The 68,868-nt window shown below is 53.1% G+C and overlaps 3 protein-coding genes across 4 annotated transcripts in view; 2 read left to right on the forward strand and 1 right to left on the reverse strand.

Annotated features, from left to right (window-relative positions):
- The first annotated feature begins 19,726 nt into the window (after positions 1–19,726).
- Positions 19,727–20,541, forward strand: LOC117052105 (vasodilator-stimulated phosphoprotein-like). The gene is made up of 2 exons (XM_033158828.1): positions 19,727–20,020; positions 20,315–20,541. Exons 1-2 carry the CDS (start codon positions 19,727–19,729, stop codon positions 20,432–20,434), a joined length of 414 nt encoding a protein of 137 aa, XP_033014719.1. The 3' UTR covers positions 20,435–20,541.
- A 1,172-nt stretch (positions 20,542–21,713) lies between these two features.
- SAE1 (SUMO1 activating enzyme subunit 1) lies at positions 21,714–44,817 on the reverse strand. 2 transcript variants are annotated; one of them, XM_033158638.1, is made up of 9 exons: positions 44,684–44,817; positions 39,551–39,662; positions 30,011–30,184; positions 29,299–29,441; positions 28,935–29,034; positions 26,720–26,825; positions 23,076–23,220; positions 22,172–22,241; positions 21,714–21,950 (listed from the first exon to the last, which is right to left on the reverse strand). In XM_033158638.1, the coding sequence occupies exons 1-9, from the start codon at positions 44,815–44,817 to the stop codon at positions 21,858–21,860; spliced, it is 1,077 nt and encodes a 358-aa protein (XP_033014529.1). In that variant the 3' UTR covers positions 21,714–21,857. The 2 variants fall into 2 exon arrangements, with proteins under 2 accessions (XP_033014529.1, XP_033014528.1); XM_033158637.1 differs by lacking the exon at positions 23,076–23,220.
- A 12,726-nt stretch (positions 44,818–57,543) lies between these two features.
- Positions 57,544–68,868, forward strand: part of ZC3H4 (zinc finger CCCH-type containing 4) — a 12,761-nt gene continuing 1,436 nt past the window's right edge. The window contains exons 1-12 of the mRNA XM_033158639.1: positions 57,544–57,622; positions 58,354–58,568; positions 59,148–59,290; positions 60,524–60,620; positions 60,827–60,966; positions 62,047–62,160; positions 64,544–64,655; positions 65,208–65,317; positions 65,485–65,852; positions 65,993–66,267; positions 67,119–67,370; positions 68,387–68,868. The exon at positions 68,387–68,868 is cut by the window's right edge and continues 1,436 nt beyond it. Coding sequence (XP_033014530.1) covers positions 58,406–58,568; positions 59,148–59,290; positions 60,524–60,620; positions 60,827–60,966; positions 62,047–62,160; positions 64,544–64,655; positions 65,208–65,317; positions 65,485–65,852; positions 65,993–66,267; positions 67,119–67,370; positions 68,387–68,868 — 2,256 coding nt within the window. The 5' untranslated portion in view covers positions 57,544–57,622; positions 58,354–58,405. The remainder of the gene's footprint in view (positions 57,623–58,353; positions 58,569–59,147; positions 59,291–60,523; positions 60,621–60,826; positions 60,967–62,046; positions 62,161–64,543; positions 64,656–65,207; positions 65,318–65,484; positions 65,853–65,992; positions 66,268–67,118; positions 67,371–68,386) is intronic.

Genomic DNA, 68,868 nt, shown 5'->3' on the forward strand with positions numbered 1-68,868 from the left:
CCCACGGGCGGGGGGAGGGGCTCGTCACCTGATTCCTCCCCATTCCCGGGGCCGGCGGCTGCGCAGAAGGGCGCGGAGGCTCAGCTGCGCACCTTCCCGCGCGCGATCCTCCGCGTCCCTTGCGCCCAGGCTCGGAGCTGCTGGTGTGGGGTGCAGAGCGGGGAGCCCCGCAGCGAGGTTGGGGGGCAGGCGTTGGGTCCCGGCGAGGAGCTTCTCCCTCGGCTTGGGAGCGCTCGCTGCTGCAAAGGAGCCGCGATCCTGGGATCGGCGCCCGTCCATCGTGGGCGGATCGGGCGCAGAACAATGGCCCGTGGCAGCCTCAGTGGCCCCGCCTCGGCCGCAGAGGGCCGAAGTGTCGACCGGCCTCTCAGGAGTGTTGTTGGGAGCAACCTTAGATTTGGGGAGTTGGATTGGGACCCCCAGGGTCATCCAGTCCAACCCCCTGCAAGGGAGGAATCTGGTGCGCATCCGAAACCTCCGCGGAAGGAGAGTTCCCGCCCCGCCTTCCGAGGGAGTCAGCGGTGGGGAGCAGCAGGGCTCCTCCATTGCACCACTTTCACACCAGAACTGGGCAAACTGGTCATGGTGGGGACAGCCCTTTCGAAATTTCTGCCAGAGTTTTTTGATTCATTGTAACTGTTCATGTATTTATTAAATTTAACTGCCGCCCGTCATCCGAAGGTCACAGGGTGGTTGGCAACATAAAAGCACAGCATGTATAGTAACAAAAAACAATGAACTGCCCCCTCCCCGGTCACATTTAAGAGGCCATAGATTGTTTAATCCAGTGATGCCCAAAATCGGCCCTCCAGCAGTTTTTGGATTACAACTCCCATCATCCCTAGCTAACAGGACCAGTAGTCGGGGATGATGGGAATTGTAGTCCCCAAACAGCTGGAGGGCCAAGTTTGGCCACCTCTGGTTAATCAGATTTTCCTCTTCCCTCCCAGTCCCTTTTTCCTTGTATGCCGTTGCTTCTTTGTGTGGTTGCGTTTTAGATTGTAAGCCCGCAGTGCAGGGACCATCTTGTTTTGACTGCATTGTTAACTCTTCTGGAAGCCTTTTTGGCTGAAAAAGAGCAGGGGGCAAATTCTCTGTAACAATACTGTAACTTAATTCATCCCAAGTGTGGGGAGGGAGCATGGCTCTCAAAGGGGGTGACTCTGCCACACTGTTGCGGCAGGGAGGGTGGCAAGTGTGGCGGGAGAATCCCAGGACAAAGAAACATTTAAAGATTTCAGTGCTGTACAGTGTAGCATCAAAATATTTTTCTTTATTTGCAAAATATGGCCAGGTGTCTTTTCAAAAGGGGGGCAAAAGAAGTGAGACCGAGGACAACCCTAGTTGTTATCCAGAACCTCCCTTTATCCTTAATATTTGGGGAATGAATCACATTCTTAGGTAGCTGCATTGTTCCATAATTTCCAGGTGTCCCAGGGATAGTATCATAAAACAGTTGTTCCTTTTCGTTTTCTTACCAATAAAAAAAGTTGGTGTGGCACGAGCAATTTTTTATTCCGAAAGGATGGCCCAGAAAAGAACCACAATGTCCTAAACCCCAAATTATATATATTTTAGAACCACAATGTCCTAACCCCCCAAAAATACATTTTTAGGCGACAGGTGAAAATGTTCTTTTAATATTCTGTTGGGAGCCGCCCAGAGTGGCTGGGGAAAATATATTAATATTATTATTAATATTATTATTAAAATCAAATAACATTGACATTGAGTCTTGCCTGGTGCTGCCTTCTCAGACCACAAGATGGCAGCATCTGCCAGCAAGGATTCCCTCTGGGCCAGGGCAAGGCGGCTGGCAGAGAGACTGGCGCAGGCCACCTTCCTGGGTTGCCACCTGATCTGCTCCCCCACCCCCCACCAAGAAAGTGCACCTGCGATTTGGGGGGGGGCATATTCCATGGAGTTCTGGGAAGCGGAAGGGGGGACCTATGGTTCTAAAAATATATAATTTGGGGTAAGCAACATCATTATTTGGGGTAAGCAACATCATTGTTATTGTTGTTCAGTCGTGTCCGACTCTTCGTGACCCCATGGACCAGAGCATGCCAGGCACCCCTATCCTCCACTGCCTCCCACAGTTTGGCCCGTGGTTAGAGCAGTGGTGGCCAAACTCGGCCCTCCAGCTGTTTTGGGACCACAGTTCCCACCATCCCTGACCATTGGTCCTGTTAGCTAGGGATGATGGGAGTTGTAGTCCCAAAACAACTGGAGGGCAAAGTTTAGCCATCACTGGGTTAGAGTGTTGGATGAGGACCTGGGAGACCAGGGTTCGAATCCCCGCTTGGAGATCACTGGCTCCAATAATTTGTGCCTCTCAGCCTCACCTATCTCACAGGGATCTGTTGTAAACCAAATCTGCCCTTATTCCCTTATGGGGCAGAGAAGAGCCCTTGTAGAGTCCTCCATCGGTAGGAGAATATAACAGAGGCCAACCAGAGAAGATGGAGAAGCAAAGTCTTTATTGAACTGTTGCAACAGGGCCCTTCCTCTCACGCAGGAGAACAAAGAAGGAACCCAGAACAGAGGCGTGTCCGCTCTTATATAGACATTTGAAATTGCCCACCCTGGAGTTCAAGACCACCCCCAGAAGTATCATGCATAAGTCACAGAAAAGGGTGGTCTGCAACAGAAATCTGAGAACTTTGTTTATCCCCTACCTGCCAGGCTACCTGATAATGCCTTCTCTGGTTGCCTTTCCTGGTATGTCTGGCCATTCCTTTGAGATGGTAAAAACAAAATCGAAAATTCTTTCTAGTAGCACCTTAGAGACCAACTGAGTTTGTTCCTGGTATGAGCTTTCGTGTGCATGCACACTTCTTCAGATACACTGAAACAGAAGTCACCAGATCCTTAAATATAGTTTAAGGATCTCTAAGGTGCTACTAGAAAGAATTTTCAATTTTGTTTTGACTATGGCAGACCAACGCGGCTACCCACCTGTAACTTTGAGATGGTAATCATTTTAATTCCTGAGACAATGGGAAGGTCTTCTCACCCCCTGCTTCCTTGCAGAGAAACATTTTGTCAGTTTGGGAGTCAGAAATGGTTTGCTTGGCACACTTATGAACAATATACATATACATATACATACATACATATACATATACATATATATATATATATATATATATATATATATATATATATATATATATATATGTTGTTGTTCAGTCGTTCAGTCGTGTCCGACTCTTCGTGACCCCATGGACCAGAGCACGCCAGGCACGCCTATCCTTCACTGCCTCTCGCAGTTTGGCCAAACTCATGTTAGTAGCTTCGAGAACACTGTCCAACCATCTCATCCTCTGTCGTTCCCTTCTCCTTGTGCCCTCCATCTTTCCCAACATCAGGGTCTTTTCCAGGGAGTCTTCTCTTCTCATGAGGTGGCCAAAGTCTTGGAGCCTCAACTTCAGGATCTGTCCTTCCAGTGAGCACTCAGGGCTGATTTCTTTGAGAATGGAGAGGTTTGATCTTCTTGCAGTCCATGGGACTCTCAAGAGTCTCCTCCAGCACCAGAATTCAAAAGCATCAATTCTTTGGCGATCAGCCTTCTTGATGGTCCAGCTCTCACTTCCGTATATTACTACTGGGAAAACCATAGCTTTAACTATACGGACCTTTGTCGGCAAGGTGATGTCTCTGCTTTTTAAGATGCTGTCTAGGTTTGTCATTGCTTTTCTCCCAAGAAGCAGGCGTCTTCTAATTTCGTGATTGCTGTCACCATCTGCAGTGATCATGGAACCCAAGAAAGTGAAATCTCTCACTGCCTCCATTTCTTCCCCTTCTATTTGCCAGGAGGTGATGGGACCAGTGGCCATGATCTTAGGTTTTTTGATGTTGAGCTTCAGACCATATTTTGCGCTCTCCTCTTTCACCCTCATTAAAAGGTTCTTCAATTCCTCCTCGCTTTCTGCCATCAAGGTTGTATCATCAGCATATCTGAGGTTGTTGATATTTTTTCCGGCAATCTTAATTCCGGTTGGGGATTCATCCAGCCCTGCCTTTCACATGATGAATTCTGCATATAAGTTAAATAGGCAGGGAGACAATATACAGCCTTGTCGTACTCCTTTCCCAATTTTGAACCAATCAGTTGTTCCATATCCAGTTCTAACTGTAGCTTCTTGTCCCACATAGAGATTTCTCAGGAGACGGATGAGGTGATCCGGCACTCCCATTTCTTTAAGAACTTGCCATAGTTTGTTGTGGTCGACACAGTCAAATGCTTTTGCGTAGTCAATGAAGCAGAAGTAGATGTTTTTCTGGAACTCTCTAGCTGTGATGGCCTTGGAGTCTGATGCTGAACCTGAGGGATCCCAGCCTGCACAGGATTCCTCGCTTCCAGAACCAGCTGAGCCAGGGCCAGGGCTTGAGCCTGAAGGATCCCCACCTGTGCTGGATCCCCAGGTGCAGGCATCAGCAGAGTCTGCTCTGGCTCCTGATGGGAGGGAGGACCCCTTGCCTGCAGGTGCTCCATTCCCAGCCTTTTCAGAGGAAGCTGAGGCAACCCCTGGGTCCAGTAACCCACCAGCCTCTCCTGAGCTGCAGAGGCTCAGGATAGAGAGGCGAAGAGAACTAAGTGCCTACAGGAGGAGTGCTCGCCTCCAGGCCCGGAGGAGAGGCGAGTCTCCGGAGCATCGGGGCCGCCCTAAGCATAGGGCCAGATAAAAGCCAGCCAGACTCAGCCCAAGTTGCGTGAGCAACTTAGTTGCAAGCGTATGCTCAACCTGCAACCTTGTGCCTGAACCTGCCTTGGACTTTGACCTGCTCCCTGCCTCGCTCCCCGTCGGACTGACCTCCTTTGGACCCCTAGACCCAGGACTGGACTTGGACCTCACTTCACGGACAAACCCTTGGGGCCAGCACACTAGCTTTCTCCATAATCCAGCGCATGTTTGCAATTTGGTCTCTGGTTCCTCTGCCCCTTCGAAATCCAGCTTGCACTTCTGGGAGTTCTCGGTCCACATACTGCTTAAGCCTGCCTTGTAGAATTTTAAGCATAACCTTGCTAGCGTGTGAAATGAGTGCAATTGTGCGGTAGTTGGAGCATTCTTTGGCACTGCCCTTCTTTGGGATTGGGATGTAGACTGATCTTCTCCAATCCTCTGGCCACTGCTGAGTTTTCCAAACTTGTTGGCATATTGAGTGTAGCACCTTAACAGCATCATCTTGTAGGATTTTAAATAGTTCAGCTGGAATATCATCACTTCCACTGGCCTTGTTGTTAGCGAGGCTTTCTAAGGCTCATTTGACTTCACTCTCCAGGATGTCTGGCTCAAGGTCAGCAACCACACTACCTGGGGTGTATGAGACCTCCATATCTTTCTGATATAGTTCCTCTGTGTATTCTTGCCACCTCTTCTTGATGTCTTCTGCTTCTGTTAGGTCCTTTCCACTTTTGTCCTTAATTGTGGTAATCTTTGTACGAAATGTTCCTTTCATATCTCCAATTTTCTTGAACAGATCTCTGGTTTTTCCCATTCTGTTATTTTCCTCTATTTCTTTGCATTGCTCGTTTAGAAAGGCCCTCTTGTCTCTCCTTGCTATTCTTTGGAAATCTGCATTCAATTTCCTGTATCTTTCACGATCTCCCTCGCATTTTGCTTGCCTTCTCTCCCCCGCTATTTGTAAGGCCTCATTGGACAGCCACTTTGCTTTCTTGCATTTCTTTTTCTTTGGGATGGTTTTCGTTGCTGCCTCCTGTATGATGTTACGAGCCTCCATCCACAGTTCTTCAGGCACTCTATCCACCAAATCTAGGTCCTTAAACGTGTTCTTCACTTCAACTGTGTATTCATAAGGAATTTGATTTAGATTGTATCTTACTGGCCCAGTGGTTTTTCCTACTTTCTTCAGTTTAAGCTGGAATTTTGCTATAAGAAGCTGATGATCAGAGCCACAGTCAGCTCCAGGTCTTGTTTTTGCTGAGTGTATAGAGCTTCTCCATCTTTGGCTGCAGAGAATATAATCAATCTGATTCTGATGTTGCCCATCTGGTGATGTCCATGTGTAGAGTCGTCTCTTGTGTTGTTGGAAAAGAGTGTTTGTGATGACCAGCTTGTTCTCCTGACAGAACTCTATTAGTCTTTGCCCTGCTTCATTTTGAACTCCAAGGCCAAACTTGCCTGTTGTTCCTTTTATCTCTTGACTCCCTACTTTAGCATTCCAATCCCCTATAATGAGAAGAACATCCTTCTTTGGTGTCATTTCTATAAGGTGTTGTAAGTCTTCATAGAATTGGTCAATTTCAGTTTCTTCAGCACTGGTAGTTGGTGCATAAACTTGGATTACTGTGATGTTAAAAGGACTGCCTATATAATATTATATATATATATATATATATATATATATATATATATATATATATATATAACCTTAATATTCTTAAATAGCTTGCTTTTTCCTTGGAGGAAAAAAGGGGGTATGGATTGAGTAGATAAACATACAGGCAGGATTTGATTTTCAGTGGACTATTTTTCCAATTACAGGTAGGTAGCTGTGTTGGTCTGCCATAGTCAAAACCAAAGAAAAAATAAAAAAAAATCCTTCCAGTAGCACCTTAGAGACCAACTAAGTTTGTTCTTGGTCAAAACAAAATCAAAAATTCTTTCCAGTAGCACCTTAGAGACCAACTAAGCTTGTTCTTGGTATGAGCTTTCGTGTGCATGCACACTTCTTCAGACCTGAAGAAGTGTGCATGCACATGAAAGCTCATACCAATAATAAACTTAGTTGGTCTCTAAGGTGCTACTGGAAGGATTTTTTTTATTTTGTTTTGACTATTTTTCCAAGCTGGGTCTTGGCAAGTCCCCCCCCCCGTTACTTTAAGGCAGCAATGGGGGGAGGGGTGGGCCCCCCTCCCAGACTTGCTAGCTCTGATGCTCCCCAGTCCTCCATATAACAAGTCCCCCACCCCCTGCAACTGGCGTGGGTCTCTCTCCCCCCAGGGGCTGGGGCTTGGTTTCAGATTCCTCCCCACGGTCTCCCCACAGTGGTCTTTGCAGCAGGCCAGTCGCTGCCTCAGTTTCCCATGTGAGGAAACGCAGGGAAGGAATTGCAGCGTTGTGGGCACACGAAACGGGAGAGGCCAGGCAGCGGGGTTTGATGCCCAAGGCTGTGAATGGGCACCCCCATGCCAAGGGCACCCAGAGAGACTCGCAGCAGCCAGAGGGGCCACAGGGACCCCTCTGACCTGGCCTCCTGTCTCTGAGCCTCCCCCCAAGAAGCCCCACGCAGGGCTGGATGCCAGCCTCCCCTCTCCTCTGAACTGGATCAGGCCAGGCTCCTCGGAGGGGAAGAAGGAAGGCCTCTGCCAGAAACATGGTTGTTGTATAGCTCTTTATTTTGCTTCATATTTATGTACTTGTGCCTAAGATTGGTGTTTTGTTTTGTTTTGTTTTGTTTTGTCATATAGAATTCATTCTGTGTTTGCCAAATTGCTGGTTTTTGACATTTTTGAATTTATTGACGTGTCCTGTGACTTATATGTTTGTATTTCCAAATCCTCTGTATTTGGTTGTGTTCAGTGTTTGCTGTAAGCGGTTTTGTGTGCAGCTTGGTGTGGGAAAGTGGCATCTAAACAACAACAACAACAACCATTTATTATGTATACCCTGCCCATTTGGATGGGTTTCCCCAGCCACTCTGGGCAGCTTCCAACAAAAAGATTTAAAATACATCAAAACACCAGTCATTAAAAACTTCCCTAAACAGGGCTGCCTTCAGATGTCGTCATCATCATCATCAGTTGAAGGATCTGGGTATGTTTATCCTGGAAAAGAGAAGACCGAGAGGAAATATGATATCTATCTTCAAAGGATTACCAAATGAAAGGGGGAGCAAGCTTGTTTTCTCCTGCTGTGGAGAGTAGGACTCAAACCCATGGCTTCAAGTTAATAATAATAATAATAATAATAATAATAATAATAATAATAATAATAATATTTACTTATACCCCGCCCATCTGACCAAGTTTCCCCAGCCACTCTGGGTGGCTCCCAACAGAATTAAAAGCACAATAAAAACATCAAACCTTAAAAACTCCCCTAAACAGGGCTGCCTTCAGATGTCTTCTAAAAGTCAGATTTATTTCCTTGACATCTGATGGGAGGGCGTTCCACTGCCTGGTCACAAAGAAGGAAATTCCAACTCAACCCCAGGAAGTACGTGCATATGTATGTGGAAACTTTTGGATATTAAGAGCTGTTCAACAGTGGATCGGGAGGTGGCGCCCTCCCCTTCCTCGGAGGGTTTTCAGGAGAGGTTGGATGGTCACCTGCCTCGGATGCTTGAGCTGAGATTCCTGCATTGCAGGGGGGGGGGCTGGACAGGGAGACCTTCACTCAGCATCCTGGCCAGGTCTACGATTCTATTATTCTTGTTGTTGTTCATATGCCGCCCATCTGACTGGCTTGCAGCAAAATATAAAAAAGACCACGAAACATTGACCTTTAGAAACTTCCCTATACAGGGATCCTTCAGATGGGGGGCAATGGGGGTGGAGACGCTCCTTGAGGGATACAGTGGTACCTCGGTTCTCGAACATCATCCGTTTTCCGGAAGACCAATCAATTTCCAAAACGTTTCAAAAACAAAGCGTACATTTCAGGAAGCATTTGCGTCCAGAAAACTCAATACAGAAGCATGTGGCACATTTGGCTTCCAAAAAGCATTTGAAAACAGAAGCAGTTACTTCTGGGTTTTCGGCGTTCGAAAGCCGAAACGTTTGACTTCCAAGACGTTTGGAAACCGAGGTCCCACTGTACACAGGCGAGGCCATTGAGGAAGGAGAAGTCTGGAAGCACCTTTGACACCCTGGGAGAGAGGGGCAGTGGCTTCTCCGAGCCTTGCTTGGGGGGCAATGAGGGGCTGGGCAACGGGCCGCTTTGGGCTGGCCCACCCATGTGGCAAGGTGAGGAAAGCGCCTCAGGTGGCAGAATCCACAGAGACGGCAGATCCCATGTAGATCATTATTACCCCTTTGTTCCTGATGTAGGTCTACACTCTCCCCTGGTGAGGAGGGGAGGCATGATTCTGTGTTTGCTTCACAGAATACAGTGGTACTATTACTTTCCTTGATCCAGATTACTTCCCTTGATCTAGAGTATAGCATCTAGATCAAGGGAAGTAATAGTACCACTGTATTCCGCTCTGGTCAGACCTCACCTGGAATACTGTGTCCAGTTCTGGGCACCACAGTTCAAGAAGGATACTGACAAGCTGGAACGTGTCCAGAGGAGGGCAACCAAAATGGTCAAAGGCCGGGAAACGATGCCTTATGAGGAACGGCTTAGGGAGCTGGGTATGTTTAGCCTGGAGAAGAGAAGGTTAAGGGGTGATATGATAACCATGTTCAAATATATAAAAGGATGTCATCTAGAGGAGGGTGAAAGGTTGTTTTCTGCTGCTCCAGAGAAGCGGACACGGGGCAATGGATTCAAACTACAAGAAAGAAGATTCCACCTAAACATTAGGAAGAACTTCCTGACTGTAAGAGCTGTTGGACAGTGGAATTTGCTGCCAAGGAGTGTGGTGGAGTCTCCTTCTTTGGAGGTCTTGAAGCGGAGGCTTGACAGCCATCTGTCAGGAATGCTTTGATGGTGTTTCCTGCTTGGACTGGATGGCCCTTGTGGTCTCTTCCAACTCTATGATTCTATGATTCTATGAATCATAGTATTGTAGAGTTGGAAGGGGTCCCCAAGGGTCATCTAGTCCAATCACTGCAACGCAGGAATCCCAGGTGGCCATCCAAGCTTTGCTTTAAAACTTCCAAGGAAGGAGAGGCCACAACCTCTTGAGGGAGTCCATTCTGCCATCAAACAGGTCTTACTTTCAAAAAGTTCTTCCTGGTGTTAAGTCGGAATCTCCTTGTAACTTGTAGCCACGGGTTCAAGTCCTACCCTCCAGAGCAACAGAAAACAAGCTTGTTTCCTTTTCTATGTGACGGTCCTTGAGATATTTGAAGATGGCTCTAATAATATCTCCTTCTCAGTCTCCTATTTACGAGGCCAAACATACCCAGCTGCTTCAACTGTTCCTCATCAGGCTTGGTTTCCTGACCTGATCATCTTGGTTGCCCTTCTCTGCACATGTTCCAGCTTGTCAATATCCTTAAACTGTGGCACCCAGAATTGGACACAGTATTCCAGGTGTGGTCTGACTAAGGCAGAATAGAGTGGGACTATTACAGATCCTGAAGTTGAGGCTCCAGTACTTTGACCCTGATGTTGGGGAAGATGGAGGGCACAAGGAGAAGGGGGCGACAGAGGACGAGATGGTTGGACAGTGTTCTCGAAGCGACTAGCATGAGTTTGGCCAAACTGCGGGAGGCAGTGGAGGATAGGTGTGCCTGGCGTGCTCTGGTCCAGGGGGTCACGAAGAGTCGGACACGACTGAACGACTGAACAACAACAAAATTACTTCCCTTGACCTGGACACTAGACTTCTGTGGATGCAACCTAGAATAGCATTTGCTTTTTTTGCTGCTGCATCACACTGTGGACTCATGTTCAGCTTGTGGTCCAACAAGACCCAGAGATCTTTTTCACATGTACTTCTAGTAAGCCAGGTGTCCCCCATACTATATTGTGCTTCAGGTGCCAAACTGTAATGGGCCGGCCCTGCCTTTGTGGGTGCAGGAAAAGGATCCGTCCCACCTACAGAGTCCCTGGCCCAGGAAGAGCCTGGGGCTGAGTAGGAGAGGCGCTTGCTCCCTTAACTGGCCCTCTCAGCTCAACTGGGTCTGAATCTGGCCCCTGAGACTTGCAACCGAGGAGGGTAGGGCTCAGCCATCCCAGTGGAAAAGAGGGCTTTCGGTGGCTACTGGCCAGAGGGGCCACGCTGGCCTCCGTGGTTAGAGGCAGCCATGCTTCTGAGTCCCGGTTGCTGGAAAGCGCAGGAGGGGAAAGACTCTTGTGCTTTGATCCCACAGCCAACTGTTGGGCCACGATCCAGCATGCTCTCCTCGCGCTCTTATAGGCACCTTTTTGCCTCTGAGCATGTGCAGACTCCCCCAGCTGCAGCCACCGAGGCCAAGCCGGGCAGGCTCCGGCCCAGCCCAGCAGCAGCGCCTTCCGCTCATTGGCGCGCGCGTTGGGCTCGGCTGCCCCCGTGGCTGTTGCTGAGCCCCGTGATGTATTTCCCAGGCTCCGGCGGTGGCGGCGGCGCGCGCGCGCGCGCGCGCTCGTGCTGCGCTCCGGCCCCGCTCCTCCCGGCGCCTTGGCGCGGCTGCCCGGGCCCCAGTGCCCCAGTGCCCCAGACGTGCCCCCGCCAGCCTCCTGGGCACTGGGCTGGGCGCGAGGGCGCCGCCTCCTCCTCCGCCGCGGATGCTGATGCGCTGATGCTGTGCTGCCTCCGCCAGCCGCGGATGCTGTTTCCATGGCAGTTGCTTTTCCTGCTGGGATGGCGGGCGCTGATTGGCTGCGCCGGCCCGAGTGCAGGAGATGGTTGGAAGGGACGGACCCAAACGCGGCGGCGGCGGCGGCGGCAGCGGCTGTTGTTGCGACGGGGCCGAGGCGAGAGGGCGGAGGAGGAGGAGGGAGAAGAAAACGCCTCCCTCGCTCTCGTGCGATGTGTTTTTCTGCCACTTTTATTTATTTATTTATTGGGGGGGGGGAGCGCGAAACTTAACTTTTGAGTCCTGCCAGCTGCCATCCCTCCATCTGGGTGGGGAGGAGGGGGTACAGCCGGCCAGTGGGGGCGGGGAGGACAGCGGGCAGGGAAGAGGGGGAATCCCCAGGATGAGGTCAGGGGATTTCCCTCCAGCCCCTCGCGGCGATCCTAATCTCCCGAGGGCCAGCCTTGCACCAGCAACCCGGGAGCCGAGGCAGCTGCCCTATGCCCACTTCGTGAGTGGGGAGCGAAAGAGGCTCGGGGGCTCACGGCCAGCAACCCCCTCCTCACTGAGGAGTTGTGCCCCCCACCCCCGACAAGCAACCGACGCCTTAGGGGTTAGGCGAAGGGGCGGCCCTCGGGCTGTCCTGGGCCCAGTGTGACCGCTGCACTGGGAAAGAGCGGCAGAACTGAAGGGTTGGGAGGGACCCCTGCGGTCATCTAGTCGAACCCACTGCAATGCGGGAATCACAGTTCCAGAATCCCTGGTCGATGGGCGCCCAACGTCTGTTTAAGGACCTCCCGGGAAGGAGAGTCCGCCACCTCCCGAGGAAGTGGAAAGGATCTTGCCGCCATAAAGTTTCCCCCTCCTCCAGGCAGGCCGGTATCCGGGGAAGGCCGAAGCCAGCCCGCCGCACCTGCCTCGGCGTGGGGGTCTGTGGCTCAGCGCCTGACGTTCCCCTTAGAGGGCAGCTTGTAGGTCACCTCGCCCGACCCCGGCGCAGCCCTCCTGCCCAGGATTAGGAGGCAGCTCAGACGCGCAGCTGCGTCCGCACGTGGCCCACGGACCGCTCCGGGCCCTGAACATCTGGGCATCGGCTGCGCCACCATCCTGCTCTCCCCACTCCCCCCTCCGCAGAAAGCTGCCACCAGCGGGCAGAGCTGGGGTGCTGCCTTGGCGCCCATGGATCATAGGCTCATAGAAGACGGACGGGAACCCCAGAGTAATCTAGTCCAGCCCAGCCCCGTGCCACGCTCCCCTTGGCCAAGCGCCAGCCTGGCGGCTTCGCTTCACCGCCTGTGAAATGGGGCGAGGGGGCTGCACCGTCGGGGCCCGTTGGGGGGGGGGACAGATGGGGAGAAGGAGCCCCGGACTCCCCCCGCAGCAGCCCCACGCAGGGAAACGGAGGCCGGCCGAGGCGCAGCAGGCGTGTACGGGGAATCCCACCCATCGGGGGCGCGCAAGCCAGGCCGGGCCTCCCCAGGCTGCCGCCCGTGCCCGTGCCCCGTCTCTGCCGCGCCTGCCCGTTTGCCCGCTCGGCCGGGCCGTGTTGCCGTGGCTCCGCGAGGCGCGCGTGGCGCTCTTCCTTTGGAAACAGGCGCCTACTCGGCGCTGAGTGGCTGCGCGCCGCCGCCGCTGCCAGCCAATGGGAAGGCAGGGGGGGCGGGGGTGTCCAGGCAGCCGAGCGGAACCGGCGGGGGTTAGACACGCTCCGCTGCCCCTGCTGCAAAACAAACCCGCGCAGGAGGGGCTCCTTCCTCGCGAGTAGACCGGGAGCCCCCTCCGCCCCCCCAGCCCCGTGCATTGCGCGAGGCGCCGAGGAGCATTTGGGATGGGAACGTGGGGGCGTCCCGAGCCTCCCCGGGTGGGGAGCCCGAGAGCCAGGCAAGGACGTCGCCAGCTTTGGTTGGGGGGCACGAGGGACCCCCGCGCAGGGGAGCCCAAACGCAGCTGGGCTGGACACGTGGGCCTGAAGAGTTGGAAGGGTCCCGAAGGTCATCGAGCCTAGTCCCCTGCAATGCGCGGGACTGCCGTGGGGCGAGCTTGCGAAACGGCCCCAGGGTGCAGGCTCTGGCGCAAAGGGGCGCGCCCTATCTTTCGCCTTGCTGCTCCTCTTGCGCCCATTATCCCGAGGGAGGACTGAGGCCGGGAGACGGGGCCACGCTGGAAAGAGCGGCCCGGGGATGAAAGCCCCCTACGCGTCCCTCTGCCTGGACCGCGGGCTGCAGGCCTGCCCCGACGGAGAAGTAGCGCGGGGCCCGGGTGCGTGGGCAAGGGCAGAGGCGGGCTGGTGCTGCGACGCCCCCTGGGGCCGCCTGGGCCTCATCCAGGCTCAAGCAGAACCTGGGCGGCCGACTTCGCAGGGGGCTGTTGCCTGGCTGGAGACAGACAGAGAGGGAGGGAGGGAATGAAATGCTGAAAGCCCGTTGCTAAGGAAAGAACTCCTCGTCGGTGTTCCGGGGCCGAGAAACGCGCCCCGCCCGCCACTCGTCCTCCGTCTGCGGCGCGCCAGGCCTCCCGCGGGCGCCCGGGACGGTTCTTGAGGTCTAGAATCCCAGGATGTTCTTATTTCATTCTGGGATAAGGAAAGAGAAAGAGACCCACGGGCTTGACTCACTCCTCCGAGCTTCCCCGAAGCCTTCGAGCTGGGAAGCGGGATGCGCACAGCCCTGCCCTGCCCTGCTCTTGCGAGGCTCTGCTGCGTGCGTGGAGGGGAACCAGCAGGCGAGGCGAAAGGACGCCAAACGAGCCTGCTGGATCAGGCCAGTGGCCCACCTAGTCCAGCACCCTCTGCTCGCAGTGGCCCAATGCCCCTCCCTGCCTAGGGATCGAGATAGACTGTCTCTGGGCCTGGAGGTTCCACAAGAGCGGAGGGAACCTCGGGGGCCGCTCACTTTTGCAGAGTGGTGGTGCGGGGGGGGGGAGGATCCTGGCAGCAGGTGGGTCCCTCCCCCTCCCCGCGATCGCGCGCGGGCCTCTGCAACAGGAGCGGCCGCCGTGCGCTTTTGGTCCTGGCGCGCGTCCGCCCCGTCGAACTATCGCTGCCTGCTGCCCGCCTCCCTCCTGCCGCCCCCAGGGGTGACATCATCGCGAGGCGGGCATCTGCTGAGTGGCTGTCACTGGGCAAATTCGCCCTGCGCCGCAGCCGCCACAGCGAAGCGTTACTCATGCCCGGCCGAGCGCATGTGCCAGCCCAGCGCCCCCCTCCCCGCTCTCGGCGAAGGAGGAATAAACAGCCAGTGATGTCAGCGCGGGAGGGAGGGAGGGAGGGAGGGAGGAGAGGGGGGGCAATAGAGACAGCGGCGAAGGCGCTCCGACGGCCCGACGCCTCGCGCTGCCATTGGCCGCGGCCCGCCTGCTCGTCCCGGCGACGGGGCGCTCGTTGGCTCCGCGGCGCTTCTGCTCAGCCAGCCACGCGGCGGGATCCCTCTACCGGAGGGCACGGGGGGGGCGCAGGGGAGGAGCAGCAGCGGCGCAGGGAAGCGGGAGGGGGGCGGCGCCACTCAAGCTCCCCCCTCCGCCCGCTTGGCACTCGGGCCGCCTTGCCCCCATGCCCACGCTGCCCACCCGCGGAGATCCGGCTCACCCAGGCTACTAAGCATCATCGGGGGGTGTTTGGCACTCTTCGCATGCTCAAAGGCGCTCCTGTTCATTCTCATGTAAACAGGTGTCTCCGGCAGTGACCTTCCCAGGTGAATGGGAACCAGCTTCACTGCTGGTCCAGAGGATCCCTCTATTTCCACTGACTGTCTCCAAACCATTCATCATTTTAGGAAGGAACTTTAATTGTGCCCATTTGGACCTCTGACTCCATCTGAAAGACCCCAAACACGAACTGTTCTTCGGCCACCCAGCCCCTTCCTTGAGCTGTCAGTCTCCCTGCCCCACTGACCTCTTCACTGGGCCTGAAAATAAAAGGGCCACCCGGTCAGCCCTCCCCTTCCTCTGCTGGGGGTGCCCCTTTCCTTCCCCACCTGGTCCCTTTTGCAGGTTGGAGTCGGGCTTGCGCCCCCCACCCCCACCCCAATTCCTCTAGTTTGACGCTGCGGCTCCCTCAGTTTGGTGGGAGTTTGCACAGCCAGTGGGATTTCAGCCTGTGGAACTCATTCCCACAGGATGGCTTTGAAAGAGGGCTGGGCAAATCATCCAGGAGGAAAAAGGCTCTCAATGGCTCCAGACAGCTGTGCTCTTGTCTTCACAGCTGGAGGCAGCCATGCTTCTGAATCCCAGTGGCTGGAAACTGTAAAAAGGGAGAGTAGCTCTTGGTCCATTTGGGGCCCCTGTGAGAACAGTTTGCTGGACTAGGTGAGCCTTTGGCTCTTATGTCCTTAGCTGACGGTGGGCAGATCAGCAGCTCTGATCTGCAAATAGTGACTCGAGGGCTCCTTCTGCCTCCTGGAATATTCTTCTCTGCTTTGGTCCCTTACAGAAACACGTACCCCTTTGAATCTGGGTCCTGAGCATACATGGGTGCTGGGTGTACAGGATGGGGCCTCAGAAGGGGAAGGTAAATGACCCCATGGCGGTTAAGTCCAGTCAAAGGCAACTCTGGGGTCGAGGGAGCCAGCGTTTGTCCACAGACACCTCCATTCAGGCCCCTATTACATTGTGAGTCAGAATCACAGCGCGGACCTGTGAGTGACACACATGTCCCACCAACATCTTCATACATGACACTCTGCTCTGATGCGCAAGCGGACACGCACATACACACAGCTTTGTGGGCCAAACCCAGGCACCTCCGCCAGCTTGAGCGTTGGCAGGCCATGAATGACACTCCCCGCCATAGCCCAGGCCAAAAGGTCCAGCTAGCTAGAAAATGCCTCCCCTCCTCCCTGCCCTCCCTCCTGCTCAGCTGTGGGGATGACCCACTGACCCAGAGCCCAGGAAGAGGCCCACAGCACAGCTCCACAAAGGGTCAGCTGCTGGAAATCCCCTGCCCAGCCGGCTTCAACAAAGGCTTGCCAAGGGGGCCTCCTCTCCTCCTAAACGCGGCACGCCCCCCCCACCTTCCAAGCCTTAGGAGTTTGCCTTCCCCTTTCCCAAGAGCCCCAGGCCTTGCCCTGGATTGCTCACCATGGAAGAGGAGATAATAATAATAATAATAATAATAATAATAATAATAATAATAATATATTTTTATACCCCACCCATCTGGCTGAGTTCCCCCAGCCACTCTGGGCAGCTCCCAACAGAATATTAAAAATAGAACTAAGCATTAAAAACTTCCCTAAACAGGGCTGCCTTCAGAAGTCTCCTAAAAGTCAGATAGTTGTTTATTTCCTTGACATCTGGTGGGAGGGCGCCACCACCGAGAAGGCCCTCTGCTTGGTTCCCAGGGTGGCTCTGCCGTGCTTCCACAGCCAGAGGCAGCCATGCTTCTGAATCCCAGCGGCTGGAATCCGCGGAGCAGAGAGGGCCCTAGTTGCAGGTTTCCCTTTGGAATATCGGTCATTCACTGGGAGAGCAGGAGGCTGGACTAGATGGGCCAGTGGCCTGATCCAGCAGTCGCTTCTAAGACCCTGCATGGGTTTCACGCCTGTCGAATCTCACTTCATTTTTTGATAGAGTGGATCAGGGGAATGCTGTGGACATAGTGTATCTTGATTTCAGGAAGGCTTTTGACAAAGCTCCCCGATATTCAATGATTCTACGACTCAATATGGGACCCCTTCTGGTGGAGAAGCTGGTAAGATGTGGGCTGGGCCAGGGAACATTCAGTGGATTTGGAACTGGTTGACTGACCAAACCCCAAGGGGAAAGGGGCTCTTGTGCTTGGATCCTGCGTGTGGGCTTCTCTTTGGGACATCTGACCGGCTGTTATGATGACAGGATGCTGGACCAGATGGGCCACAGGCCTGATCCAGCAGGCTCTCTGCTTATGCTCTGATGCCTGGCGTGGGAGGGCGTGGGGAGGTGACCCTGAGCAAGGCTGATGTCCTACGCAGAGCCCGACCGTCCAGCCTCTTTTGGATAAGGTTGCCCCCTGGGTGGACAGCAACTGGGTCCAGACCTTCTCATGTGACCAGGAGCACCTTCCCCCCAACCCCACTCGCTTTGCCAGCTTCACCCTATCCTGGAGAGCTCAGCCTCTGTCTGGCCCTCAGTGCCTTATGGGTTAGATTACTGCAAGGCACTCTGCCTAGGGCTGCCCTTGAAGACAGCCCAGCAGGCAGCAGCCAGGAATGATTCTGCCGGGGGCAGGGTGGTCTGATCTGGCTGGGGGAGCTGCTTGCCAGGGTGCCAGGAGAGAGGTGCCCTCCCCCCAATTTTTGAACCTGGAACTTCCTGTTTGCAAAACATATGGAGGCCTGTTTTCAGTTGTGGCACCAGAAGGGGAAGAAAGCTCTTCTCTCTCCCGCGTAAAACACTTAAGAGTGTTCCGTTTCATTTTCTGGTCGGAGCCACTCCGCATGGCGCTAGTCCGCGGGGAGGCGGGTTTCGACTGCGGGTTCCTCAGTGTTTGTTTACTCCGAGGGAGGCGGGGCGGACGTTTGCCCACCAAGCCGGACCCGGGCCAGCCTCAGTTGCTCAAGCGAGGAATGGGTCGAGCAGGGAACGTGACGGAGGGCGGGCCGGGCCGGGGGTGCGCCTGCTGCGAGCGGGTCCTGCCTGCCGGCCTGCCGCGCCCCTCCGGGGGATCCCCGGCTCCCGCACAAGCCCGAACTTGTCTCCGGGAGGCGGCGGAGGGGGCGGGGCGCGGTGACGTCAGGGCGGGGGCGGGGCCCGGCTCCCGGGCTGCGCTGCCGCTGCCCGCTCGCCTGGCAGAGAGTCTCTGGCCGCCGCCGCCGCCGCCGCTCCAACTCTCCGGCGTCGCTCTTCCGCCTCGCCCGCCGCCGCTGCCGCCGCCGCCGCCGGAGCCCCTGCGCTGCCTAGAGACCCCCGACCCGCCCCCGGAGGGTTCATGCAGCTGCAGTAAGTGCGGCGGGCGGATGCCCTCGGAGGGACCCGTCCCGTCGGGGGAGGAGGGAGGCGAGCGGGGCGCACGTGGCTGCAGGGGGGCGGCAGCCCGGCGGATCGGGGCGTTCCCGAGCTTGGGGCGGGGCGGTAGGAAGGGAGACGGACCCCCCACCCCCGAAGCTGGCACGGCGCGGTTTGTTTACAAACACAAGCCCGGCGCGCGGGGGCTGCTCCGCCCGCCGCCACCGCCGCCCCCACCGACCGCCCCCTCCTCTCCGCTCGCCCCGCAGACCCCGCCGAACGCCATGGCCAGAGCACTGCAGGACGGGAGCCGCGCCGAGCCGACAGCAGCTGTGTCCGGGAGCCCAGCCTTCCCTGTGGGGGGGTCGCTGGCCCTGCCGCCCCCCCTCTGCCGCGCGCCTCTCGCCTCGCCCCCCCGGCTGAACTGCCTTTGCCGCTGCGGGATCGGCCACGAGACGTTGCGGATGCGCTCCGGGGCCACGCGAGGTGAGTGCCTGGGGAGGGGGCTCCGAGGTGGGCGAGGGGAGGACGGCTGAAACCACAAAGCGCCTCTGAGCATGGGCAGAACGCCTCACCCCCCCGCCCGACGCGGCTGCAGAGCAGGTCCTTCCCAGGGTCCCAGCCAGGGCGGGGGTTGTTCCGCAGGAGCTGTCCCGCAAGGTGCGGGGCGAGAGGGGCGCGGCTCAGCCCCTCTGTCTCCCAGCCGCAGGTGCCCGCGGAAGAGGGGGCGGACCCTCCGCTCCTCCCCCCCAGCTGAGCACTCCTGGGGGTCCAGCCGGGCACAGGCCAGCCCCTTTCTGCGCCCCCGCCCGTCAAGGACAGACCTTTGTTTTTCCGCGACGGGCGCTCCTCCTTCCGGAGCGCTGCGTCTCCTTGCGGGCAACACGCGGTTTGCTGCGAGCACGTGGGAAGGGGCTCAGGCGAGGCACCGAGATCGGGCGCCAGCCTGTTCTCCGGGCTCATTTTATCGCTGCCTCACCGAGACCAGACTACTTTCCGCACCCCTAAACACCCAGGACGTGTGTGTGCGTGTGGCAGGCACTGGGCTGGCACGGAGGGCGGGGGTCTTGCAGGTACCCCGTTTGCCTCTCAGTCTGCTTTGGTCCCGCTCCACTGGGCCGCCCTGCACGCAGGGGGTGCCCCCAACCGCCCTGACCTCCTTGAGCTGGTGTGGAAACGCTGACTCATCAAAAAAAAATTGCGTGTGTTGAGTTGGGGGGGGGCAGACTATGGGAGGGGCCGCCCCCAGCTAAGCGCTGAGAGGAGGAGCGAGGAGCATCCCTGGTGGAGAGCAGCGAGTGACAGCCCCCTTGCAAACATTGCGCCCCCCCTTCCCAAATCTCACGGGGTGGGGGCCTGAAGGGCAAGAGGCAGCTGCAGGCGAGCTCCCCGCAGCGACGCTCGCCCCAGCCAGCCAGCCAGCCAGCCGGGGGGGGGGGCCTGTGTCCTGGAATGATCCCTTTTCCCTCCGCAGTTGCCAAGGAGACAGGAAACGGCCCCCTCCCGCCCGCCGGGGGAAGGCAGGGGCTCCTCGGGTTGCTGCTCCCCTCCCCGCCTCGCCGCCCTCATCGCCGCTGCCTTCCTTCCGCAGGCGACGCGCCGCCGCCCGCCGCCCCCCGGCCCGGCCCGGCGGAGCCCCCGTCCAGCGGAGCCCTGCTCAGGACCCCCGCGCCCGGCGTGGAGAGAGCGATCGGGGCGCGCCTGCGAGTCCTGGGGGACCAGTTCCAGCGCGAGTACGCGCACAGGGTAAGTCGGGGCGAGGGGGGGACCGGGGGAGGGGGTGCCCGGGATGCTGGTGGCGCGGGGGTGGGCGAGGCGGCCTGGGGCTGCCCGACCGCTTCCCGCCGCTGCTTTGCCCAGGGAGCTGGGCAGGCGCCGCCGCCGCCGCTGACTCATCGCCTATAAATAGCGCGGGATGGGAGAAGGCCGGGCACGGGAGCCGCCGGAGCAGGGCAGTGCCCACCTGGGCGCAAGAGGGGCTCCAGCTGCCTCCCCGCCCGGCCCCGCTCACCTGCGCCCTCTCCTCTCCTCTCCCCGCAGGAGCAGCGCCGGCCGCAGGGCGCCCTCTGGGGCCACGTCTCCCACTTGGTCTTCCAGCTGCTGGGCATCTTGTACAACCTGCCGGCGGAGGGCATGGCCGGCCTGCTGCGCCCCAACTAGCGTCTCCTCGTGGGTCCTCCTGCTGGCCAGGGGGGAAACCAGCCGGGACTGGAGCCGCCACCCATGCTGTGGGTGCTGTGACTGAGTGGGGCGGGCAGGGCACGCTTGGTCCTTCCTCCCCCCCCCCCCCAGCCCAGCAGTGCCTTAAGGAGAGCTGCTCAGCTGGGACGCCGCGCAAGTTAGCACTATGTCAATACTGTTCAATGGAGCCTGTACAGCGGGGGCCAGGCGGGAGGGCAGGGGGAGATAATTGCACAGGGCCCTGTTTCCTTCTGGGGGGCAGGCCAAGCTGTAAATAGGGGGCGTGGACATCTTGTACATAGGGGGAGGTGGGGGGCTGTACAGTGGAAGCTGCTGTATGTATATACATCCTGTGGACAATCCAGAGCTTGTACAGGAGAATTTGGTGCTGCCTGTAGATACTTGAGGGGGGGGAGGAGGGGGTCCGGGGTCTGTACTTTGGGAGGGGGGGAGAGGCAGAATTTTGTATGTTTCCTTTTCAATAAAAACTGGACTAAGAAGTTGTATTGTCAAGGCCTACATGTGATTTGTGCTTGTAAACAGAGGACATAGGAAGTGGCTTTGCCCACCAAGGTCAGGCCCGGCAGCAGCGACTCTCCAGCAGGGCGAAGGCCTTCTCGGAGGAGGTGGGGGGCTTCGAGCCACAACTTGGTACAACTGGGAGAGGGGAAGGAACCCCACTGGACCAGGCAGTGTCCTCCTCCCACAGCATCTGTGGGGCTGACTGAGCTGTGGAGATCACGAGGGCAGTGCCACGGCCGTGAGGGCTGCCCCATGGAGCCAGAGCTGGCCCAGAGGGAGATCAGCTACAAGTGGAAGCCCCAGCCCCCCTCCTGCCTGCCTGGCAAGTGCCAAGGTGACCTTTCCCCCCAGGGGAAGGAGGAATGCAGAGCTGACCCCAAAGGCAGCCCCACCCAGCAGGACCTGCGGCCTTCCTTGGCCAGCCTCACCTTCACAGGATGGGTTTTCTGCTGGCCATCTGGCTGCTTGACCACAAAGCAGCCACACCCTCACATGCCGCCGCTGCCATGCCAGGAACAGAGGCCCTGGCAGGACGCCCATGCCTGGCTCTGCCAAGCCACAGAAGAGCACCTGGCCAGGTTAGCAGGGAGACCACCTTCAGCCCCATGGCCTTGCCCCCAAAGCGCCTCCCGTGCCCAGCCAGGCAAGAATAGTCCAGGGCACCCTGGGGCAAACAGGAACAGAGGGGGTCCCCAAGACAACTAGGCCCCAGTCAAACTCGCTGCAGGAGAGAATCGGTACTAAAAAAAAGAGTTTATTGAGTGCTAAAGTAACACACACCCCCAGGAAGGAAGGGGGGCATCAGCAACAGCCCCCCCCCCCAACTCCCCAGGCCAGAGGTGCCGCAGAAGGAAGAGCCACATGGGGCTGTGGCCCAGGCTCAGTTGGGGGTCAGGCACTCCACCATCCCGTTGCCCCTCATGCCGTCAAAGAAGAAGAAGTTGTTGAGGGGAGCATCCCGCTGAGAGAGGGCCTGGAGAAGAGGAGAAAAAGGCAGCGTGAGCCAAGAGGCGGAGCTTGGTGGGAGGGGAAGGACACTCATGCTGCCAGGGCCCAGGGGGCAGCCAGGATCCCTCCCTCCAGGAATGTTCACAGCTGGGGGGCAGGGGGAAGAGACACAAGATACTGCCTGCAGCTGTGCTGCTTGTGGGTGGGGCCGCATGCAAGAGCCGCTCCCCCCGAGAGACGCCTCACCTTGACCACCTCTTGGCCCAGCACTCCTCCGACCACAGCGCAGACGGGAGCCACTTCGGAGCAGCAGGAGCTGAGAGAGAGAGAGAAGGGGGGGTGTCGGAGGGGGGGTCCCTGTGGAAACGCCTCTTTGCCCCCACAGAAGCAACATGCCAAGGGGAGTGTTTTTGCCAGAGGGCAGCCACAGCCCAATCCCAGCCGGCCTGGTGTTGTCAGTGGGCATTCCACACAGTCCTGAGGGGGCTGGGCAGGGTGCCCCCCCTCCCATGCTCCAGACAGCCTGGCTAAACATAGTCCCCAGCCGCCGCCCCACATTCTTCCTCTCCCCACATTCTCCGTAACCCCTGGTGGGTCGCATGCAGGGACATGCCAAGGTGGTGGGGGGCGCAAGAGGGCCTTCCGCTGCCCCCTCCCTCCAGGAGGAAGCTGCCGCCGCCGCTCTCCCCACCCCCCAAGGTCACAGAGCTGCCCCCTCCACCCCCACAAGCAGCAGTGCAGCACTGCGGCACCTGGGATTGCCCAGCAACTGAGGCGCCCTTTCAGGATTAACGGCGGCCTGAACTCGCGCAAGAGAAAGGAACGGAGCTTTTCTCCGGCAGCCGCTCCCTCAGCCACGTGGAGAGGAATGGCCAGACTGGCCCTGCGGACCCACGTGAGCCTTCAGAGGGTCCGGTCAAGCCTCGCAGAGGAGGAGGAGGAGACAGGTGTGGTCCTGCCAGGGTGGAGCCACTGCCCTTCCCAAAACACTGCCTGGGCATTCAAGGTTCCACAACTCGGGGACATGGGGCAGACTCAGGGGAGCGCTGACAACAAGGCGGCAGCAGCAGCAAAGCCTAGTGGTGGGAGTCCGTCCTCAGGGGTCCCTCCTCCTCCTCCATGGAGCGGGCTCAAGGGGGCCGCCACCCACCTGGCAAAGTCATCCGGGAGCAGGTCGGCCCCGACGCCGAGAGAGGCCAGCACGTCGGCGCGCATCTGCAGAAGCGCCTCGGCGTCCTCTGAGCAGCTCTGCAGGGAGGGGTCCCGGCCCTTGAGGGTCCGGAACTTCAGGAGCACTGCAAGAGGCGGTGGCAGAAACAGCATCACAACCGGAGACCCCCGGAGGCGGCAGCACTTCCCAAACACCCCCAGCCCAGACCCCAGACCATCATGTCTGCTGGTGCCTCCTGCTCTGCTGGGGGCAGGTTCACATCAAAACGACCCAAGTCCCCCTTGGCTTGGGTGGGCAATGAGACCCCTTCTCATCAATCCCGGGGCAGCCACCTCCAGAGCCCCCGCCGCCCAGCTGCCTCCACTCAGACGGGTACGTGGGGGGCAAAGACCATACAGACAGCCCCGTTTACGCCAAGCGCCCAGCCAAGGCAGCTCCTCCAAGAGCCAGCAGGCAGCCTCTTCCTCCTCCGCAGGGCTGCTCTCTGGAGCCGCCCCCCCTTTATTGTTCAGCCCGGACACTGAGATCCGGCGCCGAGGGCCTTCTGGTGGTTCCCTCACTGCGAGAAGCAAAGATACAGGGAACCAGGCAGAGGGCCTTCTCGGTGGTGGCGCCCGCCCTGTGGAACGCCCTCCCATCAGAGGTCAAAGAGATAAACAACTACCTGACATTCAGAAAATACCTGAAGGCAGCCCTGTTTAGGGAAGCTTTTAATCTGTGATATTTTAATGTATTTTAATATTTGTTGGAAGCCGCCCAGAGTGGCTGGGGGGACCCAGCCAGATGGGCGGAGTACAAACAAACAATAATAATAATAATAATAATAATAATAATAATAATAATAATAATTCTGGAAGGGATGGTGCTGGCAGAAGGAAAGGCCTTTGCAGAGACGGCTTCCAGTCTGCAGAGTCTGCGCACGGGTTCAGTCAATGCAAAGGAAGAGCAATCTGCTTAGCGATCGGCTGCACGTGCGCCAGAGCCCACTGCTAAGCAGGACCGCTTCTCCCGCCTGATGATGGGAAGGGGCAGCAATCCTGTTCATCTCCTTTAGGGATCTCTCTGGTGCACAGGATCTCGGCAGGATGACTTTCCCTTCGTATCAGCTGATGTGAGTGTGTGTTGGGGGAAGGAAGTATTTCCGCTTAGCACTGGGCTCAGCTGTCCTTCTGCAATGCTGCCGGCCTCCCTCTCAAAGGAGACGCTCCTCCTTCTAAAGGAGGGGAAGCCCTTCCAAAGGGCACGTTGAGAAGTCACAGCCCCACCCACCTGCCAAATTTGGCTGGTGGCTGCACCAAGGTCAGACCTGGCCTCGGGCAAAGCCCCACCCACCAGGAAACACAGCCCGCTTGGCCTGCCCAATTCCCTCCTTGCCCTGCTGGAAGAGAAGTGAGATCACCCAGCAGGGATAGGTCGGCAGAGCCAGAGCAAGGAAGACTGAATTGGGACTAAATATGACCGTCAGATTGGAGAGCTGGGCCCAAACCAGCAGAAGGAATCTCAATAGGGACAAAGGTCAGGTTCTGCGCTTAGGCAGGAAGAAACAGATGCACCAGTATAGGATGGGGGGGACCCCTGGCTTACTAGCAGGACATGTGGAAAGGATCCAGGGGTCTTGGGGGAACACAAGCTGAACATGAGCCCACAGGGTGATACAGCAGCAAAAAAAGCGAATGTTATTCTAGGTTGCATCCACAGAAATATATTGCTCCAGATCAAGGGAAGCAATAGTCCCACTCTATTCTGCCTTAGTCAGACCACACCTGGAATACTGTGTCCAGTTCTGGGCGCCACAATTTAAGAAGGATGTTGACAAGCTGGAATATGTGCAGAGGAGGGAGACCAAGGTGATCAAGGGTCAGGAAACCAAGCCTGATGAGGAACGGTTGAAGCAGCTGGATATGTTTGGCCTCGTAAAGAGGAGACTGAGAAGGAGATATGAGAGCCATCTTCAAATATCTAGAGGACTGTCACATGGAAGATGGAGCAAGCTTGTTTTCTGCTGCCGCTCTGGAAGGTAGGGACCCGGACCAATGGAGTCAAATGACAAGAAAGGACATTCCAACTGAGCACCAGGAAGAACTGTAAGAGGTGTTTGTCAGTGGAATGGACTCCCTTGGGAGGCTGTGGACTCTCCTTCCTTGGAGGTTTCTAAGCAGTTTGGCTGACCATCTGTCGCGCGTGCTTGACGTGAGATTACTTCATTGCAGGGGGTTGGACTAGATGACCCTCGGGTTCCCTGCCAGCTGCAAACTTCTACAACTCTATGATAGCAGAGCCTCGCTAAGGAGAAATAAGCTGGCATGTTGCAGAAACCCAGCAGGGCAGTCCCTCTGCATAGCACCCCAGCAACAGAATCAGAACTCCAGGGTGGCAGAGAGAGGGGGACTGGCTACCCTTGCAAGTAGTTTTAGCCAGCTGCTGTTATCCTAAGCGCTCACAATCCTCAATTATATATATACACACACAGACAATAAGTTGGCATCAACACCAAGTGGCCCTCAGAGGAAATGGCCTACCTCCTGATGCCCCCTCCCTCCCTCATGCTCTGAGCCCAGGAGAAGAAAGAGGGGGCCCTTGGCAGCCAAATGACACTGGCAACAGCAGCCCACGCAGTTCCCTGTCCAAATATGCCATGGCTGCCCCTCCTTCCAGACCCCCCTCAAACACCGATTAATTCAGAATTCCTCCACTTTGTGGAGCTACACACCCCAAACATTAGTAGAATAGCAGCAGCAGGAATTGCAGAGTTGAAAGGGACCCCAAGGGTCATCTACTGAAGCCCCTGCCATGCAGGAATCCCAGCAGAAGAATCTCAGGGAAGAGGGGAAGGAGCTGCGTTTGAGAAAAGCCAAGGAAGCAGAGGAGGAGTTGGGGGGGGGAAATCTCCCCTGAGAAACCTCCTCTCCTGGTGGGGTTGTTGACAACCCCTCCCTCCCTCCCGCTGCCCCTGTCTCAGCACTCCGCCCCCCCCCCCCCGGCGAAAGCCCAACATGGGCTGCTTGCGCACACAAGGCCCACACAAAGGCCACAAAGCTCCCCACATTTGGGATGGGGAGGAGCAAACCATGAGGGCAAAGGAGAAAAATGGGCGTCAGAAGCAACGCGGACTCGAGCGAGAGCAAGACACAAAGCAGCTCTTTGATTTGCACAATCCGGAGATGCTGCCCCGAGAACTAGGCCTCTTACCCAGAGCAGCGCAGAGCCAGAAGAATCCGCGTGGCTGGAAAGGGGGCTCCCATTTCCTCCCGGGAAGAACAGGACGGTGGCAAGGGGCAGAAGCAGGTGGAGCCCGCGAGGCACATGCCCACCCCCTCAGGCCCCGCTGAAGAGAGGCGGGCCCTTGTGCCACCAAGCAGATTTGTCCTAGGGATGAATGGCAGGCCTGTTCCAGAGATAGCCCCCCAAGCCCCTCAGCTGCACACGTGTACAACTCTCCTTGGGGGCGCAAGGGGCTCACGTGCCGGAGAGCGGGACACAGCCCCATTGTCTGCTGGGGACCAGGAGTCATGCGGTCCTGAGAGCAGTCAGGTGACCAGCTGCAACGCCAACTGTCCTCCTGCTCCCCCCCCCCCGGGTCACCACATAAACGCTCCTGCCGGCCTCCAAAGGGGGCACCTCACCTTGAAGAAGGAAGTAATCAGGGGACGTGCGCTTCAGGGCAGCCTTGGCCTTCTCGCCGCTCCAGTCGACAGTCAAGGCCTCTTTCAGGAGGCAGAAATTCACACACTGGGGGGGAAAGGACAGACAGCCTCACCAGAGTCACGTGTGCAGCTGCTTGGCTTAGCCACCAAGGGATGCCCCCCCCCTCCCAGCAGGGCATTGCAGCCACTCTCCCTCCTCCTCCTCCCATTATGGGTGCTTTCGGTGGCACAGCCGTGATTTCCAGCGTTAAGAGAGCAGGCGCTACCTTTCTAGTCTCATTTTTCACAGTTGCTCCTTCTCAACTGCCCGGCTGCCCCACCCAGAGACCCCCCACCCCCACAGCAAAGGAATGGCTGGACCACTTGCCACCCCAGGAAGCCCTGCAAAGACCTGGCCATGGGAAGAAGGCTCAGAGCCCGGGGGGCAGGACAACGATGCCTGGTCAGAGGGAGGAGGGGGGCAGACAGGGAGGAGGAGGGTCTCAAGCTGAAGAGGCAACAGGGTTTGGTGAGCAGGAAGAGGCTGCGGCAGAGAGCAGAGCAGGGCCAGAGGGAGCAGACAGAGATGAGGCAGGCAGCTGGAGAAGCCAGGAAGTCTCTCCCTCCCGCTGTGACCAGCTCCCCTCCCCGTTGGTCTCCTAGAAGCCAAAGAGGTATGAAGAAGGCAGAGCAAAGACAGGCAAGAAGAAGGGACTCCCCTGTGGGAAGGCAGGGGTCTCCAGTCCTTGAAATCGCCTCATTGGGGCAAGATCTACCAGGAGGCTTGGCCTCCTGAGCTGTTTGTCTCTTTGAATAAAGAGTTAACTTCACTGCCACTGTGTGAGTTATCGCTGGCTTGATCCTGGGGCAGGGGGTTGAGGAAAGATGGGGCCTGATCTGACGAGCAGCAAGGAGAGCCGCCTTCTGACACCACGCTGGGCCAACTCATGACTTACGAAGCGAGACCTGCCTATTCAGGAAGGGGCTGTGGGGCTGCGAGGATGCACACAGAAACCTCCGGGAGCAGCTCAGTTGCACAAAGGCGCCAGGGACAGGGAGCAGAGCTCTGCAAGAGAGCATCCCAAACTGATCTCTGGAGGCCGCGACCTGCGAAGCGGGTGCAAGGAGGCGCCAACTAACCCAGGAGGCGAGAAGTGGCCCTTGGAGCTCTGAGCTTCCACCCTCCAGTCCTTGCGGTGGTACATGCTTTTGTCCATATAGTGAGCAACAGGACACAACAACCTTGCCTTTATCGTTTTGCAGAGGCATTAATCTGATGCCGAATCCATGATCTGCCCAATCCCAGGGCTAGAGGGGGTTTTCACCTGAGGCTCACTCACCCCCCCCCAAACTACTCCTTCTCATCTCGGCATCTTGTAACTCAGGGATGGGACAGCTGTGATGCTGAGACTCCGATGGTCAGGGGAAATGGGAATTCTAGTCCCACAGCACCTGAAAGGCCACGTGGTCCCCTGCTCTGACTTAGCCGTTGCCCGGCTCTTGTGGGAATAATAATAATAATAATAAATTTTTATTTATACCCCGCCCTTCCCAGCCAAAAACCGGGCTCAGGGCGGCTAACACTAATTAAAATCACAACAAAAACATAAACACAATCAATTTAAAATAACAGATTAAAATACAAATTTAAAAATTTCAATATTAAAACTGCAGTCTCATTTTCAAATAACCCACCAATAAAAGAATGAAGCATAAATATCAAACAGAAACCAACTCAAAGGCCAAGTGGAACAGCTCCGTCTTGCAGGCCCTGCGGAAAGATGCCAAATCCCGCAGGGCCCTGGTCTCTTGTGATAGGCTGTTCCACCAAGTCGGGGCCAATACTGAGAAGGCCCTGGCCCTAGTTGAGGCCAACCTAGCATCTTTGTTGCTCGGGACCTCCAAAAGATTATTATTTGAGGACCTTAAGGTCCTACACGGGGAATGCCGGGACTGTGAGCCTGCCTGGAGCCCAGGCAACGAATGAGAAGCACCTGACTGACTGAGAGGGCTGCACTGGGGCAACGGCAGACCTGCCTGAGGGAGAGGGAAGAGCAGGAGAAGTGGCAGACTCAGCTCAGAGGAGTTTTGGGGACAAAGACCAGGAATGCAGCTATGCGGCCATTGCCATTATGTGGGGTGGGGGGTGGGGAGCAAGGCCCAGATCCGCTCCTGCCTCTGTTCCAAATGGCCAGAGAGCTCTCCCAGCACGCACCTTCTTCACCAGCGTGGTCTCTGTGATGTCCAGCTTGGCTTTCTTTGCGTCTGGTCCATCCTCCACTCCCTGGCCGGCTTTGGCAACCTTCGTCTTCTCTCTGCAAGGCACGGAAGCAAATTAACACCGCAGCCCCCTCCCCTCCGGCCAGTGGAGGACTCCTGCTCCACAGCGGCCGGAGTTTCAACAGGTTAAGGGTCGGCACAGCGCTAGAGAGGAACCTGGACAGTGGGCACAGGATGGTTCTCGGGCTCCCTCCAGTGGCCAAACTCTAGAGCGGTTTCCCCAAGCAGCACCTGAAAGGCCTACAGCCGCCCCCCAAGGGCATTCCCCAGTCCCATTACCAGCTCCCAGGCAGACTCACTCCACAAATTCGTGCTCGCCCAGGTTGGCAAACATGTAGCCGTGGTAGCCAAAGACGTCTCCCGCAAAGAACTTGACGCCGTTCTTGTGGCATATTTGGTCGATCTTCACCAGGACTTCCTGGGAGCAGCACGTCACGCAGACCTGGAAGGAGAAAGCCACGGGGCCGGAGATCAGCTGCCTGAGCATATCATTCCAATTGTTTGTTTGATTCGTATGCCGCCCTTCGTTCAATGATCACAGGGCAGCTTGCGAGATGGAAACACAACATGCACAGACATGGTTTAAAAGGCCACAGATTCCATCAGCCTGGTTGAAGTGGAACTGTTTTCGCCTGGCGCCTAAAGGTGTATAATGGAGGTGCCAGGGGAACCTCCCTGGGGAGAGCATTCCACAAACAGGGAGCCACTGCAGAGAAGGCCCTGTTCTCCTGTCGCCACCCTCTGGACCTATCATCTAGCCCAGGCTGCCACGTGGCCTATGGGACAGAGGCTTTCTAGGAAGTCTAGGACAGAAAAGGCGCTTCATTGTCATCTCCTCTCCCTTACAGTGCCGGCTGGCCTCTGCTTTAAGACCCCCTCTGACAGCACCAGAGAGGGCAATCTGGGAGCAGAGGCATGGTGAAAATGGTGGCCCAAAGTGTGCCTTCGGTGCCCCCCGGGGCCACTCCCTCGGACTGTCTCCCCTCGCTGGCTTCTCCCGCCAGCACTCACCACGTCAAAGCGGGTGAAGAACTCTTCGGGCTTCTGCTCGACGTTCCCAGGGTCCGCTTTCACGTCCACCATGGGGTTGAGGTCCTGAGCCCGCTCCAGCGAGGCTTCCGCCCTGTTCTTGCCCAGGGACCCCCCAGGGATCAGAAACTGAGCCTGCGAATCTTCCGGCGACACCTGGGAGGGGAGAAGGAAGTAATCGGAGCTGGGCAAAATCCCAGGCCTCCCGGGGTTAAACAGCAGCACCAGGACAACTGAATCTCACCTGAAGCCACACCGCAAAAGGTTTTATTTAATAATAATAATAATAATAATAATAATAATAATAATAATAATAATAATAATAATTTATACCCCGCCCATCTGGCTGGGTTTCCCCAGCCACTCTGGGCGGCTTCCAACAGAATGTTAAAATACAATAATCTATTAAACATTAAAAGCTTCCCTAAACAGGGCTGCCTTCAAATGTCTCCTAAAAGTCTGGTAGTTGGTTTCCCGCCGATGTCAAAATCTGGTGGGAGGGTGTTCCACACGGCGGGTGCCACTACCGAAAAGGCCCTCTGCCTGGTTCCCTGTAACTTGGCTTCTTGTAGCGAGGGAACCGCCAGAAGGCCCTCGGCGCTGGACCTCAGTGTCCGGGCAAAATGATGGGGGTGGAGACAGGAGAACAGGGGTGGAGACCCCCCTTCAGGTCTACTGGGCCTTTGAGGCCATTTAGGGCTTTCAAGGTCAGCACCAACACTTTGAATTGTGCTCGGAAACGTACTGGGAGCCAATGTAGGTCTTTCAAGACTGGTGTTATGTGGTCTCGGCGGCCTTTCCCAGTCACCAGTCTAGCCACCACATGCTGGATTAATTGCAGTTTCCGGGTCACCTTCAAAGGTAGCCCCACGTAGAGTGCATTGCAGTAGTCCAAGCGGGAGATAACCAGAGCGTGCACCACTCTGGCGAGACAGTCTGCGGGCAGGTAGGGTCTCAGCCTGCGTACCAGATGGAGCTGGTAGACAGCTGCCCTGGACACAGAATGGACCTGCACCTCCATGGACAGCTGTGAGTCCAAAATGACTCCCAGGCTGCACACCTGGTCCTTTAGAGGCACAGTTACCCCATTCAGGACCAGGGAGTCCCCCACACCCGCCGGCCTCTTGTCCCCCAAGAACAGTACTTCTGTCTTGTCAGGATTCAACCTCAATCTCAATTTATTGCATCTCTAGCCCACCTCTTCCTCCAAGGAGCTCAAAGTGGCGTACCTGGTTCTTCCCCTCCTACAACAACCCTGTGAGGTAGGAACTTCCACCAGGTACTTCATACCAGGGACCTCTAGCAATTTATCTCTGGAAAGCAGAACCACGGGAGGGAGGAAAGACCTCAGGGTGGTTCATTTGCATGAAAATGCAAGCTAAAAAACCACGGGGAGGGAAGAAGGGTATTGCTGCCGTTTACTATTATAATAATACTAGTAGTAACTACAGGGCCTCCTGTTCCAAGCCTTGTGCAACTCGCAGAAGCTCATTTCATCCACTTCTTTAGGTTCAAGGATGCACTAAAGGTTCCCGTCCCCATTTTATCCTAACAACAACAATGCAGTGAAGCAGACAAAGCAAAGGCCCAGCGATGGACCCCAGGCTGCCCAGTGAGCTTCGTGGCTGAGTGAGGGTTGAAAAGAGGGGCTCCCCTGCTGCAGTCCTGGCTTCTGTCATTTATTTATTTATCAAATTTGTCTATTGCTCCTCTTCTGTAGATCTCAGGGTGGCTCGTTTACAGGAAAATGCAAGGTAAAAAACACAAAATGCGTAACAAAAACAAGCCAAAAAACCCCTCCGCCAACACATGTAAAAGGGTATCAGATGTCAATCATCAGCCAAAGGCCTGGTTGAAGGTTTTTACCTGGCACCAAAAGGTGTATTATGAAGGTGCCAAGCGAGCCAGTCATGACCAAGGGAAGACCCCAGTCCAGCACTCCCACCGCCCCAGCCCCAGATGTAAAGGAGGAGTAGAGCTACGTAGCACCAGCATATTGCTGAAAACTCCAAACCTCTGAATAACCCCACATTGAAGGCTCCATTGGGCCAAAGAACACTCCCCAAGCAGCACCCTCCGGGAACGACCATCGAAGCAGGACTGGAACCACCACAAATAGGTGCCAGCCGCCCCCCCTAACTTGGAAAGCTGCTCCAGAAGGATTCTTTCTTCTTTGGCGATCCCTCGTAGCTGAGTAAGATTGCCTTCCATGAACACAGCCTCAGAACTGAGTCCTTAAGTGACTGTGGAGGCCAATTCTGGATCCACACGTCCTTCCACAGTGGGGACATTGGTTCCCGGGCGGGAGCTGATCACGGTGTGGATTTGCCAGGCGTGCCTTCCTCTTAGCACGTTTCTCCCTTGCGTCCTGAGTTCGAGTGTCTTCAAAGCCCATGACACCTTTGGTAAAGGCTGTTCTCCAACTGGAGCGCTCGCAGGCCAGTGTTTCCCAGTCGTTGGTGTTTATACTACATTTTTAAAGATTTGCCTTGAGAGAGTCTTTGAACCTCTTTTGTTGACCACCAGCATTACGCTTTCCATTGTTAAGTTCGGAATAGAATAGTTGCTTTGGAAGACGATAATCAGGCATCCGAACAACATGACCAGTCAAATGAAGTTGATGTTGAAGAATAATTGCTTTGACACTTATGATTTTTGCTTCTTCCAGTACACTGGCATTAGTCCACCTGCCTTCCCAAGTGATATGTAAACATTTTCTGAGACACTGTTGATGGAATCTTTCAAGGAGTTGGAGGTGGCATTTCTAAGTGGTCTGTGTTTCACAAGCCTAGTTAGGTGACTGCCTTGGGTGACCCTACTGGGAGTAGGAGACTTCAGACGGCTTCACTCACAAGGATCATAGGAACATGCAAGCCCACTCACCACGACAAGGTGATGATCCAGTGAGTGGGTCCAGAAGGATACCATGGTTGACGGCACTGAAAGCCACTGTGAAGTCAAGGAGAATTAGCAAGGAACCATTTCCCCTGTCTCTCTCCTGACACAGAAGTCAGCATACAGGGCGATCTAGAAAATCAGTTTCCTCCAAGAGCACCTGGATCTGCTCTGTGACCACCTTCTCGAGAACCTTACCCAGGAGGGAAAAATGAGTCACTGGCCAGTAGTTTCCATGAATACTTATATTGCCTCTATACCAAAGAGCTCCTGGTTGTTGTTGTTTAGTCGTTTAGTCGTGTCCGACTCTTCGTGACTCCATGGACCAGAGCACGCCAGGCCCTCCTGTCTTCCACTGCCTCCCGCAGTTTGGCCAAACTCATGCTAGTCTCTTCAATAACACTGCCCAACCATCTCATCCTCTGTCGTCCCCTTCTCCTTGTGCCCTCCATCTTTCCCAACATCAGGGTCTTTTCCAGGGAGTCTTCTCTTCTCATGGCCAACGTCTTGGAGCCTCAGCTTCAGGATCTGTCCTTCCAGTGAACACTCAGGGCTCATTTCCTTCAGAATGGATCAGTTTGATCTTCCTGCAGTCCATGGGACTCTCAAGTCTCCTCCAGCACCAGAATTCAAAAGCATCAATTCTTCGGTGATCAGCCTTCTTTATGGTCCAGCTCTCACTTCCGTACATCACTACTGGGAAAACCATAGCTTTAACTATGCGAACCTTTGTCGGCAAGGTGATGTCTCTGCTTTTGAAGATGCTGTCTAGGTTTGTCATTGCTTTCCTCCCAAGAAGCAGGCGTCTTCTAATTTCGTGACTGCTGTCACCATCTGCAGTGATCATGGAACCCAAGAAAGTGAAATCTCTCACTGCCTCCATTTCTTCCCCTTCTATTTGCCAGGAGGTGATGGGATCAGTGGCCATGATCTTAGTTTTTTTGATGTTGAGCTTCAGACCATATTTTGCACTCTCCTCTTTCACCCTCATTCAAAGGTTCTTTAATTCCTCCTCACTTTCTGCCATCAAGGTTGTGTCATCAGCATATCTGAGGTTGTTGATATTTCTTCCGGCAAACTTAATTCCGGCTTGGGATTCATCCAGTCCAGCCTTTTTCATGATGAATTCTGCATATAAGTTAAATAAGCAGGGAGACAATATACAGCCTTGTCGTACTCCTTTCCTAATTTTGATCCAATCAGTTGTTCCATACCCAGTTCTAACTGTAGCTTCTTGTAGGTACCTTTTATATCAAGAGCTTATGCAGCACAAAAGAGGAATGGCGGAGGGAGTTTAATTCAGTTCCGCCACATCCAGGTGGAGCCAAGACCCAGATAAAGCCCAGTCCAATCCAGCTGCACACTCTGGCAAAGCACGTGTCTGGTCTCCCAGCTGCTGCCACTCGATCTGTCCTTAGCGACTGATTTAAGAGCGGGGGGGGGGGGGGCAATTGGTTGAAGCCATGTCAAATGGAGAGCTGGCACATTGTTCTCTGGCAGGGCTTCTCTCTCACAGTTCAATGCTGCGCAGGAAGTCAACAGGCTCGGCTTTTTTGTGCAAACACATAATGGGGAAACTTCCAGCTGCTGGAAACTCATGCAGCCGTCAGAACCACAGGAGCGACTCAAGAGTTAGAAGAAGAAGAAGAAGAAGAAGAAGAAGAAGAGGAGGAGTTTGGGTTTGATATCCCGCTTTTCACTACCCGAAGGAGTCTCAAAGCGGCTAACATCCTCCTTTCCTTTCCTCCCCCCCCACAACAAACACTCTGTGAGGTGAGTGGGGCTGAGAGACTTCAGAGAAGTGTGACTAGCCCAAGGTTACCCAGCAGCTGCATGGGGAGGAGCGGAGACGCGAACCCGGTTCACCAGATTACGAGTCTGCCGCTCTTAACCACTACACCGCACTGGCTCTCTCTTGGCTGTTTTCTACAAGAACAGCTTGCGGACTGCGCAAGCAAGGGAAAAGCAGGCTCTCTCTTGGCTGTTTTCTCTGAGGGGACCACATGGCCGGCCACGTACTTTGGCTCTCCCCACCCAGATCCTCGCACACTTCCTTCGCTACAAATTCTTGCTCCTCTTCTGGCTAAGAGGCAGGTTGGCATCCTCATTTCAGCACGAAGGAGCTCCACCTGGTGGCCCAAAGTCGCAAGTGCTGTCCTGCAGTCAGAAAGTTAAACCTGCTTTCCACACCCAGAACTTACACAGGGACAGTGGGTTTTTTCCCCTTAAAAAAATGTTTAGGGGTACTCTCATTTTGACTCAAGAAAAACCACCATTTTATAGTTCAAATCACAGAAAATAAATACGGTAAATGCTTATTTAACTTACATGCAGAATTCATCATGCAAAAGGCTGGACTGGATGAATCCCAAGACTTAAAGAACCTCTTAATCAGGGTGAAAGAGGAGAGCGCAAAATATGGTCTGAAGCTCCACATCAAAAAAACTAAGATCATGGCCACTGGTCCCATCACCTCCTGGCAAATAGAAGGGGAAGAAATGGAGGCAGGGAGAGATTTCACTTTCTTGGGCTCCATGATCACTGCAGATGGTGACAGCAGTCACAAAATTAAAAGATGCCTGCTTCTTGGGAGAAAAGCAATGACAAACCTAGACAGCATCTTAAAAAGCAGAGACATCACCTTGCCGACAAAGGTCCGCATAGTTCAAGCGATGGTTTTCCCAGTAGTGATGTATGGAAGTGAGAGCTGGACCATAAAGAAGACTGATCGCTGAAGAATTGATGCTTTTGAATTATGGTGCTGGAGGAGACTCTTGAAAATCCCATGGACTGCAAGAAGATCAAACTTATCCATCCTTAAAGAAATCAGCCCTGAGTGCTCACTGGAAGGACAGATCCTGAAGTTGAGGCTCCAGTACTTTGGCCACCTCATGAGAAGAGAAGACTCCCTGGAAAAGACCCTGATGTTGGGAAAGATGGAGGGCACAAGGAGAAGGGGATGACAGAGGACGAGATGGTGGGACAGTGTTCTCAAAGCTACCAACATGAGTCTGACCAAACTGCGGAAGGCAGTGGAAGACAGGAGTGCCTGGCGTGCTCTGGTCCATGGGGTCACGAAGAGTCGGACACGACTAAATGACTAAACAATGCACAATGAGCAAAAGTACAAAGATTCACAAAATGTTTAGGGGCATGCGTACCCCTGCGTATCCCCAGAAAAAGCACCGCAAAAGGGTTACATGCCAGAAGTTTGTGTGCAAAGGCAAAATCATGCAAGTTCAGGTAAAACCCCATAAGTTTTCCTGCCACAAGACCATCCTTACCTTACTGGGCTCTGGAAACTGTGGATGGCTCCTCCAGGATCTCGCAGAGGTCCCTGACATCTTGCAAAGGCCCCTCAAGATACTGCAGCAGCACATCACAGCCTTCCAGATGCCTCATGCAACCTTCCCAGAGCCCGACAAACAAGGCAGAGGCCTAGGAAACCCAGCACAGAAAGAGCTTTTAAAACCCTCTGGCGTTACTTATGGGGCTCCTGGAAGGTTGAGAGATCTTGGTTGAGAGGGTGAGAGCCCCTTCTAACTGTCTTGCACCCACCCACCCACCTTCGCTCTCCATTTCCTATTTGTTTTCCTGCCACCCATGCAAGGTGCAATCGCGTAACAAAATCGCACATTAAATTGTACTTATCTAATCAAAATATCTCCCCCTCCAAATGCTTTCTCCCTCACGCCTATTTTTTGTTGTTGCTGATTTCTAAAGTCTTTGAACCTCCAGATTTTTTCAATACTTGATTTATACCTGATTACGAACATCTCTCATCTGGGGCAAGTGCTTTTCTAGACTGATTTGTGTTGCATTCTGTGTTAGTCGTGCTCAAGAGAAGACCCACTTAAATTCACTTTAAATCTATGATTCTAAATTAAAGTTCTCGAGCCACAGCCAAGGATTTCAACGGCTCTACTCCAAGAAGGACTAACATCCCCAGTAGAACTAATGTCGGCTGCAGCCCTCCATTGGCAGAAAATACGCACGAGGAAAGGATGTGGCTGGTGCCACCAGGAAGAGACCGGGCGGGAAATGCCACAGGGGAAACACCACAGGAGCCCTGAAGACTGGGAGGCAGGGGGGCAGAGTGGTTAGTGTGGGACTAGGACCTGGGAGAGCAGGGTTCAAACCCTCATCTGGCCATGAAGCTCGCTGGGTAACCTTGGGCCACTCACTCACAAGGCCTAACCTACTTCACAGGACAGTAGGAGAACACTTCAATCTCCCAGGACATTCAACACAAGATCTCAAAGCAGCTGTCTTATTACAAAAGAATTTCAGAAATAGACTTGAAAGAGAAGTGGCTGAATTACAACTTATTACAATAATAATAATAATAATAATAATAATAATAATAATAATAATAATAATTTATTTGTACCCCACCCATCTGGCTGGGTCTCCCCAGCCACTCTGGGCGGCTTCCAACAAATATTAAAATACATTCAAATATCACAGTAAAAATACTAAACTGAAAGCTATGGAGAGACCTGGTCTGAATAGAGATACCGGATAAATGTCTCATTACACATGCTAAAGCTATTTTTGGTCATCTGCATACTATTCCTTGCTTTTTCCTGTAGGACTAATTGCAGTCGTTAACAGTTGTCAACAGTTACAGGTAGGTAGCCGTGTTGGTCTGCCATAGTCAAAACAAAATTAAAAATTAAAAAATTCCTTCCAGGAGCACCTTAGAGACCAACTAAGTTTGTTCTTGGTATGAGCTTTCGTGTGCATGCACACTTCTTTCATGCACGCGAAAGCTCATACCGAGAACAAACTTAGTTGGTCTCTAAGGTGCTCCTGGAAGGAATTTTTTTATTTTGTTTCATACCCATTGAGTCAATCCCCCATCTCCTACTACCCTCCTGAGAAAAACCCCTCCCCACCCTCCCACTATATATAAGGATCTGGTGACTTCTGTTTCACTGTATCTGAAGAAGTGTGCATGCACACGAAAGCTCATACCCAGAACAAACTTAGTTGGTCTCTAAGGTGCTACTAAAGTCTAGACTATTTTTTAATTTTTTTATTAATTTTTTTTTTAAAAAAAATTATTTCAACTGCGTCAGACCAACCTGTCTGAATCTACCTCACAGGGTTGTTGCGGCGATTAGATTGGGGGGAAGAAACATGTACGCCCCCTTGAGGAAAGAAGGTGAGACCAGAGCTGTAGCTAAGTGTGTGTGGGGGGGGGGAGCCAGGTTTTTACCCCAGATGAAGCCTCCCTGGGCGGGATGCTGTGTGATAAAAATGAAAGCATGATGGATGCAGCACTGCCAACAAGGAAATCAGCCTGGGATGTTTCTGGCCAAGGGGCACCGGTTCTCATGCTGCACATGTGAGGAAGTAAAAACCGCACAGGAAAGGAGGAGAGCCCCGCCCCCCAGCTTTCCCTAGGAGGGGACTTTCCTCCTGCGAGTGGCCCCAGGGGTCCCCCGCAAGGGCATTCCTTTCCTGAGAAAGCCTCCGTCTCCTGGCTTGCGACATGCGACCCTCTCCCTGACACACATGCGCTCTCTGTGGGGCTTCCCTTGAGGCCGCAGTTGGCGCAGAATGCTGCAGCACGATTGCTGACAGGAGCGAGGCCTTGCCAGCGTAACACCCCTCAGTGCTCAGAGATCCGCACTGGCTGCCCATTTGCTGCCGGACTTAGTTAAAGGTCTATGAAGCCTCTTAAGGACTTGGGACCACTGATTTTTGAGATCACCTTGCCCCCGTGGGCCCACTCAACTGGCACTCCTACAGGTGCCACATAATACTTGTTCTGCGTTAGTACAAACTCAATCATATACTGAAGCGGCACCTACACTTTGGAACTCCCTGCCTATTGACATCAAACCCTCACTATTTCCCCCCCCCCCAGCATCTGCCAAAAACACAATTGTTTAGACAAACCTACCCAGATTTTCAGGGACCCAGGTGGCACTGTGGGTTAAACCACAGAGTCTAGGGCTTGCTGATCAGAAGGTCGGCGGTTCGAATCCCCGCAACGGGGTGAGCTCCTGTTGCTCGGTCCCAGCTCCTGCCCACCTAGCAGTTCGAAAGCACGTCATAGTGCAAGTAGATAAATTGGGACCGATCCAGCGGGAAGGTAAACGGCGTTTCCGTGCACTGCTCTGGTTCACCAGAAGTGGCTTTGTCATGCTGGCCACATGACCCAGAAGCTGTCTGCGGACAAACGCCGGCTCCCTCGGCCTATAGAGCGAGATGAGCGCCGCAACCCCAGAGTCGGACACGACTGGACCTGATGGTCAGGGGTCCCTTTACCTTTACCCAGATCTTCGGAAAGTTGAAGTGAGTTTTTATTTCTTTCAATCTATCGTTGTTTAAAACTTTTTGTGTGTTTTAAGTGATCACTGTAACTTTTTGTAGGGTAGATTTTATTATCTTACCTGTAAACCGTTTTCAGGGTATCCCCCCCCTTGCATTCAAGCAGTGTTTAAATTTCATGAAATAAATAATTTTATGCACATGCGCTTTTGAGTACAAAGGGGCAAGATCACATATATCCTATTTCCCATTCCAGGATCAGGGGACACCCAGGGCGACAGGGAGCCCACGGGAGGAGGAGGAAGCCCCCCAGGACCCGCTCCGGGCCCCCTGGGCAAGACTCACCTGCTGATGGTCGAGCATCGTCAGGGCTTTGACTCCTGCCAGGATTAGGTTCTTGGCCACTTCTGCCCCCAAGCCTTTCATGCCCACCAGCAGCACCCGAGACGCCCGCAGGCTGCAGGATACAAGAGGGAGACGTCAGTGTCCCGATCCGCACAGCCTCCAGCAGGCAGCAATGAGGCAGTTCAGCCCCCCTTCCCCAGAGGCACAAGTCAAAAGGAAGTGGCCCAGGATGGAGGTGAAAGGCTTAATCCAAGGCCAGCGGACTGGAAGGCCTGGCTTGCTCTGGTCCAGGGGGTCACAAAGAGCCGGACACGACTAAACAACAACAACAACAACAACAACAACACTCTGGACTGCCATCTGTCCAGATTTTAATTTGATCTGAACTAATTTTAAGATGTATTTTAACTAATTGATGGCCTGTTTTATGTTACAGGTAGGTAGCCGTGTTGGTCTGCCATAGTCAAAACAAAATAAAAAATAAAAAAAATCCTTCCAGTAGCACCTTAGAGACCAACTATGTTTGTTCTTGGTATGAGCCTTCGTGTTCATGCACACTTCTTCAGATACACTGAAACAGACTTCTCTTTGAGTGTATCTGAAGAAGTGTGCATGCACACGGGAAAGCTCATACCAAGAACAAACTTAGTTGGTCTCTAAGGTGCTACTGGAAGGAATTTTTTATTTTGTTTTGCCTGTTTTATGTTCTTTGTATACTGTCTTAGTTTCATGATGTTAACTGCCCTGAGCCTGCCTCTGGCCCGGGAGGGTGGGGTACAAATAATTTAATATTATTATTATTATTATGACAGATTTTGATCTTCAAAGCTCTGAAATAAAATAATAATAATAATAATAATAATAATATAATCATAATTGATTATTTATACCTTGCCCATCTGGCTGGGTTTCCCCATCCACTCTGGGTGGCTTCCAACAAAATTTTCAGTTCAATAGTCCACCAAACATTAAAAGCTTCCCTAAACAGTGCTGCCTTCAGATGTCTTCTAAAATCTGGTAGTTGAACAGAGCTACCATATATTACCCCGGGGTTTCAATGGCTAATTTTATCCCTGCTATTCCCTGTTTTTATTGCAGCTTCTCTCTCCTGTCTTTGCTGCCGGGGATATCAAGTGGTCAAATGTTAACCGCTCGATCCTCAAAATTTGGCTGCCTAGGAAGCTTCAGCCGGGGGGTGGGGAAAAATACGCTCAGGGTAGCAAAGTAACATTTCGCACCCGATACTGAAATGTGGATTCTAATCCAAATAGGTTGCAACCTGAAAACCGGCAGTACGTGTTGCTGAGGGTGATATTTATAATTAGAACCATAGAATGGAAGGGACCCCCAAGGGTCATCTAGTCCAACCCCCAGCAATGCAGGAATCTCAGCTGCAGAATCCCTGACAAGGGGCCACTCAAATCTCTGCCTAAAACCCTCCAAGTGGTCACCTAGCCTATTGGAATAAAGGGGGTTGCCCCTCACTCCCATCTCCCCCCCCCTCTTCAATTTCCCCAAAGATGATTCTGCGGTGATTTACGAAAGCCAGGGAGAATCCTGGTACCACACTCCCCCTTTGAAAAGAGGGAGATGAAATGGGATAAACCTCCCAGGCATCCGCTCCGAAGGAGCCCCTCCTCACACGGAGACAAGTGGCTGTTTTCGGATGAGGAGCGACATGGTAGAGCCCTTCAGGGGAGCTCTTAAGGCAGGGGTCCCCAAAATAAGGACCAGGGCCCGGATCCAGCCCAATTGCCTTCTCAATCCGTCCCGCGGACGGACCGGGAATCAGCATGTTTTTACATGAGTCAAATGTGTCCTTTTATTGAAAATGCATCCCTGGCTTATTTGTGGGGCATAGGAAATTATTCATATTTTTTTTTCAAAGTATAGTCCGGCCCCCCACAAGGTCTGAGGGACAGTGGACTGGCCCCCCCTGCCAAAAAAGTTTGCTGGCCCCTGTCTTAAGGCATCAGCTCAGCAGAACAACCTCCCATCTTCTATTTTTGAGATGGGAACTAAAAAGAAACCCTTATTTCCTTGAATACGTTTATAGGACTTCAAGAAGCTTTGTAGATAAATGAAGAAATATTATTGCAATTATGAATTTTATAGTGATTATTATGTATAGTATAGATTAAAAAGATGGAAATCTGAAAACCATGTGGAAGGTCTGAGGGAAGTCATGGCTAAGAAAGCCAAAAGGTGGAAAATATGGATGATTATGTGAGAATTCATCTTTCTTTGGTAGTATTTGTGTATTAAAATAATAAAAAATTATTAAAAAACAACAAATCCTTATTTCCTGATATATCTATCTATCTCTACATATATACATATACATATACATATACATATATTGCCTTTGTACTATAATGTAACTTAAATAGAAAACTATTTTAGAAAGGATTTCCCTCCTAAAGCATTTTATTTTAAAAAATCCAATTTAAGCTTTTTTTAAAATGCAATTTTTTTGCTTTAAATCATTGATTTTTATCCACCCTGGCTTCAACGCCAGCCGCTCGCCTGGGGCCCCTCACAGGCCCAACCAGCCCCCCCCCCCCGGCGGCCATTTTCTGTGGCCTTCGCTGAGGAGGCGGAAGGCTGGGGCCCGGAAGGTTCCGTGGCCGTTGGGCGGGGGATGGGAGGGACCCCCCAAAACAGGCGCCTGCCGCCCCAGAAGGTGCAGGAGAAGCCATGGGGGGCAGCTTGTGTGGGAAGACCCCCCCCCCCATGGCCAGTGCAGCACTCCTGAGGGGAGCCAGGAGGGCGGCCATGACACCCTCACTCCCTCCCAGAAATGGGGAGCTCCAAATGGGGGGCCAGAAAAAAGGGGCCTGCCAAGCACCTGTCCCCCCCCCCCAACAGGCTGGCAGCAGCAGCAGAGGGGCAGCTGGGCCTGGCAGGAAGGGCCCCACTGCCTTGAGGTGGGGCAGCACCCCAAACCCCCAGGAGGAGGCCTCTGCTGGCAGGAGCTAAGGGCGGTGTGGGGCAGGCCGGAGTGGCACGCCGGGAGCCCCCCCAACAGGTAAGCCCCCCTAAGTCTGCCCCCCTCCAATCGCCTGGGAAGAGGCAGCTGGGCCACCATGGGGCCTGGGGGCTCTTTGTGGGGTTTTTACACCCCACCCCGTTGGTTTAAAGCTGTCTTACATAGCATGCAGCCCCCCCAAGAGCCTTCTCTGGGCAGCGAGAGACGGGGCCTTCTCTGTGGTGGCCCCCATGCTGGGGAAGCCCCAGGAGGCTCAGGCGGGGGGCCCTCTCAGTGAGCAGAGGGCCTTGGCCTTGCCTGGCAAGACGCCCCTTCCAAAGAGGGCCGCCCCACTCTCTTTTAAGGGCATAGGAGGGGCCCCGGGGCTGAATCTGGCCCCTCCAGCCCCATCCCCTCACGGCGGCCGGCCAGATGCCCCCAAGCAGGAGCCCCCTGGCAAGCGCCGGAGGGAGACCACAGGCAGCACTGGCCCTCGCTCTCTGCCAGGGAGGCTGCCAATGAGCCTGGTGGCAGGGAGTTCCACAGTCCCTGTCTGCCTTAGATTTCGCGTTTTCAGAGGAGCCACCCGATGTAGCTGCTCTGAGCCCGGTTTTGGCTGGGGTATAAATAAAATTTATTATTATTATTTATTATGCATTCGGAAGGGGAAGTGCTTTTGTTGTGCCTTTATCCCCTGTTTTGTGTGTTTATCTTTTTTTGCTGTGAGCTGCCCTGGCCTCTGCGGAGGAATATGGATTCAATAAATAAATCAATAAAAATACTAATAAATGGGCTGGAGTATTGTTTACGGGGGTTGTTGTTATTGATATTATTGTATCTTTAGTTTTGGATCTTATGATTTACGCGTAAATTGTTTCCCATTGGGTCGTGCACTTTTTGATGTGTCTCCTTTATCGTTGACGACTTCTGTTGGTAACTGGGTAAATCTTGTCAGGTCGTAATCCGCCTGGAGCAGTTTCAACTATGGAAAGGCGGCACAGAGATGAAATGATGAGGATGCAATGAGTGGGCGGCAGAAGCAGCCCCTCCCGGTTTCCCAGACCTTTCAAATAAATCGGCGGCTTCCTCCCTGCGCTTGCTTCTCTGCCCCGAATCCTAGGGATGCGGACGGAGCTTTGTTTTAAGCCGCCATCGGGGAGAAGGAAGAAATGCTCCCAAGGGAAGGATTTCTCCACGGGACTGGGCAGGGCCGCATCAAACCTCAATGCGGCCCTCAGCTCCTGAAGGTAATGGGGCCCTTGATATATCCAGCTGCCCTTTGTCAACAACAAATTGCTGCTGCTGTTTTTTGGGATGAATATATGCTATATCAGGGGTAGGCAACCCAAGGCCCGGGGGCCGGATTCAGCCCAATCGCCTTCTCCATCCGGCCCGCGAATCAGCGTGTTTTTACATGAGTAGAATGTGTCCTTTTATTGAAAGCGCATCTCTGGGTATCCGAAGAAGTGTGCATGCACACAAAAGCTCATACTGTACCAAGAACAAACTTAGTTGGTCTCTAAGGTGCTACTGGAAGGAATTTCTTTATTTTGTTTCGACTCTGGGTTATTTGTGGGGCATAGGAATTGGTTCATTCCCCTCCCCCCCCAAATATAGATGGTGGACCGGCCCACGGCTGAAAAAGGTTTCTGACCCCTGTGCGATATGGTAATGTCTGGTCCTAAAGCCATTTTCTCATCACCAAAGATGTATTTTATCAAATTAATTGCTGAACTGAAATACAATTAAGAAGAAGTATGTTCCTGCTTAAAAACAAGTAGAAGATTAAGAGCGAAATAATTATTGAGCTCTAACTTATAATAATAATAATAGCAAAACTTTATTGCAGCTATAAGCTCATATAGCTCTAACTTAAAATGATGGTGGGGGGCATGACTTACACCATAGGAGGCGACACAACACAAAACACTGTATGTGGGTTTTATTTACTTTATTTTTTTTATCTTGTATCTTATGTTAATGCTGTATTGTGTTTTTAATGTTGGGTTTGGAGCCGCCCAGAGTGGCTGGGGAATATATAATAAATCATCATCATCATCATCATCATCTATTTTGGAAATGTACACCCAGTGTGTGTCCCCCCCCCTTTAATTTCCTGCGAAGGACCTGCCTGCCTGCCTGCAGCTGCGAGCCGAGGGCCTTACCGTTTCTGCGCCTCGAGGCCCCAGAGGCGGATCTGGCGGTCGTACTGGGCCGCCTCCTCCTCGCTGATGGCGCTGGCTGCGCCCGGGGCTCGGCCGGCCTCGGCCTCGTCCTCCTTCTCCTCCTTCTCCACCATGGCTTCGAGTCGGCACTGCCGCCGCCAGGCCCCGCCCCTCTCCCGCCTTCCGGCCCCGCCCCCCGCCTTCCGCCCGCGCTCGGGCGTTTCCGCCAGGCGTCGGGCGCCGCCTTCGCCCTCCCGCCCCTCCCTCCCCCTGCCGTGCGCTGCGTGGGGCGTGTCGGGCGCCGCCTGGCGTGCGGGCGAGGGAGGGAGGGAGTGAAGGAGGGAGGGCGAGCCATCCGGCGCCATTTTGTGTGGTGCAGCCTCGGAAGCAGCTCGCCAGCCCGGCAGCCCTCGGTGCGGCCGGCCGGCCAAGCCCCGCCAGGCAAGCCCGCGAGCGGAGCGCGGCGCCTCAGGCCCAGGGCCGAGTACAGTGACTGTGCCCCGTCCTCCTCCTCCTCCTCCTCCTCGCCCGCCCGCCGGCGCCGCCCCGTCCCGGTGTCCTCCTCCTCCTCCTCTCACTCTCTCGCTCGCTCGCCCCCCATGGCCGTGGAGAGCCCCAGCGCCCCCCCGCCCAGCAGCCCGCTGCACGCCAGGCCCCCTTCCCCCTCTCCGCCGGCCTCCGCCGCCGCCGCCGCCTCCTCCCTCCTCCACAGCCACCACCACGGCAGCAGCCTGGGCCTCGGCGGCGCCAGCGCCCGGCCGCTCCAACAACACCACCACGGGCCCGGCCCGGACGAAAGGTCCAGTACCCGCCTCTCTCTCTCTCTCTCTCTCTCTCTCTCTTCTAGCGGGGGGGGGGGAGGTGAGGGGCACGAGCGGGGGGGGGAGGGGAGGCCAGGCGGCGGGGGGGGCAGCGCAGGTGGCCCCCCTCCCCCACCCCGGCATGGCCGCGTCTCTAGCCAGGGGGGAGGCCAGGAGGAAGAGGAGCAGGAGCAGCAGGCCCCGGAGAGGGGAGCGGGCCCGGCCTTGGTGGGGGGAGGCAGCGTGACAGGCAGAGGGGGAACCTCCTCCATCCTTCCCCCCCTCCCCCCCTCCCTCGAGGGCAGGTGGGCAGCGCAGGGGCGGCGGGGGTCTACCTTAGCGCGCGCGCGCACGTGTGTATGCTCGCACACGGGGCGCGTGCCTCCCTCCCTCCCTCTTTCTCTTCCTCCCTCCCTGTGGAGTTCTCTCTCTCTCTCTCTCTCTCTCTCCCTCATGTGATGCAGGGGTTGGGTTGGTAAGTAATCTCTTTTATTGAATAATTCAATTTGTACCTTGTTCCTCCTTCCTTTCCCCGCCACAAACAAAAGGCCCGAAGTCAGTAAGCATTTCGTTTAAGGCAACGAGCAGAGCGGTGTCCCTCCCTTTCCGTTGGGCTGCTTGGTGCACCTTCCATGTGTGACAGTTAACTTAGGAAAGTACTCACCAAAGCACACACCCACCCTGGAAAGAAAAAAAGGAGATGTTTTCTGATGACTGTATTTGTAAAGATGGCCCAAGCCCCGCTGTAAGATGTGCAGGGCGAGTGGCTGCTGCCCCCTCCGCCCGCCCGCCTCCCCCACCAGCAAAGGGCTATGGAGCTCCAGCTGGGATGCCACCCAGGCACTTGGTCTGCAGACTCCCTCTTCATCCGGCTATCTGGAAAGTGGACACACAGCTGCACTTAGTGCAGGTTTGCAAAGTTGTTTCCAAAAAGGATAAGCAGTTCCAAAGTGTAACAAATCACAGTGTCCCCCAAGTCATCAAACACTTCCAGCCTCCCTCATTTGGTAAGCCAAGAACCATGTACAGTGTAAGCACCTTATTGGCAACCCTTTTCTTCCTGTTTCCATCGTCCTTTTGTTAACTACATGTTCTGTGCAAAGTTCATGTTTGTGCCTCACACAAGACGAAGTGAATCCAAATGACAGTAACTGTGTTGTGTACATTAGACCCCTTATCCCATAACCCAGCGCTTTCCAAATCCCCGTCGCTCCTGTTCGTCATGTAAAACAAGGCCATACACTTGGTCCCATAGCGAGTGCAGTGTTTTGTCCTGTTTATTCTGATGAAACGGCAAACGGTCGGACAAGTGCCACACACTCGTTTATGCAAAATAGCATTGGCTTGCTTCTTATTTCCCCCTCTGTGCTTCCCTGCACTACCAAAAAAAAAATCTACTTTTGTGCGCATGTGCTAGAAAACATCTACAAAACAAGGAAACTACTAATTTGCCCACTAAAGAACGGCATGAAATTTCTGCTTGGGGTAACAATAATTATAATAGTAGCACTTTATTACTTGTACCCTGCCCATCTGACTGCGTTGCCCCAGACACTCTGGGCAGCAAGTGATAGTTTAAAGGCAAAGATCATAGTGAAGTGTTAAGTTTAGAGGATTTTTTTTATAAAAAAAAATCATCCTAGCATGCAATGCTAAGCGCCCTGATTCTGACTGGCGGGTAGTGGGTAGGCTGGTAGATAGGCTGCCTCTTCCCCAACCTCCATTGGTGGAGAGGAGGTAGAAGATCTACATGAAGGAGCATCTCCATCAGACAGCCCAGACACTGAGGTCCGGCTCCAAGTTCCCAGTGTGGTGTAGTGGTTAAGAGCGGTGGACTCGTAATCTGGTGAACCAGGTTCGCGTCTCCGTTCCTCCACATGCAGCTCCTGGGTGACTTTGGGCTAGTCACACTTCTCTGAAGTCTCTCAGCCCCACTCACCCCACAGAGGAAGGGGAAGGAGAATGTGAGCCGCTTTGAGGCTCCTTTGGGCAGTGATAAAGTGGGATATCAAATCCAAACTCCTCCTCTTCTTACTACAAGGTGTGAAGCGACAGTGAGCCTGGCAGAGGGTCTTCTTTGTAGTGGCGCCCTCCCTGGTGGAACGCCCTCCCATTAGATGTCAAACATAAACAATTATAGGACTTTCTGAAGGCAGACCTGTTCAGGAAAGTTTTTAATGGTTCATGTTTTATTGTGTTTTTAATATTTTGTTGGGAGCCGCCCAGAATGAATGGCTGGGGCAACCCAGTCAGATGGGTGGAATAATAATAATAATAATAATAGTAATAATTTTTTATTTATTCCCCAGCCACTCTGGGCAGCTTCCAACAGAATGTTAAAATACAATAATGTATTAAACATTAAAAGCTTCCCTAAACAGGGCTGCCTTCAGACATCTTCTGAAAGTCTGGTAGTTGTTTTTCCCTTTGAAATCTGATGGGAGGGCATTCCACAGGACGGGTGCCACTACCAAGAAGGCCCTCTGCCTGGTTCCCTGTAACTTGGCTTCTCGCAGGGAGGGAACCACCAGAAGGCCCTCAGCGCTGGACCTCAGTGTCCGGCCAAAGTGCCGAGGACCCTGAACCATTAGGCCTCAACTACCTGTACCTGGCACCGCAAAATGGTCTCTCCTACCCCTTTCTGCCCTGACACCTCAAGCAGGCAGGGCCTGGGATATGTCCCTAGACCCAGCGCTCTCTGGTCGGATTCGTCTGCTGCTAGTGCTGTAGTCACACACTCCTTTTCTCTTTGTGCCCTGGCTCTTGCTGCTTGGTTTGACTGTATTCACTCAGCGACATTGGTGGCAGAGATACCACTGCTGTTGGTCTGGTTGAAATTTCCTAGTCAAACTAACAGGAGCAAAGGGTTCCTTTCCCTGTCACTGGCCCAGCTCTGGTGGTCAAAATATGTTAGGTGGTTTAGTCTGTACGTTGGTAGCTCTGGCGGGGGAGCTTAAAGCACCAATGCAGCCAGTAACTGTTACAAAAGCCCACATCATTTCTGCCGTTTTATTTCTACTTGTGACTGACCTAGCTGCAAACTCTGAGATGGGCTGAACTTAGGCCTGCTGATCGTGTCCCGGGCAGCCTGAATCCATGTTCAGGGAGCTTGAGGTGGCTGAATGAGGCAGCCAAGGGTTGGCCTGATGCGTTACCAAGAGTTGTGCTACCAGGTCAACTGAGACCTGCTTCAACTTTAAACATAGATTATTATCTCACTGCTGTGACTTTATATTCCTCTATTCATGAGAATTTACGTGGCACTTCTGAGTTAAGTGCATTGTTTCGGCACTGCCAACAACAAGCCATTGAGGCAGGTCTGGCAGTGCTTTGTAAGATCTGCTAGATTTTTAAATTCTTCCTGTTGACAAAGTTAGGCTGGGAGTCGGAGGGAGAAGGAATCAGGATGTGCACACTTGGAAAGTACAGAGTCCCAGGCACTGATCCTCTTGCCGTTTTGCGTGATGTTAAGTGGGAAGGGATTAAAAAACAAACTGTATCAGCATTTTATGCTGGTTACGGCTGACACATTCTTAAGGGAAGTGTTCTTGTGCCTTTAGTAGTTTGATGGAAAGGGAGAACTTCTGCAGATAAGTGTTTCTTCTCCTGCCGCTGAGCCTCACCTGAGGACACCTGCTGAATTTCTGCTTCTCTCCTATTGTTGGAAACACAGGAGGCTGCCCCCTGTTGAAACTCACGGGGCATTCTTGGGTGAATGACGTCCGCTTAGAATGCCGTGAGTCAACAGCAGGACCAGCAAGGAAGATGGGGGAGGAAGCGTGGCTATTCATTTGAACTGGAAGCTAATTTCCATCACAGAGCTAGATTGCATATTAACTCCTTTGTGAAACATAGGTTGCAGCCCTGGAATTGACCTTTTAAATTAAATATTTGGCAGGCGCACCTAGCAGCACTTAATGCAACCAAGAGTGACTCGCAGAGTAGTTAGTGGTGGTGGTTTTTGACTGTCTTCTGATACATATTTTTTGCCCAGGGAACCTTGAAAGCAGTTTTTGTAGTAGGAGAAAGAAGGTGGCCAATTCCTTCGGAAGAAGGTGTCCTACGTTCTTCCATGGCGGCCTCTCTTGATGAAGGGACCTTTTAATAGCCAGCCTCCTCTGTGATATATATGCCCTTGTGCTTCATTTGGCTCATCAGTCCGTAGCACCTGTTTCTGCTGCAGGCTCTTGTTTTGAAAGGTGCCGAAATGATACTGGGCCGAAAGCCATGCTTTTGGGCAGGTTGAGGCCACTGAAATAATTCCAAAATGTTTAAGTCTCATCTCTCTCTCTCTCTCTCTCCCCCCCCCCCCAGCTGGAGGGTGGGTTTTTCACAGAGGTCCAAGTTAGCTGCCTGCCTGAATTAAAGACGTAGTTTGTCTTGGTCTCCTTTGAAAATACAGTTGTCTCTAGCTTTAAGGAACTGGCGTTAGGAAATCCTCCACAAGAGTTTCCGGTGTCTTCACCCTGCAGTGTATGCTGCTAAACCAGAAAAGGAACTCCTACTCCTGCAGGGTTGAGGTTAAGAGTCATGCCTTTTAGCACGTCAAAGTGCAAGTAGATAAATAGGTACCGCTCTGGCGGGAAGGTAAACGGCGTTTCCGTGCGCTGTTCTGGTTCGCCAGAAGCGGCTTAGTCATGCCGGCCACATGACCCGGAAGCTGGACGCCGGCTACCTTGGCCAATAAAAGCGAGATGAGTGCCGCAACCCCTGAGTCGTGCACGACTGGACCTAATGGTCAGGGGTCCCTTTACCATTACCTTTACTTAGGGGTAGGTCCCACTCCTGCTAAATCCCATAGGGCCGACTCCCACCCCAAGGCGTGTGCGTTGTCGCACCGGTGACGGGCCCCATTTCGTTTCGGGAGAGCTGAGCTGCAAGTCTTTGCCTTTTTCCAGATTTTTTAGTGAGTTTCTTCATAGCATTTCCCCAGCATTCCGAGTTCATACTTTGGGTTGATGCTTCGTAACAGGGTGAAGAAAGGTCATTGCTTGAATCCCCATCTGAATCTCGAAGCAGGGCTGAGAACAGCCCAGGTCTGAAACCCCAGAGAGCTGTTGCTAGTCAGTGTGGGCGATACAAACAGAGAGAGACCACTGGTTTCACTTGGTAAAAGGGAGACGCTCCTAATATGCATTCAGGTTTTGTATAATAATGCCAGAGAATGTTCTTTTGCCTGCTGTAGAAAGTGCATTTATTTATATTGTCGTGGGCAGGGACTCGCGTTCCACCTGCTGACTAGGGTTCCCCGTGGCTGGTTAGATTTCCTTAAAATGTCATTGGCCAAGAGTTTTTTTGTTGTGGAGTTCCTCACTCCAGGAAACTTCCTGGCTTTTCTGAATTCATAGTTCACAACACCCCAGCTCCTCCCCAGTTTTGCTCTCATAGAAATCATTCAACGGGTAATTAGAGTTTGGTGTTCTCTCCAAAACCTTCTTCTGCTCCAGTGTGTGAAATCTCAGGCCCAGCTGTGGAAGGCCTTTGCTGTGGACCTGCAGCCTGGCCAGATTTCAGCTGATGTTGTGGAATGCTTCCGTAACTGCAGCTAAGTTCTACTCAGCAGTAGATCCTTCCAAATTAATGAACCCAAGTTACACCCATGATGGTTGTGGCTGATGTTGGGTCCAACTGCGTTCCCTTGAAGTAGACTCATTTAAATTTACAAACTTGTTAGTTTGCTGGTTTCAGTGGGCCTACTCTGAGCATGAGTAAAGTTGAGCACAACCCTAGGTTTCAGCAGTCTCCTAGGTAAGCAGCCATGCTAGAAATTATCCAGGTGCTTTTTGCAACAGGCACAGGTCCAGCTGTGACCACGTAGAGAACTCTGGATGGCAGGTTGGCGACTGACATCTCCGTCTGGCTGGCCCCTCCAGCTTTCTTAAGCAGGTCGGCAGAAGAGCTTATTTGCTGCATTTATACCCCACCTTTTTCTCCCAAGAGGACATGGTTAATCCCTCAGCGGCCCTGTGAAGTAGGGGGAGGCTGTGGCTGCCCTCAAGTTACTCCATGAGCTTCAGGACTGAGTGGGGATTTGAACCCTGATCTCCCAGGTCCTATACCACACTGGCTTCCTACAGCCCTCATGTTATGAGGCAGCTATATAAAAATAAATACAGGGCAAGCAAAATGTCACTTAGAAAAGGATCTGAAATATTTTTCTTGAAGCTTGAATATGTTTTATTCTGGATTGTTTTATTTGATTTTAATGTGTTGTAAACTGCTTTCCTATTTTTTCTTTAGATTATAAAGTGGTATCGAAAGGAAATAAATAAATAAAATTCCTTCCAGTAGCACCTTAGAGACCAACTAAGTTAGTTCTTGGTATGAGCTTTCGTGTGTATCTGAAGAAGTGTGCATGCACATGAAAGCTCATACCAAGAACAAACTTAGTTGGTCTCTAAGGTGCTACTGGAAGGAATTTTTTATTTTATTTTGTTTTGACTATGGCAGAGCAACACGGCTACCCACCTGTAATCGAAAGGAAATGAAATAGTAATAACAAGCTCAATTGGGGGGGGGGGCGTGCCTAGACATACCATTGTGGCAACCGTAGCCTAGGTTCAAGGTGCCATTGGGCTATCAGCTCATATATCTGAGTGTTGTTACGGAAATTAAGCAGGTCAGGGGAACGATATCCACCCTATTTTATTTTAACATTGTGTTTGTTCAATCCAAAGTTCAGAGACCAAGGTGGTTTTCCCGTGGCTTTCCCATTTTCCACCATCAGGGGGCAGCAGAGACACTGGCCTTGATTTTTGACCAGAAAAGTTCTTACTGTTTCTGTTAAGTTTCAGACACAAAGTAAGAAGGCAGGAAGCATTCTCGTATAGAGAGCTAACATATTTCAGTTGCAGTAATTAAATAAGAGCTTGATATTTCTGCAAACGGCCCAGTAAAGCAAAACCACATACCACTTGCTCTAGGGTCTTCTGTCCTGCAGTGTTTTTGTTCCTTTACCAACTTAGAATATTCTCCTAAAATTACCTTTCTGCCTCATTGCCTTGACAGGCTTCTCTCTTTACATCTGTGCGCCGGATCCCTGTCATGTTTCATTCAAAGTTATGTGTCAGGCTCAGCGGCTTCCCTTTTGTTTCCGTCCGGTGTTTTCTTCAAGCCCATCACCTGCTGCGCTCCTTCGGCACCTGTTCCCACTCCCCTTTTCCGTTCTGTGCCAGGCATCTCTCTTTGTCGTGCTGATCTCTGCCATTCCAGAGCCTTCTCCTGCCATGGCTTCTTCTTTCCTCAGCCTGGTATTCTCTGGGTTTTGTACTGTTGGCACCAAACACCCGCAGAAGCACCAGCACCCTCCCCACGTGGACTTTCCAGGAGAAGCTTCTGTGCTGTTCTGATCCAGGCCTTGGAAGGCTCTGTGGTCTCCTGCAGCAGGCTCTGGTCACGTGACCAGTGAGGTCACACAGGGTGACTGTGATCTCATCCTTTGCCTTCTGCTGCAGAGGTAGCAAAGGGACTGGCTCCTGAGGAAAGTCCCCAAGAGCTGTCTGTGGTGGGCCAGTCACAAGGCTAGCGTTTCCCCCAGTGCCAACTTGATTCTCTGAAAGCCCTATAGCCACATGGCAACCACGCTGCTTTGCCCAATAGCCAGAGTGAACACGTATGGCAAGCTCTACTATGAAGTTGACAGAGCCCTGTAGCTTTTAGTAATAATTACTTTACTCAGAGTTGCTGATTTAATAGCTTTTCACACAGCATTAAGCCACCCAAGTTTCAGATCATTTTGACTGCCAGAATAAGGCTGCAATCCTAACCACACTTACTAGGGAGTAAGCCCCATTAAACACAGTAGGACTTACTTCTGGGTAAATCTGCATGGGATTGCACATGTATCTTGCATGCCGAAGCCTTCAAGGCGTTTTCTATGACCAGACCAAGCATGGTGAAGGCGAAAGCTGTGTATTTATGCCCAGGTGGAAGAGGTTGAGGTGAAGGGATCAGTGCTGCCATTGGAAAGTGGATGGCAGAGATTTAAGTCCATCTGCCCTGAAAGTCAAGGCTGCGGCTTCCCTTCTTTGCCCCCCCTCCAACTTTAGGCTGTCCAAACCCCCTCTCTCCCAAGCATTCATTTGTAGGGATGTGGGGTATTGGATCCTGTTTTTCTTCAAAGTTATTTTGAGAGTTGGAACAGTTATAACTAGTAAATTGCAGCGCCAGATTTGGCTCTGTTTAGGTCTTGGAAGCCCCTATTGCACATGCTTCCAGTTGTGGAAGAGCTGCAAACAATTCTCAAGCTGCTGCCAGCTTTTAAACTCTTGCCTGTCTGAGATGCAAACTCTCAGCCTGGAGGTGGTGGCACTGCCCTGGCTTTGCCCTGGCTGGCCACACACCACACTCAGCACCGCATCCCTGTGTCCTGCTTACAGAGAGGAGGAGGGGGCACCTGAGTGGGGACAGCCAAGGGGCCGAGTTTCAGGCTCTGGGGAGAAAAATCAATAGTTTTTGTAGCAGCGGCAGCAGCAGTCTGGCTTCCACCATGTGTGCTGCAGGGGCAATTTGACTAGCAGCAGACTTTTAGTGTGAGGTGGAGGAAGAGAGGGCTTCACTGAGGTGAGGCATGAATATACCTGAGGAGCAGGCAACCCCTCATCCAAGCCTGTCATTTTCCTTCTCTCCCTTCTCCTACCGCCCCCTGAGATCAGGAGAGAACCCTGTTTGCTGTACTCAGGTAGCAACCAGTAGCTCCCTGCAAGTAATGCTGGCTCACGCCAGAAAGGATGTGACCTTGTCTCCCCCAGCAGCTCTTCCTTTCGCGAAACACATCGCTTCCCCGAGTGCCTGCTGTTTCTTAACCCTGGAAGTCAGATAAACCACATCTTTTACCTATTGCCTTCAGTTTACAAGCACAGAACACGGACTATCATAAGATAGGCAAATTGAGGTGGTTCTTTATTTGAAATAGCCCGAGTCAAAATGTAGTGAGTATTCTAGTTTTAAGTGCAAAGCGGGTGTGAAGTTTGTGAGTCCAACCATCTAGCAGAAAAGCACAGAACACGGACTATCATAAGATAGGCAAATTGAGGCCGTTCTTTATTTGAAATAGCCTGAGTCAAAATGTAGTGAGTATTCTAGTTTTAAGTGCAAAGCGGGTGTGAAGTTTGTGAGTCCAACCATCTAGCAGAAAAGTGGGCCTGGTTTCCACATGTCCACATCTGACGGTCCACACTGATATGGGCTTCTTTTCTTAAATTAAGATTACGTCCCTTAAAAATGCCATATGTGAAGCTGGCCCCATTGCCAGCTTTGTGTCTTGGTCTATAATTTGCTGCGTGTCCTTGGTCTCACTGTTGTGCTTGGCTCACGGATACTGACTGAAGCAGCCAAACCGTTAGTGGCCTGGAGAGTGCCAGCCTAGGAGTTTTGCTTTCGGAGTGACTGGCTGGCCTGGTGCCTGCAGGGCTTCTTCTGCCATAGTGATGGGCTACTGGTGGGGGGGGGTGGGGGGTCTTCAGGGCACCCGCTGACCTTTCCCCACTGCTGGTGCCTGTGCACAAACCGCAGTAGGCAGCCAAGACAAACTAAAAGCCTGTGTGTCATTCCAGTTAGGAGACGAGCCCCTTTCAATGGCTGCCGAAAGGCTCAAGCAGATGTTCAGGAGACGTTGGTTTCGCTTTAGAAATAAGATTCCCACTCAGGAATTTGGTCGCATGTAAGGAAAGCTTATAAGCTGGTGTGGCAGAGGGATGGTGAGCACGACCTATCGGCTGAATCCTCGGTTCTCTGCTCACACTGGGTCTCGCCGCCAGGCCGCCTTGGGTCAGCCCATTATCTTCACCCCCCTCCCCATATCTGCATTATGGAGGTGATAAAAATGGCAAACCTTTTTCAGAAAACACTTATTTTATAAAATGAAAGCATGTCGTGCATGAACTCCTTTGAGCTGTTTAGGGGACTTGCTTTAGAAACACATTTGTTATTTTCCCTTTCAGTCTTGCAAAAGAGTGCAGGGACCCTCAGCAAATGGATTTCTGGCTTTGGACTGGGGATGGAAGTTGCAGTGACTTTTGTCTTTGGACAGGAGAAAGTGGCACTGAAGCTTTAGGCTCAGCTCTGGGCTTTCTCAGCTCTTCCTGCGTGACCACTTTGCTGTATTCTTGGGCTGGGGAGGAGTAAATGCGTTCCCTTGCGATGGCAGTGTAGATACCAAGCAGTTGCAATAGCCACGTCTCTTGCCTTTATTTAGTCACAAATGTGTTTTCATAGTCAGATATGTAGCCAGCCACTTGATGGTTGCATGTGTGTGTTTGTATCCTCTCCTGGAATATAGTCTTGAGCAGGCTTCCTCAACCTCGGCCCTCCAGATGTTTTTGGCCTACAACTCCCATGATCCCTAGCTAGCAGGACCAGTGGTCAGGGATGATGGGAATTGTAGTCTCAAAACATCTGGAGGGCCGAGGTTGAGGAAGTCTGGTCTTGGGGCTGGAGCTGTGTTCATTTTTGCACATACTCTGCAGAATAAGGACCTTTTTCTGGGAGGAAGCAGGACTGGTTTGGTTCTTTTCCAATGCACTGATCAGGCCTGTGACCTTTAACAGGAAATAAAGTAGAAAGGTTTCAAGGACTCAGGCCAGGATGGCAATAAACAATGGTCTTCTCTATTTTTGTTGTTGAAAGTATAAAACAAATTCCAGTTATGATTGTTAACTCCAGGACAAGGCCCTGTTTCGTTTATTCTTCATCAGCTGGAATAATAAAGAATCTCAAATTAAACTTATATCTTCTGACATTATTATCTATTTAGTCATTTCTATCAAGACAATTGTGTAACAAGCATTTCGACACCCAGAGAAAGTTTTATCATGTCTATATGAAAGAATACACATAACAAATTATATTAAATAATATAGCAGTTCATGTTTGCTACATGACTAAATAGATAATAATGTCAGAAGATAGTATTTTCAACAACAAAAATAGAGAAAACCATTGTTTATTGCTGTCCTGGCCTGAGTCCTTGCAACCTTTCTACTTTATTTCCTGTATTCTCCAGGCAAGAGACCTGCTACTTAGCAGAGTTTTCCGCTTTGAAACTCACCTCTGTCACCTGCCTTGCTCCTTCCACCCAAATGATTCCGGCTGTGTGTCTTTACAGGGAGGATGGGGAGCTGGAAGAAGGGGAGCTGGAAGATGACGGGGGCGAGGAGCCGCATGATGCCTCAGAGTCCCGCGAGAAGAGTCGGAAGGACAAAAACGAGAAGCATCACAGTGACTCGGATGAAGAGAAGACTCACCGGAGGAAAAGGAAGCGTCGGAAAGAGCGCGAGAAAGAGAAGCGGAGGTCCAAAAAGAAAAGGAAATCCAAGCACAAGGTGGGTGAGGCCAGGCAGGCTCCAAGAGTATCGGTTTCAGGCCCCTCCTCAGCCGGCCCTTCGATGTTTGCCCTGGTCTGGGGTCTTGAGAGCTGGGGACGTAAAGGGGATGCCAAGCACAAGGCTGCCTCCTGCATTTCTCAACAAGGGTCTTGGTGGGGCCCAGAGCCTGCTGTGCCAACGTCACGCTGGCCTTCAAAAGTGCGAGGGGCCACAGAACTGCATGAATGAGATGGGAAGTGATCAGTGATGAACTAGAATCAAGGCTGGCAGAAATGCTTGGAGACTCTTGATTAAAAACAACTGCTTCTAAGGTGAACAGATGATACGAGGAACCAGAAACAGTTAGACTTGCCTATCGGGCTTATAATCTGGAAAGACACAACACAAAAGAAAAAGGGGTTGGGAGGGAGGAGGAAATAAGCGATCTAATGGCCAACTGGCAAGAAAACGTTAATGGAGAGGAGTCACAAAAAGTTGCCTGTCTCCCTGTTGTGCCCATGGGGTGTCCCTGCTCCCCTTGTCTTCTGTCGGCTGTCGCAGCCTGATGTAGTGACGGCTGCTTGCTTCATAAATAGCTGGGATTCCCAACATTAAAGCTCAGAAGAGCCAGAGCTGCCCTTTAAGCAGCAGCCAGAGCTGGGTAAATAAAAGGAGCACGATCTGGGGAGTCGCTGGTAACAGCCCTGCCCTCCTTTGCAGCGCCATGCCTCTTCAAGTGACGATTTCTCAGACTACAGTGAGGACTCGGACTTCAGCCCCGGCGAGAAGGCGCATCGAAAGTACAGGGAGTACAGCCCCCTCTACTCCTCCTCCTCGGTAAGTCCATTTGGAAGTTCACTGGTAATCAGGCTGGGGTTAGGCAGAGGCTCCCTTGCAACAGGGGCCAGCTGGATTTGTGGCAGAACGATGGCAGGTGGCGGTGGGGGGAAGCGGGCAGCTGGGTGATGTCTGCTCCCGGAAAGGGTGGTTTGGGGGAGAGCCTCCCCCAGATTTGTGGCAGAACGATGGCAGGTGGCAGTGGGGGGAAGCGGGCAGCTGGGTGATGTCTGCTCCCGGAAAGGGTGGTTTGGGGGAGAGCCTCCCCCAGTGTGGCGCCCTCCGTACTTTTTGGACTACAATTCAGCCTCAGGCAGCATGGCCGGTGATCAGGGATGGCCCTCTGGAGAGGCTGGTTTAGAAGATGCACAAGGAGCCCATTTGTACCTCAAGACCCTATACACCTGAGGACCAGGTTATGTGAGAGACCGCCTTATTCCTGCGGTCTACGGGAGAGTTTCTCCTGCAAGTCCCCAAGATCTCAGCTGCCCTCCCCCACAGGAACTTGGGCCAGGGCTTTTGGTGTGGCTGCCCCTGTGGTGTGGAAGCGCATTTCTGTCGAGAGACGGGTGGCTTTCCCTCCTGGCTAAATGTGTCTTTGCCAGGAGTGCCTGTGGCTCCATGTTTTCCGTGCATTGGCTGTTTTCATTGTACATCTCCTTGAGATGATTGGTGACGGTGACCAGCTTATGCCTGGTCATAACTCTGTGTGCGTTCACTTCCAGTCTCATCAGCAGCAGTATTCGTCATCTCACAGCGCCCCCAAAAAGGGATATTCCAAAATGGAAAGCAAGAGCTACCCCATGTACGAGGAATATGAGAACGAGGGCTATTGTGACTATGAGGGAGAGGATGACGAGGACATGGGCAAAGAAGACTATGATGACTTCGCAAAGGAGCTGAACCAATACCGGAGAGCCAAGGAGGGGTCGCACAGGGGGAGAGGTACGCACCTGCCTGGGCTTAGCCCTCATTCCAGGTGCTGGGAAAGTGTTGGCTCCCCAGTACAAAAATTACGCCCATCCTGAAAGTCAGTGTTCAAAGAGCTTTGAGGCTCAGTTCAAACTCAGAAAACAGGTTGGCACCAGGGTTGCATTCGTGCCTTCTTTTTGTCATCAGGGAGGAGCTGAACTGTCTCTGCCTGCTGGGCTCCCTTGAGGCCAGCTGCGTGTTTTGAGTCAGATTGACTTTGGTACCGAAGGTGTGTTAGCTCCTTGGTTACGCAGCATCCTCCCCTGGGACTGAGGTCCCTTGCCACAGCATGGCTGCTTTCCTTTCCTTTGAGATCTTAGTCATAGAAAGGCAAGACAGCATATCCCCGCCCCCCCAGGTGTGTTGTGTCCTCTGGTCCACAGAATCATGGAGGCCTGGCTGTGTGCCGCTGCATTTTGCAGTCCCTGATAGACAGATGCAAGACGCTCTGCTGTTCCTGCTTACAGGGAGCCTTGGCAGGAAGCTGGGAGCAGCGTCTCTTCATGCCCCAGAGTTTGATCTGTTTTTGTTTTGTTTGTCTTGTGTCCCCAGGGGGTCGTGGTCGAGGCCGAGGCTACCGTGGTCGTGGAAGAGGCGGGATGCGAGGGCGAGGCATGGGCAGAGGCAACCGTGGCAGGGGAAGAGGGGAGCACCCGGAGGAGGAGGAGGAGGAAATGTATGAAGAGGAAATGGAGGTGAGCTGGCACGGTTGGTGCTTGCAGCCAGCCCAGCTTCCTGCGCCATTGTGTGGCATCTAATCAAAACAGACACAACTGTATACAATGGAAGTATAATACGTACTGAATGTCCCAATTCAGTTGGTATCATGACCCAAAAGAATATCCACTTGAGGCCTATGTGTACAGTCGCAGAGAACTTGACAAAATATATATGCGGTCTTGCAAATTGCTGTTCAATATAACCAAGATCAAGAGTTCAATAGTTCAACTATGTAGTGAGTCTCCTAGATAAGATGAAGGACTCCGGCCAATGAGATGCCTGGGTATCGTCTTCGTTTTGCATGTCGTCTTCGAGTCGGTTCAGATACATTGCTAAATAATACGTTTCATGCTGTTATTACAATGTACATTGCGACTGTACATTGCGTGGACGTTGCCGTATTTTTCGCTCCACAGGACGCACCTCATTTTTAGAGGAGGAAACCCAGATTTTTTTCCTGGTTTTCCTCCTCTAAAAGCCCTGTTTTTTGAGGATCAGCTAAAAGTTTAGCAACTTTTTTGCAAAGGGAAAAACACTGTTTTTTTGAGGATCAGCTAAAAGTTTTGCAGCTTTTTTTGCAAAGGGGGAAAAGCAAAGCTCCTTTTGCAAAGGGGGAAAAGCAAAGAGGAGAAGCCCCGTTTTTATGGGGCTCAACCCACATTTCTGCAGCTTCTAAAGGAAAGGGAGCCTTTTCTACAGTTTCCAGACAGATAATCTAATCAGCCAGTCCCATGTCGCTGGGGAAACAAACAACCTCCCTCTGCAGCACATTCAACAAAGGAGGGCGGGGCTGAAAGGGAGCTGGGACTCTTATCTCTCTCCCGATCTCTTGCTGATCAGCTGCTGAGTGGGGTCATTTCAACACCCCCTTTTCTCTTTGTAAAATAAAAAGCATGATCCTCTTTTGGCCCCTGGGCAAATCAGCTCAAGGGACCACCATTCGCTCCATAAGACGCACAGATATTTCCCCTTACTTTTTAGGAGGAAAAAAGTGTGTCTTATGGAGCGAAAAATACAGTATTTTGTCCAATTGCATAATACCAATCGCATCGGGACATTCAGTGTGTGCTATATTTTTATTATATACAGAGTTGTGTTTGTTTTGGTTAGATTCTATTCTCTGTATTCCTTCATTGTTGGATACTCCTTGTGTGGCATTTCATGAGCCAAACCCCACTTTGCTGATTTCTCCTCTTTCTGAATGCCAGTACTGCGAAGGAGAAGAGCCTGCAGGGGGAGATGAATATGACGACTATTCCAAAGAGCTGAACCAGTATCGCAGGAGCAAGGAAGGAAGGGGCAGAGGTAGGTAGGCTGGCCGGCTGGGGGTCTTGCGGTTGGCCAAGACTCCAGCCACCCCTCTGGACGGCAGGCTGGAGCCCTCGCAGGCAGGCCTCACTTTCCCTTTTGTTTGCGCCGGCACTGTGTGATCCAGTTGCCTGTGTGGACTTGAAGCGATGGTGTGTTATCTGTTGCCGTTTTAGAAAATGTTGTCGCTTGACTTGTTCCAGGCTTAGGTCGTGGCCGAGGCCGTGGCTCCAGAGGGCGAGGAGGCAAGGGGATGGGCCGAGGAAGAGGCCGAGGGAGAGGAGGCATGGGCAAAGGAGGTGGAATGAATGAAGAGGACGACTACTACGATGACGACATGGGGGTGAGAGACTTCCCTGACCCTACAGTTTGTGTGTCTGGATCAGGCCCCTTCTGCTTCCATGGGGCCAAAAGCCTGATTGGTCTAGATGCAATTGCCATCAAAATTACTCAGCCGCCATTGCAAATCAAGGTTACAGTGGAACCTCAGTTTTCGAACGTAATCCATTCTGGAAGACAGTTTGGCTTCCATAACATCTGAAAACCGAGGATCAATGGGCGGTTGGCAGAATCCATTGAAAAAAGAGAGAAATGCGCCTTGGAAGCCGTTTGACTTCCGAGGTGTGTTCGAAAACGGAAGCAATTACTTCCGGGTTTTCGGTGATCTGGTTCTGAAATGTTTGGCTTCCGAGACGTTCGAAAACCGAGGTTCCACTTATTATCAAAATTTGGAGACTTTCAGCTGTTTGCAATGAGCAGATCAAACAAAAGCAATTGAAATAGCTCAGTGCAGCAGATGCTTCATGGTTCCCCCAAATTCAGCTGAAATTGCAACTTATACTGGCTTCTCCAGTCTCACTCTTATTCAACCCCCTGTATAGAACACAAATACAGCAGGCATTGTCTCAAGCGCAGCTGGCACAACTGACCAAGGGCTCCATTAGTAGTTGCACTAGGTGTGCTTGAACACATGAAATGCCTGAGCTGACTAGGGGGCTGCAGAGTGCCAAATTTGGCTGCGTGGTAGAAATATGGCTGAGTCAAAAGAATGGTCCAAGAAGGTAAGAGAAGAGAGCATCGCCCTTCACAAACAAGGAGCAGGATACAAGAAGATAGCAAAGGCACTGCATGTTCCTAGAGACACTGTTGGAAGCATATTTTGCAAGTTCAGTGTTAAAGGAACAGTGGTTACACAACCTGGATGGGGCAGGAAAAGGAATCTATTTGCAGCAGCAGCAGCAGCCAGACTTCAGAGAAGGCAGGCTGGGGAAAACCCTCGAGTGACTACAAAATTGCTGCAGCAAGACTGGGTGGCAGCAGGCAATACTGTTTTGTTCTCAAATTATGTAAGCTACTTTAGGAGGCTTTGCATGAACGTTGCATGAATAACATGGGTAAATAAAGTGTCTTGTGATTGCCATAGGATGGAGGCGGAGGCGGGAATTATCGGCGGAACGACCACGATAAATCTCACCAGCAATCAGATAAGAAAGGAAAAGTCATCTGCAAATATTTTGTGGAGGGAAGATGCACCTGGGTAAGTGTTCAGGGCCAGCTTTCTTTCATTCATGGCTGCCTGATGCTGTGGTGACCAGGCACTAGGTCTGCCGGAGTATGTGCCATCAGAGTGTCGCAGCAAAAACACCAAGGCGTCCGTCTGGTGGCACCTTAAAGGCTCATGGACTTGTTATGGCATAAGCCTTCTTGGACTAGAGTCCATTTGCATCAGAGGCTTGTTCAGTACAGTGGGACCTTGGTTCTCAAACTTAATCCGTTCCGGAAGTCGGTTCCAAAACCAAAGCGTTCCAAAACCGAGGTGTGCTTTCCCATAGGAAGTAATGCAAAATGGATGAATCTGTTCCAGACTTTTATTTATTTTTTACAAAAATTAAAATAGCTTTATTTAATTTCAGACTTCTAAAATACAACCATATCAAATCAACCAATAGAAACAAATAAACAAAAAAAATACAACCATATCAAATCAACCAATAGAAACAAGCAAACAACCCCCCCAAAAAACATATAATCTAGACATAATAATCCACAAAAAATAATATTTGAAAAAACAAAACACACAGAAAACGGCAAAGAATTATTAATAACAATTAAAAATTGACTTCCAATTGTCTGTATCTCACTTCCCTTAATAATGAAACTGTTCCAGACTTTTAAAAACAACCCCTAAAACAGCAATTTAACATGAATTTTACTATCTTAACGAGACCATTGATCCATGAAATCAAAGTAATAATATACTACAGTCACACAATCAGTCAATCAGTAGCTGAACGGGGTTCTACACAGTCACAAAAAAGAGCCACAAAAATGCAATATAAATATAAAACCGGGTTTGGGTGTTTGGGTTCCAAGTTGTTTGAGTCCCAAGGCGTTTGAGTCCCAAGGTGCCCCACTGTACCTGTGAGGCTGGTGGGTTTCGACTCGGTGTGGCTAACAGTTTGCGGAGGCTTCCGTAGTCGGCTGGAGAGCGTGTATCCAGTGCAGGAAGAAGATAAGGGGGGACAAGCCCAGAAGGGGGGCAAGGGGCTGCTGGCTCTGCTGTGCCCCTTGCTTGTGGCCTGCATTGCAGCGCTGGAAGAAAGCTTGCCTGCTTTTGCTGGAGAGCCGCCCCATTGCTTACAGGAGGCCAAGTCAGGAGTAGCAAGCAGTCAGCAGTTTCTGGGCCTCAGTAGAGGTCAGTGAGCAAGCGGTTATGTGCGTTGCTGGCTGGATGTTCTCTTGGCCCTCATGCCTTAGCTCCGTTCCCCTGTTGGTGGCGCCCATAACGGCCACATTTGGTGGTTCACCTGCCGGTGGTCGGATCGTGGAGACATGGAAGCTTCCGTCTCATTTAGGGATCTCTGTCTCCGGTCCCTTTGAACTCATTTTTGCTCTGATCCTGCCAGGAAAGGGGGACATGAGTATTTGGTTAGAATGCGCAGCAGATGAGGTGAAGTGCCCTTCACCTTCGCTGCATTTGGGGGTTCATGGCTGATGGGGGTCCCTCTATGTAATGCTAACTTGTGTGGAGGACGCAGTGGCTACCTCTTGAAGGAGGGATAATTGTTTCACCACTATTCCGTTTTGTGTGTTTATCAATGCGCTGCCCTTCACAAGATCTCGGTGTGGCTCTACATATGCAATAAAATAGCAGAAAAACCAGCAGCCAAAGAGTTAAATTATGCACCATTCCCCATCGCCAGAGTCAGACCTGGGTGCTCCACGCCCTCTTGGGATGGGAGGAGGGCAGAGCAGTGTGGCCCCATTGCATGTGCCTGGAGGTCTACAAGGCATATGGTGTTCTGTGGCTGGTTGCAGAGGGAGGGCATCAGTGGGCATCAGTTGCTTTCTAGAATTTGCTGGACTCCGGTTCCCATCAGCGCCAGCCAGCACAGCCAGTGGCCAGGGATGGTGGGAGTTTACCTGGGGGGCCATGGGTTCCTGAACTCTGCTGTAGGGGAATAGATCACCTTGGGCTCTCCATTGACTTGGAGCGTATTAGATTTCACCTCTTTTGCAGGCGTAATGTTACGCCGCTAGATGCCAGCTAAGTCCCGCTTCTGTCATGCTGTCCCCAAAAGCTCTGACCATTGTGGCCTCCTGTTTACTGCTGATGTCACAACAGCACCTGCCCGTCCAGCGTCCGTCACTGGCACAAAGACCTATTGTGTTGAGCCTGTCCTTGTAACTTGGGAAGGAGTTCGTGGTTGTACGTTACTCCAGTTGCTGTTCTTTCCAAATGAGAAGTTCTTCTTTTTTCCTCATTGCCTGATTGTGTGTAAAGGTGTCTCATCTTACCTCTGGAGTTGTTGGGGGAGGGGGAGTGTTTCCAGGGATGAACTGCAAAACATCCTTTGTGCTCAGGTGTCAAACTGTGCAAAAATCAGCTCCTCTTTGCACCTTCTGCTTTTTCCTGGCAGGGCGAACACTGCAACTTCAGCCATGACATTGAGCTGCCAAAGAAGCGGGAACTGTGCAAGTTTTACATCACCGGCTACTGTGCCAGAGCTGAAAACTGTCCCTACATGCACGATATCCTTTCTGGTTGCTTCCACGCCGGGGTTTCTTAGATTTGCCTCCTCTGAGTCCTGCATTTTTAGAGGAAAGCTAATATCAAAGGGGAGGTGGTGGGGTTTAATCTGATTCTCCATGCTGTGGACACTGGCTGAGCTTCAATAGAAGTTTTTGAGCTGGGCCAGGGTTGCTCTAGGGCAGGGATAGGCAACCTAAGGCCCGTGGGCCAGATCCGGCCCGCGGACAGTCCGGGAATCAGCGTGTTATTACATGAGTAGAATGTGTCCTTTTATTTAAAATGCATCCCTGGGTTATTTGTGGGGCATAGGAATTTGTTCATTATAGTCTGTCCCCCCACATGGTCTGAGGGATGGTGGACCAGCCCACGGCTGAAAAAGGTTGCTGACCCCTGCCTGCTCTAGGGAGATCAGCCCCCCTTCCAGGGTGTGAGAGCCCTGAGTCTGTGGGTGGGCCTGCTGCAAGCCGAAGCCTGGCCTGGCGTCCTGGGGGTGCGTGAGTTCTCCTGTGCCTTTGCCCTTGGCCTGATTTACTTTCTTTAATGCCTCGCACGGGACTTCCCTTGCAAGCTGTTTCACACGACTGGGAACTGCATCAATGGAGACGACTGCATGTTCTCCCACGAACCTCTCACAGACGAGACGCGGGAGCTTCTGGATAAGGTGAGTAGTGGGCCGGGGGGCTGCTGAGATTTGCTTCCGGCCGTGGAAGCCCCTTGCTGAGGGCAGTGCCTTCTCATTAGCAGTTTTGGGGGGCAGGGATGGTGGGGATAACGGGAGACTCCTCCCTGCCTCACCCCCCTGCCTTCTTCGCTCCCCTCGCCCCTTAGATGTTGGCAGACGATGCTGAGGCAGGAGCAGAAGATGAGAAGGAAGTGGAGGAGCTGAAGAAGCAAGGCATCAACCCCTTGCCCAAGCCGCCTCCCGGGGTCGGACTGCTGCCCACCCCCCCTCGGCCCCCGGGGCCGCCAGCTCCAACGTCGCCCAACGGCCGGCCCATGCCTGGCGGGCCGCCTGCTCCCCCGCCCCCACCGCCCCCCCTCCCGCCCCCAGGGCCGCCGCAGATGCCGCCTCCGATGCACGAGCCCCTCTCGCCGCAGCAGCTGCAGCAGCAGCAGGACATGTTCAAGAAGATTCCCTCCCTCTTTGAGATTGTGGTGAGGCCCACCGGCCAGCTGGCAGAGAAGCTGGGTGTGAGGTACGTGCCACCTTCCTTCCAGCGCGTCCTGGGGATCTGGTGAGGGGCAAGGAAGCGGGGGGGGGGCACCTGGGGCTGCCTCTGGAAAGGCTCCTCCTCCTCGGCCGTTTTGTTGACCCTGGCTGCGTTCTTTCCTCTAGGCACCCAGGCATGTCTCCGCCTATGTTCCCTGGGCATCCCGACATGCCCCCCGACATGCCCCCCGACATGCTTCCTGACATGTGCCCTGACATGTGTCCCGACATGCCCATGGGCCCCGGGATGAACCCTGGCCCTCCCATGGGCCCCGGGCCCCCAATGATGCCCTTTGGGCCTGAGGAGATGCCCCCTGGCCCACCAGCGCCCGACTTCTACGACGGCTTCTACCCGCATCCAGAAGGCTTGGAGATGGACCCCAACCTGATGGGTGGCCCAGGTACGTGGTCCTTCCTTTTAGCACATTTGTGTCCTGTCTATCCTCCCTCCCTCCCAGTGGCAAAACAATACCATTGCAGGAATTTAAAAGAAAGCATGTGAAAAATAAACTCATTTAAAAATAGCAGTTTAAAATAGGTGAGCGTCAGCAGTGTGGCGAGAGAGAAGCTGTGGGCAGTAGGCCTGTGATTACTATTAGATACCCCACCTTTTCCCCTTATGGGACTCAAGGCAGCTTCTGTATGAAAACGAGACCCGCTAGAGCAGGTGGCGCCGTGGTCTAAACCACTGAGCCTCTTGGGCTTGCTGATCGGAAGGTCGGTGGTTCAAATTCCCGCGTTCGAATCCCAGCTCCTGCCAACCTAGCAGTTTGAAAGCATGCCAGCGCAAGTAGATAAATAGGTACTGCTGCGGTGGGAAGGTAAATGGCGTTTCCATGCATTGCTCTGGCACTCGTCACGGTGTTCCGTTGCGCCAGAAGCGGTTTAGTCCTGCTGGCCACATGACCCGGAAAGCTGTCTGCGGACAAACGCCGGCTCCCTCGGCCTGAAAGCAAGATGAGCGCCGCAACCCCAGAGTCGCCTTTGACAGAACTTAACTGTCATGGGGTCCTTTACCTTTTTTTACCTTACCCCACCTTTTCCCCTTATGGGACTCAAGGCAGCTTCTGTATGAAAACGAGACCCGCTAGAGCAGCCGCTGCAGCCTGGAGAGGCCCAGGGCCCCCGGGGCCACAGCCTGCTGGGAGGCAGCCGCTCATGGAGGCTCCTCCATCCCTAGCCTGGCTGTGCTTGCTCTCCCTGCCTGCCCTTGTTTCTCACTGCCTCCTTGCCTGCGCTTTCCCTGACACAGAGGGCTACGGGAACTACGATGAGATGGACGAGTTGCCTGGGGAAAACATCTTCCCCGACCCTTCCCTGGAGCCAGACCCCTTCTGCGACGGAGGGATGCCCAGGCTGCAGAAGCCTCCCACCAACGTCCCCGACTTCCTGCCATCCACGCAGCGGGCTCTGTACCTGCGCATCCAGCACAAGCAGCAGGAGGAGGAAGAGAGGGCTCGGCGGCACGCGGAAGGCTACAAGCCGGATCGGGAGCACGAGGAAGGCAAGTGGCTCCGGCAGCCCCTGACTCAGGCTTGCTTGGAGCGGCAACTCTGGGTCTTGGAGGGGGGCAGGCTGCTTTCTGGGTGTCCCCCTAGATCAGAGGTGGGGAAGTGGACCCCCCCGGGGGAAAAAAACCCTCTCCATAGACCCCTTTCACAGTTGGGCAAGGCTGCCTACCTGTCAGTCACCTCCTGTCATAGCATGTCAGGTGACTCAGCTTCAAACCTGCAGCCTGCAAAGGAAAAGCCAGGCACTCACCTAAGTCATCCCTGATTCTTCCTCCTTTGCCAGGGGCAGAATTTGAGACTTTTTGAATTCAGTGCTTTTTTTCTGCAGGTTTATCTGCCCCGTCCCACCCCGTCACATGACCTCAGGTGATGAGCAGGGGGCCGTGGTTGGGGCCAGAGGTCGCCCGCCCATCTCTTAGAGCCCCTCCTCCTGGACACAGTCAGCTGCCACTCATGACTGAGTCTGGCATAGTCCAGAACCCCAACTGACCGCTGAAGCCTGGGCTGTGCCTACCTCAGAGGCAGACAGAGAGGCAGACACCATCCCATGTACCCTGTTTCTCCTAAAATAAGACATAGCCATAAAATAAGCCATAGCAGGATTTCTATGCATTTGCGAAATATAAGCCGTTCCACAAAAATAAGCCATACCCCGAAAATAAGCCATAGTGACGCGGCACCTCCCATTAAAACAGCCTGGAGAGGCGTGGCTATGCAGCGTACCGACGCGACGCAGTTAAAATAAGACATCCCCTGAAAATAAGCCATACTGTGTTTTGTTGAGCGAAAAAAAATATAAGACAGTGTCTTATTTTAGGAGAAACACGGTAGCTGCTCCTAGCGGTTTGCCTTAAGTGCTTTGGCCAGGCCAGGTTTGCGTTTCGCAGTCCCAGGTATCTCTCTGTCAGTTATCCCTGATTTGGTGGATACTATAGCCAGGAGTGATACTCCAGGTTTGCCTCATGCCTCATTCTATTGCCCCCTCTCTCTGCTCCCCGTCCCCCCACAGGTGATACTGGCAATTGGTACTCCAGCGACGAGGACGATGGCAGCAGCAGTGTCAGCTCCATCCTGAAGACTCTGCGGCAGCAAAGCTCCAGCCGGCCCCACGAAGAGGCTCCCAGTGGCGCTGGCCCCGCCTTGGGCAGGAGCGACCCTCGCCTCCAGAAAAGCCAGCCCCTGGGGGGAAGCAGCAGCCGGCCGGCCGACCCTCGCCTCCTGCGCGACCCCAGGCTTTCTCGAGGCGTGGAGCCTTCCGCTCCCCCTGGCGCGGGGGACGCAGGCCCCACAGATCCCAGGCTGGCACGCCACATTCCCCCCTCTGCCCCTAAAGCAGACTCTCTGCATTCCAGCCCCTCCGCTGGGCAGAAGGGTGTTCCAGTTCCGGAAGAGGAGGAAGGGGAGAGGGCCCTGAGGGACAAGCCGGTCACGATTCCCCTGGACGCTTTGCCAAATCACACCCTGAGGGACCCTCGGGGTCAGCTGCAGCAG

The sequence above is a fragment of the Lacerta agilis genome, chromosome 8, assembly GCF_009819535.1.
Source record: "Lacerta agilis isolate rLacAgi1 chromosome 8, rLacAgi1.pri, whole genome shotgun sequence".
Taxonomy (NCBI): domain Eukaryota; kingdom Metazoa; phylum Chordata; class Lepidosauria; order Squamata; family Lacertidae; genus Lacerta; species Lacerta agilis.

Coding starts and splice junctions, on each gene's coding strand:
- LOC117052105 (XM_033158828.1), top strand. CDS start 19,727: ATGATCCCTTTTCCCTCCGCAGTTGCCAAGGAGACAGGAAACGGCCCC. Junction 20,021..20,314: donor AGCGCGAGTACGCGCACAGG/GTAAGTCGGGGC, acceptor CTCTCCCCGCAG/GAGCAGCGCCGGCCGCAGGG.
- SAE1 (XM_033158638.1), bottom strand. CDS start 44,817: ATGGTGGAGAAGGAGGAGAAGGAGGACGAGGCCGAGGCCGGCCGAGCC. Junction 26,826..28,934: donor AGACCACGCTGGTGAAGAAG/GTGCGTGCTGGG, acceptor TTTCCCCCCCAG/TGTGTGAATTTCTGCCTCCT. Junction 21,951..22,171: donor TGGGCCAAGAGGTGGTCAAG/GTGAGGCGTCTC, acceptor CCTCTTCTCCAG/GCCCTCTCTCAGCGGGATGC.